A 68636-nucleotide genomic window follows, 5' to 3' on the forward strand; every position below is an offset into this window, starting at 1 on the left:
CGTGCATAAGAACACAAATGTTCCTATCCTATTGTTTCCTTTCATTATATCCAATCAATATAGTTATTGCATACTTAAGCGTATATATATATGCTTACATATTGTACAGTTATTTCATGCTTATGCTTATATATACTGTTGTGACAAAAAAAATAAAATTAAAAAAAATAAAAAATTCTGACAGATGACAATCCCCCCCCCAAAAAAAATCTCGAAGGTGGCAGTGGCACCTTTACAAAGCCACCAGCGGTGTTGAATTACTCCGGGTCGTGAATGGCTTCTGCTCGACCGCCTGGCAGGCGGAAATTCAACAGGGATCCTTTTGTCCCCCCGAGGCTTTGCAAAGCCTCCCACGGTGAATTGTCAAGCGCTGAATCATACCACGTTCCTCGTGGGTTTTTTTGTTTTGTTTTGCCCTCTCCTGAACCCGAATGCCTGCTTGCGCCTCCCCCCCCCCCCCCCCTCGCTCTCTTTCCATCGGACACACACTCCACCCCACGCCCATCCCCTGTTTGCTAACGCGCGGGGAAGTCCCGCTTGCCTTCCAGGAGGTGCCCGGTTCCTGAGAAGCCTGACTCTAGTAGTCTAACCCAACTCCTTACTACCCAGAAGATTAGTTCTGAGTGAGCAGACAGCTGCTGCACGAAGGCAGGAAGGGCAGCGTGGGTACCTGGCGATAGGCAATGAAGCACAAATGGAGGAAAACCCCTTACCCTTCAATTTATCTAACCAGGCAAGCCTCCGAGCCCCGCCCCCTGCTTGTCTAGCCCCTCCCTAAGACTGCCAAGGGACCCGCGGCTCCTGAATCCCTTGCAAGCGGGCGAATCCATCGACTCTGGCGCTGTCCGTCCCGGAGGAAAATCAGATATCAGGGCGTCCCGAGCCGCCAAAGGAGCCCCAGGCAGGCAAGTACGGTGACCTTCCCCGAAGAACCGGGGCGTAGCAACCTGTTTGCCCCCTTTGGAGATTTTCCCTTCCTTTCAAAAGACCACCCGCCACCCCCATCACTTGCAGTCTAGAAAGGTAAGCGCGCCCCGCTGGAGGATGCTTTGTCGACACGTGTTGGAAGGCTCAGACATACCGGGCTGGGGAGGAAGGAAGGAAGGAAGGTTGGGAACCAAAGACTATCTACTATTGACCTCACCCCATTCCTAAGAGGTCTGTAAGGGGCGTGCATAAGAGCACCAGCGTGCCTACCGTTCCTGCCCTAATGTTCCCTTTGATCGTATCCAACTCGTATGGTTATTTCATGCTTATGCTTATATATATGCTTATATATCGTAGAGTTATTTCATGGTTATGCTTTTATATACTGTTGTGACAAATAAATAAATAAAAATAAAAACCTAGGACCCAGCTCTCGAAGTGGGGAAATAATAAGAAAAAAAAGACTGAGATTGAGATTCACAGATTGGGCTGAATTGTTGATGGATTCATTGATTCGGTGGCTGTCTTGATTGGGAGGCTTTTAAATCGATGTACCAACCAGAGACCCTGGATTTGTTGATGTGTGTATCCATTCCTTCAGGGGCGAAATCCAATAGGTTCTGACAGGTTCCGGAGAACCGGTAGCGGAAAGTTTGAGTAGTTGGGAGATTTTGCAATATCCTTTCCCCAGGAGTGGGGAGGGAATGGGGATTTTGCAGTATCCTTCCCCTGCCCACCAAGCCATTCCCACCATGCCCACCAAGCCATGCCCACAGAACCGGTAGTAAAAAATTTTGGATTTCACCACTGCATTCACTGCTTATAAATAATCTCCCGAGAATTTCTGAAATGGTTTACAAGGCAAAGAAATCATCCTCACAACAGCCTTGCCAGGTAGGATGAGTCTGAGGTAAAGAGAAGGAAAGGGAGGGAGGGAGGGAGAAGTTAAAGAGAGAAGGATACCAAGCATTGGAGATTTAGAGGAGAAGATTTGAAATGACAATTCCCAGTTGTGCAAAATGGATCGCTAATGAAGGGATACCTTGGGATTCACAATGCATTTTCTGCATTTTGCAGAAAATATGACTTCAGTAACAGAGTTGTTAATGCTTGGAATACACTACCTGACTCTGTGGTCTCTTCCCAAAATCCCCAAAGTTTCAACCAAAAGCTGTCTACTATTGACCTCACTCCATTCCTAAGAAGTCTGTAAGGGGTGTGCATAAGAGCACAAAAGTGCCTACCGTTCCTGTCCTATTGTTTCCTTTCGTTATATCCAATTAATGTAGTTATTACATACTCATACTTATATATATGCTTATATATTGTATAGTTATTACATGCTTATGCTTATATATACTGTGTGACAAATAAATAAATAAATAAAAATAAAGATGTTTGAGTCTGGGCCAGATAACCCTAAGATTACTGTCAACATTTTGTATTGAAAATGTTCCTCCTTATTAAGGAGTGTCATCAAACCAGAATATCACTGATCTGGGATAGTTCTGAAACCATCTTCCCATTGTGGCTTTCCATTTTTGTCAGACTCTCCCTTCCCCCCCCCCTCCACAAACCGCCGCTCTTTTTTGCAAATAGTGTTGGAAAAAATATGTAAAAGCAATTGCAGGCAGGTGCTAACCAGGTATCTTTGCTGCCGGTATGGATTCACACATGCATCCATTCTGATGTGTATCAGCTGTGAGAGTCTCTGCTCCCCCATGTGACTGCAACTCGCACTAACGCCCCATATTTTTCAACCTGGAGGGCAGGAAATATCTTCTGGCTGCACATAATGGACATGCCCTGAAGAAGGAACTCATAGGTAAATATTAAACAGTGAAGTTTGTTTTCATAATTCTTGGGTGGAGCTATCTTACTGTAGGAAGCAACTGCCTTTCTTTGGAATTTATTTCTTTTCTTTTCTTTTTTCTTTTTGCTGTTGACCTTGTCAAATGCCAATGAAATAGTTCAGACTCATATGAATCATATCTTGGATTCATTTGTTTTGTTCCTGCCTAATACTAAGACCTAGAGGAGTCAGTCCTAGAGGAGATCAACCCTGACTGCTCTTTAGAAGGCCAGATCCTGAAGATGAAACTCAAATACTTTGGCCACCTAATGAGAAGGAAGGACTCACTGGAGAAGAGCCTAATGCTGGGAAAGATTGAGGGCAAAAGAAGAAGGAGATGGCAGAGAACAAGATGGCTGGATGGAGTCACTGAAGCAGTCGGCGTGAGCTTAGATGGACTCCAGAGGATGGTAGAGGAGAGGAAGACCTGGAGGAATGTTGTCCATGGGGCTGCGATGGGTCGGACACAACTTTGCAACTAACAACAACAATACTAAGACACAACAATGGCTGTTTAGCATTTATCCCATTCTATATCCAGGAATCATAGAATAAGTAAGTGAGCATTCCCAGTCTGATAGACTGAGAATACAGTTCCCAGAATTTCAAGCCAGAAATTAGCCAAGTTGGCAGGGGATTCTGGAAACATCACTCCCAACACCTCAGCAAGAATGGGGTTGAGGAAAATCAGTGTGGGCTTTGGAAGGCAGAAGAGCTGGGGAAGATTGTCTTCCTGGGGTAATATATTTCTTCTTCTTCTTCTTCATGTGCCATATCTGTCATCAGACATTGGCGATCTTGTTGGCGATCCTATTTTTATCGACAGCCGCACAAAAAAGTGCTGTTGAGTTTTGTCCAAACCGATCCCTTAGATTTTTGAAGCCGTGATGTTCTTCTTCTGCCTGGACCTCGTTTGCCTTCAATCTTTCCTTCGAGGATTAAGTGAAATAAAAAAAAGTGTAATGTCCTTCCTGTTAAAAACTACTTCAGCTTTAATTGCAATAATACAAGAGCAACCAATAGATTTAAACTTAATGTCAACCGCTTTAATCTAGATTGCAGAAAATATGACTTCTGTAACAGAATCATCAGTGCTTGGAACACTTTACCTGACTCTGTGGTCTCTTCTCATAATCCTAAAAACTTTATCCTAAAACTTTCTACTATTGACCTCACCCCATTCCTAAGAGGACCATAAGGGGCATGCATAAGAGCACAAACGTGCCTACTGTTCCTGTCCTATTGTTTTTCTTTTCTTCTTCCTATATATATATATATATATATGCTTATACCTCCTAATATTTACTCATATATATGTTTATATACTATATAACCTTTCTGTATGATACTTACATATATTGTTGTGACAAAATAAATAAATAAAATAAATAAATAAGATGCCGTATTTTTCTGGGTGTCACATCACACGTCCAAATTATTGTAACTTTCCCTTTTTTTATGGTTTGGATGATTTCTCTGGGCTTTCCCAGGCAGCTTATCACCTCCTCATTAATATATTATTTGATCTTTGCAACATGACACTTGTGGAAATGGATGTGAGTTGGATGCTTTTAATTCCTATCGGCTCACAGATGGCTCCCAATTTGAAGAGTCCCTTGCAAGAATGTTTTGGGGATGTTGGGCATCTGGACTTTACCTGGCCCTGGTCATGTGAAGAAAGAGTGAGGGAGGTAACCATAGATTGCAAGCTATTTTTCCATGATGTCCTGAACAAAATGCTATCTATTTTTATTTATTTATTTGTCAAACACAACAGTATATATAAGTATAAGCATGAAATAACCATAGGAATTGGATACAACCAAAGGGAACATTAGAACAGGCACGCTGGTGCTCTTATGCACGCCCCTTACAGACCTCTTAGGAATGAGGTGAGGTCAACAGTAGACAGTCTTAGGTTAAAGATTTGTGGGTTTTGGGAAGAGACCACAGAGTCAGGTAATGCATTCCAGGCATTAACAACTCTGTTACTGAAGTCATATTTTCTACAATCAAGACTGGAGTGGTTCACTTTAAGTTTAAATCTACTGTGTGCTCGTGTATTGTCTATTATCTATTCATGGGGTAGTTGCAAGATAGTCAGTGGCTTAACATCCAGAGTTGGCAGAGGATTATGGGCAAGAATCAGTGTAGAACCCTATTTGGCTGATATGGTCCAAGCACATAACTCCCCTCCCCACAAAATGATGCAGACCTCCTCCAGGCTTGCTCCAAAAAATGGATGACATCTTTTTCCTCCAATACAGGATGGGTTGCTCACAATCCTGGAACATATGAAAGTTTAAATTAGAATTAGAGTCACTTTATGGTCACTTTATGGTCACTTTGAATGTATACTAATTGGCATACATTAAAATGAAATTTCATTGCATAAAAGCTCCCAAAGGGTCTCCACCTCCAATATACACTACATGAACATGACAAAATACATATATACATACATACCAGAGGTGGGTTTCAGCAGGTTCTGACCAGTTGTGGAGAACCGGTAGTGGAAATTTTGAATAGTTCAGAGAACTGATAAATACCAGCTCTGCCTGGCTCCGCCCCCATCTATTCTCTGCCTCCCGAGTCCCAGTTGAGAGGAAATGGGGATTTTGCAGTATCCTTCCCCTGGAGTAGGGAGGGAATGGAGATTTTACAGTATCTTTCCCTGCTAGGCCCACCAAGCCATGCCACGCCCACAGAGCCACTCCCACAGAACTGGTAGTAAAAAACTTTGAAACCCACCATTGATACATACATATATACATACACACATACATACATACATACATACATACAAAATTATGCATATACCCATATATATTATATGAGATGGAGAAACAACCATCTAGTTCAGATGTATACATGTACATGACGAGAAAAAACAAATCCTGCAAGTTTACCAGACGGATGGCATAGGGAACAAAGCTGTTACAGATTCAATTAATGGACCACTCCAGAGAATTCTCACACAAAAGGATTAATTGGGAAAGGAAGCTTAGAAAACATAACTAAGCACCTTTTGGCATCTTTAACAGAATTTTTTAAAAAACAGATTAACAGAGCCAGAAGGGACCTTGTAGGTCATCTAGTCCACCCCCCCCCCCCCCGCCCAAGCAGGAGACTCTACACCATTTCTGACAGAGGGCAGTCCAGTCTCTTTTTGAGAGATCACCTCCAGTGATGAAGCTCCCACAACTTCTGAAGGCAACTTCTGTTCCGTGGGTTGATTGTTCTCACTGTCGGGAAATTTCTCCTTCTTTCCAGGTTGAATCTGTCCTTGTTCAGGTTCCATCCATTATTCCTTGTCTGGCCTTCAGGTGCTTTGAAAAGACTAACAGTCTTACTGCTGCATAAATGTCAGGCATTGCAGGGCACTTTATTTGATGCATGGGGTACAACCCTAAAAGAGCAACTTCATATATAAACAGTGGTTGGGGAAAAAAAGTGGGGGGGGGGGGAGAAAGGAGAAAGAATTTCCAAATGGCCATTAGGAACTAAGTAATCTTACACAGGCATTTATAAACTGAGGAGCTGGGGATGTTATATCAAATGCAAATGTAAACAAATGAATGCACTTGCACGATACATTTAACCTGGTGCTTTATTAACCCATAGTCTTGTTTTGCCCGATGAAGACCATAGCCTGCTTCTAGTTTCGTTCATTTCCTACTGGCTACACCCATGTTGTTTTCTTGGCACTATATAATGAACTATAAACAAACCAAAGAGGGCAAAATATGCTAAGCCACAAAGGTTTATATGAACTAACTTGCATCGTCTGCTTGTGCAAACACAGTCACTGGAAATTGAACAGGCCTGATTTATTTAGCCATGAAGTTAAATCGCTTAATGAATTTTGTCTTCACTAATGTCCTGGAATCCTGTTTTTGGAATGCTTTCATTGAAGGCCATCTTGAGGATGGTGATGGGCAGGGGCGAAATCCAGCAGGTTCTGACAGGTTCTGGAGAACCAGTAGCGGAAATTTTGAGCAGTTTGGAGAACCAGTAGCGGAAATTTTAGGTAGTTCAGACAACTGGCAAATGCCACCTCTGGCTGGCTCCAGGAGTGGGGTGGGAATGGGGATTTTGCAGTATCCTTCCCCTGGAGTGGGGTGGGAATGGAGATTTTGCAGTATCTTTCCCCTGGAGTGGGGTGGGAATGGAGATTTTGCAGTATCCTTCCCCTGGAATGGGGTGGGAATGGAGATTTTGCAGTATCCTTCCCCAGGAGTGGGGTGGGAATGGGGATTTTGCAGTATCCTTCCCCAGGAGTGGAGTGGGAATGGAGATTTTGCAGTATCCTTCCCCAGGAGTGGGGTGGGAATGGGGATTTTGCAGTATCCTTCCCCAGGAGTGGAGTGGGAATGGGGATTTTGCAGTATCCTTCTCCTGCCACACCCACCAAGCTATGCTCACAGAACCAGTAGTTTTAAAAAAATTGATTTAACCACTGGTGATGGGGCTAGCGGAATCTTCCCACCAGTTTTTGGATACCGCTAGGTCTGCTCACTCTTTGCCATAGCTTTGTCCAATCTGAGCACTTTTCAAAGGGATGATTTCAGCACCCAGAATTCCCCAGCCAGCAAGGATCACTGCCGAGAATCCTGGGAGCTGAATTCCATACACTGGAATAAAATTACTCAAGCATCTTAAAGTGCTCCAGGTTGAGAAACACAGCGGTAGATGTCCAGTTCATAAATTCATTAATCCACTGTAAAGTGTAGGAAACCTTAAGTCTGTAGAGATTCTCAGTCATCCAGGTCATGGTTGTCCCATAGGTACTTTTTCAGGAGGCAACTGGACTTTCTTGTTTTTCTTTTGAAGACATTTCGCTTCTCATCCAAGAAGCTTCTTCAGTTCTTTCTTTCTTTTGCTCAACAGAAAAACCACGAAAGTTCAGTTGCCTCCTAAAAAAGCACCTTTGGGACAAACCATGACCTGGATGATTGAGAATCTCTACAGACCTTTAGCTATACAAATTGGGATGAACACCCTTTGAATGGTGTGTGAGTAGGAATGGATTTCCAGAGGAAAAAAATGGCAGGCTACAGGAACCAGGAGCACTACCGTATTTTTCAGAGTATAAGACGCACTGGAGTATAAGACGCAGCTTAGTTTTTTGGGAGGAAAATAGGGGGGGGGAAAATCTGCCTACCAGGTATTCATCCGGCTAGCATCCTTAGTCTTCTCAGCTTCAGCACATCAGTTTGCTGGTTTTTATCCGCTGCTTGGGGATAAAAAAACAGCTTCTAAAGCACAGCTGATCTTTGGAGAGAGACGCAATGAGAAAAGCAGGCAAAGCACGGAGATCACTTCACTCGCTAGCGCATTAGGGCTGAAAAAAAACTTCAAAGCTGAGAGTCGGTGGGAGCAGGCAAAGCAGGGAAGCAGAGATCGGTTCACTCGCTAGCGCCTTGTTAGGGCTGAAAAAAAGCTTCGAAAAAGCTGCATTCGGAATATAAGACGCACCCAAATTTTCAGCCTCTTTTAGGAGGGAAAAAAGTGTGTCTTATACTCTGAAAAATACGGTACTCAGCTGACCCTGAGGACACAGATAAACCTCCAAGTGCTTCAAGGACCCTTCCATTCCCCACCATCCAGTCAGAGCTGAAGAAGCTTCTTGGATGGAAAGTGAAACGTCTTCAAAAGAAAAAAAAAACAAGAAAGTCCAGTTGCCTCATGAAAAAGCACCTTTGGGATGTGGCAAACCTTTTGTTAGAGAAATCTTTACGTAGGCTTCTCTAATACAAAGTTTTTGTGTTGCTTTTTGAAGTAACACAATAAACCTTGTACTAAGTAATACAAGTCTTCCACTTTCGTAAGACTCTTTTAAGAGTCTTAAAAGCAGTTCTTGGCACTCTTCTAATTTCTCACTCCAAGCCCAATGATGAGATTAAAAAGGATAAAAGGGAACATCAATCTTCCAAGCTGACCTCCCCCACCAGCAACTAACACTTGATTTGAAAACTGTGCAGGCATCAGGGTTTCTTCATTGATTCTTCTCCATTATGGAGTGATGTATTGCGTTTCTGTTCAAATCAGAGTAATGGGTAGATACGCACATGTATTTGTTTAATACAGATTAGTGTCTTTCGATTGTTTGGATTAGTCTATTGTTTGCTTTTGAGAGTGCTATGAAGTAGGCTACCTTCATGAATGCAGGTAGCCCTCGACTGGCGACCATCAATGAGCCCTGAATTTCTATTGTTAAATGAAACATTTGTTAAGTGAGTTTTGCCCCATGTTACGTCCTTCCTGGTCACAGTTGTTAAGTGAATCATTGCAGTTGTGAAGTTGGTGACATGGTTGTTAACTGAATTCCCCACGGACTTTGCTTGTCAGAAGCTCACAAAAGGTGAGCACATGATTTTGGACCCTGCAAATAAATATGAGCCAGTTGCCAAGTGTCTGAATTTTGGTCATGTGACCATGGGGATACTGCAACGGTTGTAACTGTGCAAAATGTCACTGTTGGAGTATGTAGTGATCCATCCAACACACATGCAAGTAATTGATCAGTATTCATGATGTAGAGAAAACTTACTTATATATATATATATATATATATATATATATATATATATATATATATATATATATATATATATATATATATATATATATATATATATATATAAACATGATGCATGTATACAATACCCATGCAGTTCTCGCAGCGTGGTAGGGAGAAGAAAAAGTAGCAAGTACTCTCAAGCAAAGACCAGCAAACTCTCACAGCACAGAACAGTTAAGCTAAGCCACGCCCAGGCTTCAAGCCAGCTCATATGGCTCATCCTGAGTCTCAGTCACCAAACAGTTCCCATTGGCTGACTTGTTGTTATGGCTGTTCCAGCTGATAAATTCTTATACACTGACAGCCACTTTTTTCAATGCCGTTGTAACTTTTGAACAGTCACTAAATGAACTGTTGTAAGTTGTGGACGACCTATATATGAAGATTGTATGATCTGATGGACTGGTGATGCTAAGTCACAAACATGGTATTTCCTTGTTTCTGGGTTTTAACAGTATTGTGAGCTTGTTCTACACGTTGGGCAGTCCCATAACTCCTTTAAACCAAACCACTTTTTAGGATTCTATTGTGTTTATTTTTTGCTGATTCAGTCACTTTAAATCCTGAAATATACTTGATAAGAAACTCACCCAATTCCATGGATGCAGTTTGGGACAATTGTCTCCAGTGCCATTGTCTTAAACAAACAAACACTCCTGAGCATATTGCTAATTGTTAGCTTAGTCCGGTAACCTCAGTGGGGATTCAGCCGGTTTGCACTGGTTCGGGCGAACTGGATGTTAATTTTAATCCGGTTCAGCGAACCGGTTGTTCCAAGGACTGGCTGACCCCGCCCTCCCCTCCCCTCCCCGGAGTCTCCACATGGCATGTTTTGGATGCCAGGTAAGTGCAGGATGCGTGTGGAGGCTGTGAGAGGGCGAAAAACGGGCCTACCAAAAGTTCAGAAATGGGCCTGTTTCTGGCCTCTAGAGGTCCTCTGGTGCCTGGGGAAGGCCATTTTTGCCCTCCTGGAAGCTCCAGAAAAGCCTCTGGAGCATGGGGAGGGTGAAAAATGGACCTACTGGAAATGGGCCCATTTCCAGTCTCCAGAGGGCGTGCAAAGCAAATCGGTCGTTACATCCAGTGAATCCCACCACTGGATAAATTCCCCCTGATATCTTTCCAAGAAAATCTTTTGAGTGAATTGAGACCTTCTTTTTAATGAATGTTCTGGGATGGGGAAGGAACTCCTTTGGATTTTCCCACCAGTCAACCAAAATAGGAAAGAATTCATTAAAGCTTCTCCTCCTTCTACCTTGCTTTCATCAAATGCATCATCATGGTCCTTTTCTCTAATTGAATCACAGCCATTGTCTTTGCGTAATTTTGAAAAGAAATTATAAGTGAAGAAATGACCTGTTCCAAAGTCATTAGCTCTAATGATTTCCAGTATAATGTAGGGACTGGGATGGGGTGGGGGGTGGGGGGTGGGGGAAGCAGGCAATTAAAAAATTATGTGGCTTGGTGATCATCCAACAATATGAATTAGTTCTGGGAAATAGTACTATTGAGAGTGAAATGCCATGGGAAGTAGGATAGAATTGCTTTCATTTGGACCGTCCTTTTTCTAGGAAAAAGTCTTCCCTGTGCTTTCTCGGGATGATGGGTCTTGTAGTCCAATGCAGTTGGAAGACACCAGGTTGAGGAGAAATGTGAGGAAAAGAGGCAGGTTTTGGCTTGCTCCTCAATCTATGTCAGGGGTGTCAAATTCGATTTCATTGAGGGCCGCATCAGGGTTGTATTTGACTTCGGAGGACCGGGTGGGTATGGCCAGCTCAGTGTTGCTCGTATCGGGGGTGCCTGTGGTAGCCTGAGTGCTCTGCCAGCGAAAACAGGTTCCTGAGCTCCGTTTTTGCCTGGACGGCCTCCTGCAACCAGCGAAAATGGAGCTCAGGAGGACCTAACGCAGCATTTGCAAGCTCTGTTTTTGCTGACAGAGGCACTGCGGGCCAGATCTAAACACCAATTGTGGCCCTTGAGTTTGACACCACTGAGCTATGTAGAGAAACTTGATGAATTGGCAAGTAAATACTACGGATGTTTTGAAGACAACCTGAACCACAAGCCACAAAGACACACTTTAACCCAGTGGTAGTCAACCCGGTCCCTACCGCCCACTAGTGGGCGTTCCAGCTTTCATGGTGGGCGGTAGGGGTTTTGTCTGATACTGAAGCACTTTCCTTTTTAAAAAAAATTTAATTGACTTTAAAAAAAAAATTCATAGCATTATTTAAAAACATTTTCATTAGGTTTTCATAAAATTCCCCGTGACAATTTAAATTTCTGAAAATATACCTTTTGTATCGCCCGCGCATAAGTTTAGTTCACGTTACATAGGGGAAACTAAATGGTGCTATAGTGCGACCGTAAACAAAAGTGCCTCATGCTCGCGCATCTCCCCCCACACCACCCAGCTGTAACAGACAAGCAGAGCTGGTAGCTGGTGCCATCCCCCCCAAAACCCAATCCACGATGCGCGAGAGGCATGCGCAGCCGACGATACATTTTATAAATCACCATTACTGTGGAACTGGTGGGCGGTTAGAAAATTTTACTACTAACAGAGATACAAAAGTGGGCGGTAGGTATAAAAAGGTTGACTACCTCCTGCTTTAACCTACTGCAATATACAAACCCAGTTAGCGTAGTTAGTTTACAGTTCAGCATATTATGCGGAACCAGAAAAGAGGCTCATTTGGTAATCAAATGAAGAAGGTTATTAAATACAATAAAGAAGACAGAAATGTTTCTTTCTTTCATTCCTTCTCCCTTTAATCAAGTGGAAACCAAAGAACCTCAGAATCTCCAGAAGATCTAAAGAAAAGGGGGAGCAGAGCTGGTTGTAGATTACAGGAGATCCTATAGGTGAGTTGATCTTAGCAGGTCCCCCCCCCCACTTTTGCCACTTCCATTATTTATGTACCCTCCTTTTTTGTCCCCAGTCTGCACAAAGCCCACTTAATGGGAGCCTCCATCCCGAGATGGAGAGATGCTCCATCCTTCTCACTGTTGCAGGCTGAGAGGAAGATGATGCCCAAAGGGTGACTATAAAGAGGACCCGCCAAATTCTTGTAGCTGACTTGAGGAAGGAAACTATAGGAAAACATTGGAAACATTGGAAAACTGGACCAAAAGCCATGCAAAAAAACGAAGTTTGTGAAACAGGCTTCACCTTGTAGCTTGTTGCACTGTCAACTCTGCTTGGTTAAAGAGGAATAGGTCTGCAGAGTTTACCGGTCAGTCCCACCCAGACCATTGGTTAGGTCAGGGGTCTGCAAACTTGGTTCTTTTAAGACTTGTGGACTTTAACTCCCAGAGTTCCTCAGCCAGCAAAGCTGGCTGAGGAACTCTGGGAGTTGAAGTCCACAAGTCTTAAAAGAACCAAGTTTGCAGACCCCTGGGTTAGGTTGTGGTTCTACATGCTGGTTTAAGACCATAATCAAACTCAATATCTCATGCAAACTCAGGCACTTGGCATTTGGTTCAGTGACTTGTGTGAACTCAGAAAATGGATGTCCTTGGCATCCAGGTTACAACCATTTGTCTTGTCTTGCCCCCGGTGATAACATTCAGAGCCCTGGCTGGTTGATTTCTCAGCATGCAACCAGAACGCAATTAGCTTCAAAGAGCCTCTAAATAGGCCATTAATTTTTCTCTCACACAGTTAGCATATCATTCCAGTCATTTTCCAAGAATTAGAAAATAACCAGTGAAGGAAGAGGAAGTTTCTATGTCAAGGCATGCACATTCTTTCCTTTATAAAGGCTCCGTCCTCTGAAATTGCAACTAAATGTCGTGTTATTATTTTTAATACATCTGTAAAAATTGTTTCTTCTCCTTCTCCCTCCTCCTCCATATTGTTGTGACCCAGGCCCAAGTAGGTAGTAGTAAACTCAGTCAGTTCAAAAACAAACAAACTTTATTAGAACAGCTGAGAATTAACTCATTCTCAGCGTAGTCCAAACTAAATCAAAGCAAATTCTTCATAACACAATTTTTCAGTCTTATCACCAACCTTGGTCTAATCAGGCAAACTGCCAAAGGCTTTTCTTGGCAAAAGTTTAAAAGCAGAAGACGCTGACAAGAAATAAATGCAGCAGGACAAGGCTATCAACCTTGTTTTCCGGCAAAGAGCCCAAACACTGTTGCTGGTTTTTTAAGCCTTATGGGAGGGGCCAATCATCTCTTGGCCCTACTCCCGAGTCATCCTCTTTGCTTTAGCTGCTCTTGCCTTCTGGCAGCTCTTCTCATGCGTGCATTAGGAACAGGCTCCTCCTGTTCCTCTGCCTCACTACTGTCAGCCTCCAGAGGGTCCAGAGTCCGCACATCACTCCCAGATAGTCCTGGCCCCACCTCTGCCTCTGAAGCAGAGCCCTCATCTGGGCCTTCCCCAGCCTCCAAGACTGGCCCATGTTCTTCCTCAGCCTCATCGCCGTCTGACTCTGTTGCCAGTTCTGCAGGCTGCTGGCGAACCACAACACATATAAAGCATACGTGGATGTTGCGTTAATGGTGCTCTGCTATATTATGAGGGGAATACTTTCATCCCCTGAGTAACCCTGTGTCAAAATTCAAAGTCTCAATTTATTCTATGAAAGGTTTGTTTATTTCTTGGAATAAAATACACTTATTTCCAAATTGGGACGTTTAGTCACATACAACTTACCTTTTACGAAACCTTAGTTGGTACAATCCAGGCCAGACCATTTTACCGTAGGTGAGATGTTTAGCTGGGAGCTCTCACCACAGTAAGGAGGAATATGCTGTACTTATTACTGAAAGAGAATTTTTAAAAAAATAACATAACCACTCCCTAGCATCTTAATGAGATACAGTTTTGATAAAATTCTGATATTTAAGGCTGTTCCAACCTAGGTTTCCCCATCAGCACGAAGCTGAGTCCTCATCCTGATAAACCCCTTTTATTTAATTTACAGTGAATTCCTCTCCAGCAAAGTCTTTCCTCTCCCACAGTCTTTCAAGATAGTTCACAATTACCGACCTTTATCAGGCTTGGAGAGTGGCCAGGTCGATATCTTTCAGATGCCACAATACTTGGCAAGAATGCAGTAATGAACTAATTGTCTCAATTCCCCTTTCGCTCCTCTTTTATTCCCTCTGGGGGGGGGGCATTCATTGTCCACTTGTAGCCTTACTCCCAAGTCGACCCTTCTTCTTTAGCTGTTCCCTCCGTCTGGCAAGCTCCGCATGCGTACACTGGGAACAGGCTCCAGCTGTTTGTCTGCCTCATTGATGTCTGACTCCAAAGGCAGCTGATACCTGTCATATGGCCCTGGCCCCACTCTGCCTCCGATGCAGAGCACTCATCAGAGCCTTCCTCAGTCTCCAGGACTGGCCCATGTTCCTCCCCAACCTCCTCACTATCCAAATCTGTGCCAATTCCTCTGGTCACTGGTGGGCCACAAAGGCTGCCAAGCCAGGAAATCCCATCTAGGTACTAATCATTTCCCACTCTAGATCTTTGCTTCAGAAAGTTCAGACAGTATTCAGTTGTACATCTGGAACCAAATGTCCTTATCCTGCTTGCAGATGATGGAGATGTTGTCCAATATGCCTTGAGAGCATCAGGCTGAATTACTGCATCCATCCCAGGATATGCTGTGCCATTTCTGAAGTGAATCAGTTCCACCACGCACCAGCACCCTCCAGAAATACATTATTCACTTTATCAGAGACCAAAGCAATAGAATTAGATCCAAAGCAATTTCCTCTCCTGAGCTATTGAGAACAGAGGTCAACTGCCCTTGCTAGCAGCCGTTTGCCATTTGATTAGTCTAATAACATCATTGACATCAGTGGGATGCGTGGCCTTCTGTAATCCATCTCGGAAGGATCATAATAAGCTCTGTCCAAGGAAATGATGTGTCCAGATAGCAAATATTATTGTATAGCCAGACACCTCTATGACGGTCACCAGGTTTTTCTGATCTCAGACATCAGGAATAGAATAGAATAGAATTTTTATTGGCCAAGTGTGATTGGGCACACAAGGAATTTGTCTTGGTGCATATGCTCTCAGTGTACATAAAAGAAACGGTACGTTCATCAAGGCTCCAGATAGCTACAATATCATGTGCAAACGAAGGAAAGGTAGGAAACAGTTTACCGTTTTATAACAAGGATAGTACAGGATGCTCTCACATCTGTGCTCCGATGCCTAATTTTCGCTTCCTGCCTCTGATAACTAGGAGCTTGAGCTGTTGAAGCTTCTTTTCTGGAGCTGATGGTAATTTCATGGAGTAGAAGTGTAGTGTGTTAATTAATTGCTACCTTTCTGTTCAGTCCCAAGTATTCTGTCTTCATTCGTCATTACAGTTGTTTAATCAACTAAAATATTATGCAAATGGAGAATGCCGCTTTCAAGGTTCCAAGGAATACATCCGTAGCAAGCAGGTTCCTCAAAGAACAGGTTTATTGGACATATCATATTGGCATCGATTGATGAAAACCGACGCTAAAGGTTCCCGCAGTTCTCACCTAATTAAAAGTAAAAGTTTTCCCCTCTTTCCCAAACAATCAGTCACATGGACCAATGAAGCTGCTGTCTGGTTGTTCGGAAACTTCACTCCTTCTCTTTTCATCCACCTGTGGGAATGCCCTTGGTTCTCAGGGAAAACTGTTTTGTTTTGGCTACAAAATCCCAACTATCTCTATTCCCCCCTCCCTATCCTTCAGCACCATTGTGGCAACAATGAAGCCTCCAAGGTGGCCTCAGTCAGGCTAGCTTCAGAGCTAATAGCCCTTCTCTGCTTGATATTATGGTGGGGTTCCTCTGCAAAGTTACAGTAGTGGCCAAAATTGTGGAATCCTTTTGGGGAAAGTGTATTTTTTGAGGTTTGATGGCTAATAACACCACTTTTTTTTTTTTTTTTTGGAGTTTCAAGATAATCATATTCCACTGCTGGAATGGACTGGGAATAGCCCAGACCTTAACCCAATTGAAAATCTATGGAGCCGACTAAGGAAACTTGTAAGTCAGAAGCGACCCAACAATAAAACCCAGTTAATAGAAGCCATCCTTCAATCTTGGTTTCACATTATAACAGCTGCAGAACTCAAAGACTTGGTTCACTCCATGGGAAGACATTATAAGGCCGTAATTCATGCTAAAGGTTACCCAACTAAGTATTAACTGACATGGTGATAATTTTTGTATATCTCGTTTTTTCTATGGTGATCATTTTTGTATATCTCATTTTTTTTCTCTGGTGATCATTTTTGTATAGCTCGTTTTTTCTAGGTGTTTCACTTTTCCTCTTTGTACTGTAATTACTATTCTAATAGCAAATACTTCATAAAAGTTATTGCATTACATTCTTGATTAAATTATCTTTCCATTGATATATAATTTTATGGTACTACTAAAAAAAAAGTGGTGTTATTAGCTAATTTTAAAAAATACACTTTTCCCAAAAGGTTTCCACAATTTTGGTCACTACTGTATAGGAGGAAATCAATTACCTTCCTTACTGGTTCGGAAGTGCATGTAACATGCATGCGCCATGCGCGCACAGACCCTCTGCGCATGCATAAAACTTTTTGCGCATGTACAGAGGGTAAAAAACACATTAAAGTTAAAACCAGGAAGTAACGATGACTGGGCGGGCGGGCGGAGCCTCACGCCACTACTGGTTTTCCAAACCAGTGGTCACCAATTGGTGGTCCGTGGACCACTGGTGGTCCGCGAAAAATTTTTGGTGGTCCCCAGAAAAATTATTTGCATTTTTTATATTGCACTAAATCAGGGGTCCTCAAACTATGCCCCCTAGACCGGATACGTGCAATGAATGTTTGTGTTGCTGCAGAGAGTCTCCCCCTTTGGGGTCTTTTTGTGTAGGTTGGAGGGGAGCAGAAATTCTGGCTTGGGGTCTGCTTCAGCCTCCTGGTGTGGGGCTTTGGGAGAAGGCTGGAGGGAAGTGCTGGTGGTAGTGAAGAGCCAGAGGACCTTATTCCAGTGGGACTGCATCATGGCCTGGAACTGGCTTACCATCTCAGCCCGCTGAGCCTCCAGGCGCCGGTACCTGGCCTTGTACTCCTGCTGGTCTTCCCTCTGACTGGAAAGCCTATGTTCCTAGTCCTCAGTGAGGTGCTTCTGCTGAGCCTCCTTCTCGGTCGGATCCAATTTGAACTGAGCCAGCTGTTTTGCCAACTCTTTCTCATGGTGGCTGCTTAGCTCCGACAACTGCTTCCTGTTGGGGCCCTAAGGAGCCCGGGCAGGGAGGGGAGGAGTGAGTAGGAGGGGAGGGGCAAGTAGAGCCTCGACGTGAGTGACATCAAGTTAGTCATGCTTACCAGTCACATGATCACCTAGCCATACCCACCCAGCCGGTCATTAAGCAAATCATATTAGTGGTCCACGAGATTTAAAATTATGAATTTAGTGGTCCCTGAGGTCAAAAAGTTGGGGGCTCCTGCTCCAAACCACCTGCCATGATTACTACTACTGGATTGGCCGAACCGGTCTGAACCGGGAGCATTTCACCCCTGGAGGAAATGTGACATTTTAGCTTAGTGCCTAATTTAGAAATCTGGTAGACTCGTTCTCCTGGATGGCTTGGCTGTTCCATTAACGGACACTCATGAGATGTTTAGTGAACTATGGCAATGATTTTCATTAATCCATCTGGTGATTTGAACAAAGACAGATGTTGATTCAGAGTAAGAATAATAGAGAAACAGCAGAGGGAATAACTGGTTATGCCAGGCACAAAACATTCCCTTAACATTCTTTAAATAGATTCCATGCAGCAAGTCTCAAAGCAAGTTTTGTGTTCTTTCTAAACTTTAGGAATGGACATCAGAACACTTCTGAAATTGTACAGGTCATCCCTGACTTACAACAGTTCATTTAATGACTGATGGACAGCGACCCTAAAAAAAGTGACTTATGGCTGTTTTTCACATTTAAGACCTTTGCAGCATCCCCAAAGACTAAAGTGACCAGATTTCAGCGATGGCAAAGCGGGACACCTTTGATGGGGGGGGGGAGGGGCGGCTGCGCATGCACGCTGAGTCTCGCCACCTGGCTGAAGGAGGAGGAGCGGCTGCTGCTTCTCGGCTCTTCCAGGCAGGCTCGGCTCTCCTCTCGGCTCTTCCAGGCAGGCTCGGCTCTCCTCGGCTCTCCTCTCGGCTCTTCCAGGCAGCGGGCGATCTCGCGCCCCCTTCTCCGCCACTCCCCCTTCTCCACTTCCTCCTCCTCCTCTTGCATTGCCGCCTCCCATTTTCAGAATGGGAGTGAAAAAAAAATCGGGACTTTTTTGAAATGCCGCGGGATGTGAGACAAATTATTAAAAAGCGGGACTGTCCCGCCAAAAGCAGGACGTCTGGCCACTATACCAAAGACACGTGATCAAAATTTGGATGCTTGGCAAGTGGTTCATATTTATGACAGTTGCAGTGTCCCAGGGTCATGGGATCCAACCTTTGGTCAATCTTCTGACAAACAAAGTCAATGGGGAAGCCAGAGTCACAACTTAACAACTGTGGCAAGAAAGATTGTTAAATGGGATAAAATTCACTGAAACGAATGCTTCACGTAGCAACCAAAAATGCTGGGCTGAAGTGTGGTCGTAAGTCGAGGACTACCTATATTGTTTAGTTGGAAATTAATGTGTAATAGTTTGTACTAACTGTGGGTGATGAGTTCAGTTTAATTTCAATAGCATCCAAATTTCTTCTGTCCTGACCTTATCTATGTGGATGATCCATTATTATTATTATTTTTTGAGAAGAGCACAAAGTGTGCTATTCAAATGCCAAATGCCAATACCGGTAATCAAACATTTGGCAAACATTTGCATTTTGGTAATTTGTTTCCTTGCCACTGCCCCGTTCTGGAAGAAAAAGAACATGTTATGCAGAAACGCATGATATAAAAGCATAAAATGGTAATTGGGCTAGCAACTATATGACAATTCTAAATAGGCTCCCTTAAATATTCTATTCTATTCTATTCTATTCTATTCTATTCTATTCTATTCTATTCTATTCTATTCTATTCTATTCTATTCTATTCTATTCTATTCTATTCTATTCTATTCTACAAATGTACTTATTAAATTTGGTACATATACTTGCCTTCATGGTTGCAATGCACGTTTAACAACTTTATTTATGAAGGAAGAGAATAGATTAACTTCTGACATGACAAATATGAATTTATTCCAGATCAAAAGGCAATACCTCTAAAAAAAAATCGACTTCTCAGAGAAAAAATTCCATGAATTTTTGAATTCCCAGATATGGGCCAAAACCCTTATTGCAAATTGCAATTTCCCCCTTCTGTCTGCTCCCATATATTGTGGCTGGGAGAAAATTGAGCAGCTGTTTGCAAAGCTAAGCATTAGGCATTAGTGACAGGTATTGTGACCCAGGCCCAAGTAAGGTAGTAGAAAACTCAATCAGTGTAAAAAAACCAAACTTTATTAGAACAGCTGAGAATTACTTCATTCTCAGCATAGTCCAACTAAATAAAAGCAAATTCCTCCCAACACAATTCCTCAGTCCTATCACCAACCTTGGTCCAATTAGGCAAACTGCCAAAGGCCTTTCTTGGCAAAAGTTCAGAAGATACAGATATGAAACAAATGCAACAAGACAAAGCTATCAATGTTGTTTTCTGGCAAAGAGCCCAAATGCCGTTGCTGGTCTTTTAAGCCTTATGGGAGGAGCCAATCATCTCTTGGCCCTACTCCCGAGTCGTCCTCTTTGCTTTAGCTGCTCTTTCCTTCTGGCAGCTCTTCTCATGCGTGCATTAGGAACAGGCTCCTCCTGTTTCTCTGCCTCACTACTGTCAGCCTCTGGAGGCTCTGGAATCCGTACATCATTCCCCGATGGCCCTGGCCCCCATCTCTGCCTCCGATGCAGAGCCCTCATCCGGGCCTTCCCCAGCCTCCAGGACTGCCCATGCTCTTCCTCAGCCTCATCGCTGTCTGACTCCATTGCCAGCTCCACAGGCTGCAGGCGAACCACAACAACAGGTCTCAAAACAACACACATCCAGTCATTTCATTAGCTGCATTTGATAACATGTGATAATCCCTATGAGGTTATACTGCTCTTTGCTAGGCAATTATTAAGAGAGTTTGCCCGATAACCTGTATCAAGAGATAAGTCATTCCTTTCTTGGACTAGTAACCTAGGTGCAACTCTTCTGGCCCTGATCCAAGCCCCAGAGGTGACATTTGAGGGAATTTTACATGGCAGTAGCAAAGAGGCATAGGATTTTAATAAACTCCTGATATTTAAAGGAGATAATTTTTTTAAAAAAAGCAAAGATTAACAGAAGCAAGGGTGGTGGGTGCTGGAAAATAAAGAAGAAGAAGAAAATCAGTGGCTTGCATTTTCAGTACAATCTGTAATCAAAATACCCTGTCACTTATGACTGAATTTGGACATAAAAACATGAGCCATGGTGGTGCAGTGGTTAGAATGCAGTATTGCAGACTAACTCTGCTCACTGCCTTGAGTTCGATCCTGACCAGTTCAAGGTAGACTCAGCCTTCCATGCTTTTGAGGTTGATAAAATGACGACTCAGATTGTTGAGGGCAATATGCTGACTCTATCAACTGTTTAGAGAGTGCTGTAAAGTACTGCAAAGCAGTATATAAGTTTAAGTGCTGTTGCTATAAAAATGGTTTATGTCATTCACTGTACTTATTAAATTTATATGCTGCCCATCTCACTATCCAAAGTGAACGTGGGCAGCTTTTTACTCTCCTAAAAGCTATGTGAACATAGCATTCTAACCACTGCGTGGTGGCACAGTGGTTAGAAAGAAATATTGCAGGTTACTTCTGCTGACTGCCAGCTGCCTGCAATTTGGCAGTTCGAATCTCACCAGGCTCAAGGTTGAGTCAGCCTTCCATCCTTCCAAGGTAGGTAAAATGAGGACCCAGATTGTTGGGGGCAATAGGCTTCACTCTGTAAACCACTTAGAGAGGGTTATAAAAGCACTGTGAAGCGGTACATAAGTCTAAGCGCAATTGCTATTAGATGAAAATGTAAATTCTACGCCCATTCATCTGGGAATCAGTCTTACTACGACTTACGCTTGAGTCGTTATGGAGAGTTGTTGTACGAACGTGTGGCCTGCTCATAAAAAGAAGAGCCGGTCACACATTCTCTAGTCTAGGCTTTGTATGGGGTTGTGTGTCTGGTGCCAAAGTACACACCTGGCTTATTGTTATCACAAGCAAAGCTATAATTCTGGAATCCTTGGGAGGCGGCTTGTTTTAAGTTGTCTCTAAAACGGGGGAGTCGGGGTCAAACTCGATTTCATTGAGGGTTGTGTTTGACCTCAGGGGGCCAGGGGGCCGTGGCCAGGATGGGCGTGGCCAGCTCAACATCACTCCTGTTGAGGGTGCCTGGGGTGGCCCGAGCGCTCTGCCAGTGAAAACAGGATCCTGAGCTCTTTTTCGGCTGCAACGGCCTCATGCAACCCTCTGCTACAGAAAAGGGAGCTCGGGAGGGCCGCCTTCAGCCCTCCTGAGCTCCGTTTTCATTGGCAGAGCCCCATGGGCCAGTCCTTTGCTGGCAGAGGCCCTGAGGGTCAGATCCAGTTGTGGGATTCACATAGTTTAACAACCGGTTCTCTGCCCTAATGATTTCTTCCAACAACCAGTTTGCCAAACTGCTCAGAAAGTTAACAACCGGTTCTCCCGAAGTGGTGCGAACTGGCTGAATCCCACCACTGGCTAGATCTAAGAACTCTGTGGGCCGGATCCAGCCCCTGGGCCTTGAGTTTGATACCCCTGCTCTAAAATGATCTACAGAGGAGAACACCTATTATAGAAATGAGATGTCTAATTTAGGAGAGGCGGATTCGTAGATGTAGTTCTTTTCCACTCATTTAGAAGCAGCAATTGCAAACTTCCTCCCTGTTATCACAATGCAAATAGATAAAGACAAGGAGAAATAACACAAGCAAATCAGCAGGATACTGGGCTTCTATTCCCAAAGCAAACAATTGTGTGATGAACAGTTTTTCTATGCTCTGAAAGACTTCTTGCCAAGTGATATTCTGTTATGGCAAATCGTTCTTTGTTCCCTTGGCTTGGTCTCAGATTCCCCTCCTTTTGCTTAAGGAATATAAGATCAGGCAGAAATGTTGGAGAATGAGCAGCTTCCCTGCCCATTTTCCCCACCCTCTTGACTGGTATATTTTCTCTCCAGTGTCATCAAATACTTGACTAGAACTGCAGGCATAGATTGGTAGTATGAGTCACTCTGATTCAGCAGTTCTACTACAATAGCGGCCAAAATTGTGGAAAACATTTTGGGAGAAGTGTATTTTCTAAAACTAGCTAATAGCCCCACCTTTTTTGGAATAGTACCATAAAATTCTATATCAAAGGAAAGATAATTTAATCAAGAATGTAACGCAATAACTTTTATGAAGGATTTGCTATTAGAGTAGTAGCAAATAGTAGTCGCCTGGACTACTGCAATGCTCACTACATGGGGCTTCCCTTGAGGAGCACCCGGAGGATCCAGTTGGTCCAGAATGCAGCTGCGCAGGTGATAGAGGGAGCCACGAGTGGCTCTCATATAACACCTCTCCTGCGCAGGCTGCACTGGCTGCCTGTGGTCTTCCGGGTGCACCTCAAGGTGCTGGTTATCACCTTTAAAGCGCTCCATGGCATAGGATCCGGATATCTTCGGGACCGCCTTCTGTTACCATATGCCTCCCACCGACCGGTGCGCTCCCATAGAGAGGGTCTCCTCAGGGTGCCGTCAGCCAAACAATGTCGGCTGGCAACCCCCAGGGGGAGGGCCTTCTCTGTGGGGGCACCTACTCTCTGGAACGAGCTTCCCCCTGGACTCCGTCAACTTCCTGACCTCCGCACCTTTCGCCGCAAGCTGAAGACCTATTTATTCTTCCGAGCAGGACTGGCATAAAATGGGTTTTTAAATTGGATTTTAAATGGGGTTTTATATTATGTGTTTTATAATTTTAAATTATTAGCCACATAGAATAAGTTTTTTAATTGGGTTTTATTGTATTGTACTGTATTGTATTTTATCTGGCTGTTAACCGCCCTGAGTCCTTCGGGAGAAGGGCGGTATAAAAATTAAAATATTATTATTATCATTATCATTATCATCATTATTATTATTATTATTATTATTATTATTATTATTATTATTATTATTATTATTATTATTATTATTATTATAGCAGTTACAGTATAAAGGAGAAAAATGAAACACATAGAAAAAACGAGATATACAAAAATTATCACCATGTCAGTTAATCCTTAGTTGGATAACCTTTAGCATGAATTACAGCCTTACAAGATCTTCCCATGGAGTGAACCAAGTCTTTGAGTTCTGCAGCTGTTCTAATGTGAAACCAAGATTGCACAATTGCTTCTATTAACTGGGTTTTATTGCTAGGTCGCTTCTGTCTTACAAATTTCTTTAGTCGGCTCCATAGCTTTTCAATTGGGTTAAAGTCTGAGCTATTCCCAGGCCATTCCAGCAGTGGAATAGAAATATCTTGAAACTCCCCCCCCCCCCAAAAAAAGTGGTGTTATTAGCCATCAAACCACAAAAATACACTTTTCCTAAAAGGTTTCCACAATTTTGGCCACTACTGTAGGTGACCAGGTATGACCTTAGTCCTCTGTAGAAGGTGGTCCTATGTTTACATCTGAGCATCACATTTTAGCTGAAAAGCCAAGCTGCTGCCAATGTGATGGGCTCAAATTCCTGCTGTGTGGGAAGACCTAGACTTATATACCATTTCACCGTGCTTTACAGCCCTCTCTAAGCAGTTTACAGAGTCAGCCTATTGCCCCCAACAATCTGGGTCCTCATTTTACCCACCTCAGAAGGATGGAAGGGCGAGTCAACCTGGTGTGATTTGAACTGCCAAGTTGCAGGCAGTCGGCAGCCAGCAGCCAGCAGAAGTAGCCTGCACTACTGCATTTTAACCACTGCACCACTGTGGAATATAATTTCCAGTCAGGGTGCAAGGTGAAATGAGCTGGGTGGGTTTATGCCGACTTGGTGATGAGAGAATCAGCAGCTAAATTGCTTTGTCCAAACACATGGTTCTTTTACCTCATGCTTTGTAAACAATAATCATCTTGTCAAACTTTTCTGGAGGCTTTGCCAAAGTTGAAAAGACGGATGAAGATAATAAAACCTCTAAATGGAGCTTATTACCATGCCTGTGGGCAAAGGAAGAACAAACGGTGAAGAACAGGGTGCAATATTATAAATTCTCACCATCCCTTTGCAGACATCCTTTCTATTTTTTAGCAAGTCTGAGACACTCTATTTCTCCCTTTTAAATCTGGGTGACCTCGGGCCGTTCATTCTCTCTCTCTACCTTTGTGAAAATAGGGAAAGGGATTAATTTATCCTATGGCAGATTCCCATCCCATTTTGATAAAAAACACAAGAGGTAAAAATACAAACTATGAAATACAAAACCTAACATATTATAAACATACATTCTAGATTACAGATACACACACACACACACACACACACACACACACACACACACACACACATGTTTTCTGAAGTTTTCGCGGGTGTTTGTATGTAGGTCTTTGGTTATTCGGGTTTTCTCCCGTGTAGAAACACGAAGCTGAAGCCTGAAGATGACGAATGAGACTTTGTCGAAACGTCGCCAAGACACTTCCAATTTTACGCAGGAGAAAACCCGAATAACCAATATATATACACACACACACACACACACACACACACACACACACACACACACACACACACATATATATATATATATATATATATATATATATATATATATATATATATATGTGTGTGTGTGTGTGTGTGTGTTTTCTGACTACTCAGACTAATCTGAGCACAACCAAGCCCTCACCCAAACAGGACACACCCCCATCCAATCAGAGCACAAAAAAAACCCCATCCAATCAGAGCACAGCCAAGCTCCCACCCAATGAGTTCAAACCCCCACTAGCAGTTAAAAAGGAAGAAACAGCTGCAATCACACATTGCTCCCAGAAGCACAAAGCTGAAGCCTGAAGATGACGAATGAGACTTCGTCGAAATTTCGCCAAGACACTTCCAATTTTACGCGGGAGAAAACCGGAATAACCAAAGACCTACATATATATATATATATGTGTGTGTGTGTGTGTGTGTTTTCGTAGATTTTCATAGGTATAGGTATGTAGATCTTGGCATATTCGGGTCTTTTCCCGTGTAAGGTTGACAGTATCTTGGCGACGTTTCGACGAGGTCTCACTAATCATCTTCAGGCTGGTGCTTTTGGCTTCGTGCTTCTGTGAGCAAAGTGCAGTCGGAGCTGCTGTCTCTCTGGTGGGGAGGTGGGGAGTAAAAAACATACAGAATAATAACTACAGATTGTATACATAATAGCACATATAAGGTGAATGTACATTGGTACAGGAGTGTTGCAAAGATGGCAATTTGCGATGTAAAATGAAGAAAATGGTTTAATAAAAACAATATTAAAAATACAAAGAACTGGAGGGGAATTTGAAGCAGCTCTCTATGTCCAGCTGTTATTTGGAGGAAGTAATCTATAACGTGAAAAAAAAAAGAGGTGGGGAGAGGGGAAATAATGGATAAATGCCTCCACCTTTTATCATTTAATTTTTTCTCCCTTCACTTGAAAGCTTCCCCATTTTTTCCCCCAAAATTACAGAGGAAATTCTGCTTGTTACGACTTATGAATATTGAGGTAGAGGCATATTTGTCACCCATTATAGGCTACAAACTGGACAATGGTGAGGTACATTAAATATAAAAACCAGCTGTATAAATAATATTTTAACCTCCCTGCTCCCACTCCAAAAAAAGCAGAAAGAGAAAGGTGGAAGTACCATATAAAGAAAAAGCAATTCAAGGGAGCCAAAACGCTACACAAGGTATAGAAAGGATGTATTTGGAAAGGCCAGAGAGGAGAGAAAACAGACTGAGTTTTGCAATTTTCCACGAGTCCACAATAGACCCTGGGAATTGAACAAACTGGTGTGGATATTTGTTCAAGGAATAAACATCGCCTTGTTTGCTCAGGCCAAAAACATCTCTGTAGAATTTGTGTGTTCTGCTATAATAGTACTGTAATGGAGATGATAATACAGTGGTGAAGATGATGATATAATCAGAGCACTCTCCAAGTTCCAGCCAATGTTCAAAGCTCTGTCAATCTTGCCTGTTTACCAAGAATCATTCAGAAAAGGTAGGTGGAAGGAGAGTAGCAGATTTGATGGATGAAAGGAGGAAGCAATGCTTCAGTTCATTCCCTGATCGGCTACAGTCTTCGGTTTAACCGGTGCTGTTGCACCCCCATGAGGATAAAGACATCCATGCAGTGCATTTAATTCAAACGTTTGCTAGAGTTGACAAATAACAAGAGCAGGTCTAAAAAGGAGAGGTCCCAGGTTAACCCATGCTCAAAGCGAATAGAAATAGAATAGAATAGAATAGAATAGAATAGAATAGAATAGAATAGAATAGAATAGAATAGAATAGAATAGAATACTTTTTATTGGCCGAGTGTGATTGGCCACACAAGGAATTTGTCTTTGGTGCATATGCACTCAGTGTACATAAAAAGACAAGATACATTCATAAAGAATCATAAGGTACAACACTTAATGACTGTCATAGGGTACAAATAAGCCATCAAATCATACTAGGAAACAATCAATATATATCATAAGGATACAAGCAACAAAGTTACAGTCATACAGTCATAAGTGGGAGGAGATGGGTGATAGGAACGATCAGAAGATTAATAGTAATAGTAATGCAGACTTAGTGAATAGTTTGACAGTGTTGAGGGAATTATTTATTTAGCAGAGTGATGGCATTCGGGGGAAAACTGTCCTTGTGTCTAGTTGTTCTGGTGTGCCCTTGGAGGCAGTAAACAAAGCAACATGAGGAAGAGGAGAGAAATACAGGGCTGAGAGCTGAACAGTATAGTCAGATGGTTCAAGATTGTGAACTAGTACAATCTGATAGGAATTAAACAGATAATAACAGAATAGTAGAGCTGGAGGTCTTCTACTCCAACCCCCTGCTCAAGTAGGAAATCCTACACCATTATAGACAAGTGGCTGTCCAGTCTCTTCCTAAAAGTACCATCCTCTTCAGGTAGAAGGCTTCTAGATCTTTATTTCCAAAGCTCCTTCTTGGAATCGGTGGTTGATCAACAACCATTGACTGGCCAGGAGAACTACCTGGGAGAAAGTATTTGCTCCAGATTGATTATTTCTAAGCCCATGATGGCGAACCTATGGCACGGGTGCCCAAAGTGGCACGTGAAACCATGTCACCCAGCATGCCTGACTTTGCCTGTTTGTCTTCTGGATTTCTGCACGCATGCGCGTGAGATGAACAGCTGTCCTCATGTGCGTGGCAGTGCCGAAAACCAGTGTGCACATGCATGCCAGCTAGCTGATTGTCGGGGACCGCATGCGCACCAGAACCCGGATGTTCGGCTTTTCCGGTGCCCTATCCCTTCACGTGTAGGGCAGTGCTGAAAACCAGCCTGCGCATGTGTACCAGCCAGCTGATCGTCGGGTGTGCATGCACATTAGAACCCAGAAGTTCGGCTTTTCCGGGGCACGGCCCTGACGAATGTGCACGCGATGTTTCCACCTCATCTTTTCGGCACTCAGTGCCAAAATGTTTCACCATTACTGTTCCTTTTTTTAAATTTAATTTTTTTTTATTTTTTACAACAAACAAACATTAAAACATCTTCAATCCAAATACAGTATTTTGGTGGGCAGATTATACATCTTTTGTGCAATTTCATCATATACATGTCATAAATTTATCTAATCTTATATTATGCCAATCTTATCTTGTTACATCATTCGTCCCATCAACTTAAATCAATTTGATTCAAAATTTTCCCTTATAATAACCTTTCTCAAATCTTTTTCACTGTATCTTCCCTTCTAACCATTGGTAAAATAGATCCCATATCTTATAATATTGTTTATCTTCCTGTTCTCTAATTTCAAATGTCAATTTACTCATTTCTGCACATTCCATTATTTTTTGAATGATTTCATCTTGCATAGGTTTCTCATTTTTCCAATTTTTAGCAAACACAATCCTAGCTGCTGTTACAACATTCACAATCAAATATCTCAATTCTCTGCTATATGTTTCAGGTATAATCCCCAGTAAAAAAAAAAAATTCTGGTTTTAAGTCTATATGTTTTTTAATCATTTTTTCCCTACCATGTGTGTATTTTAGTCCAATATCTTTTAGCTTCTACGCATGTCCACCACATATGGTAATATGAACCAGGTATCTGATGACACTTCCAGCATTTTTCGGATTTGTCTTAAACATTTTAGCAATTCTTGGCGGGCCACCACTACTGTTCTAAGCTTTTCCCTGTAGCAAAATATTTTACCTTTTTTTGTTGTTGTTGTTGTTTTTATTTTTTGGGGGGGCGGGGCAAAATTTTTATTTTCCATAATAATTCCCACAATTTGACCAGTGTACAATACAATCACTTATCCAACAATCAATCCTATACTCAAATTATACTCAATCAGGGCTGCTCGACCGCCACTCCCTCGATCAATCCTTTCTTCCCTTCTCATTCTTCTTCAACTTTCCCCACCATCCTTCTCCTCGCTTTCCTACTTCCCCACCTCTTTCCCACTTTCCACTACCATCCTTTCTAACCCTCTATCTTCTCCTTCTTCTCCTCCTCCTATCCTTTCTTCTCCCTCCCTTCTTTCCTACCTACCCACCTGCCTACCTACTTTCTTCCTTCTTTACTCCTCTTTCCTTACCCTTTCCCTTCGGGAGTGGTTACCGAGCGGTCCCGACTTTACACCATTCCAACTTGTTTAATTCTACCATTATTCCTGTACAATGGTATATTTTACCTTTTTGACAATGTCACGTCTTTCCATGTTTTCAAAAGAAAAGGTCTGCGAGGAATATATATACGGGAGCAAGGTTTCCCCCTCCCCTTTCTTCCTCTCTTGCTGGATCGATAGGATGCTCTGACGTCTTTCTTCTTCCCAACAGGTGGAAATCTTCCTAGCATGGCTTCCAGCACTGAAACCCGGAACACCTACATTACAGTTTACATGCTCACTGTTCTAATTGGTTTTCCCACCAACCTGTTGGCCCTGCACGCTTTCATCCAGAAGATTAGACTCAAGGCCACGCCCAACTGCATCCTTCTCCTCAACCTGACCATTTCTGATCTCTGCTTCCTGGTTTTCCTCCTCTTCAAGATGGCGGAGCAGATCGCCGGCCGTTGGGCTTTACCCACTTTTCTGTGCCCGCTCAGTGGCCTCGTCTACTTCAGCACCATTTATACTAGCACACTCTTCCTTACCGCGGTAAGCGTGGAGCGTTACCTGGGCGTAGCTTATCCCATCCATTACAAGCTGAAGCGTCATGCAGTCTACGCCCTAGTCGCCAGCCTCAGCATTTGGATCTGCTCTTTTGCCCACTGCAGCATTGTGTACATCACCGAGTTCAACCGGGACAACTATTCCCTTCCAAGTGGGCCCTCCAGTAATGTCTGCTATGACAATTTCACAGAGAAGCAACTCCAGGTCCTGCTCCCTGTTCGCCTGGAGCTCAGCATTGTGCTTTTTCTGGTACCGTTCCTGATCACCTGCTTCTGCTATTTTGGCTTTATAAGGATAGTGATCTCTTCACCACACATCTGCAGGAGCAAAAAGCAACGAGCGGTCGGGTTGGTGGCAGCCACTTTAGCTGTCTTCATCATCTGTTTTACGCCCTACAACGTCTCCCATGTGGTGGGTTACATTCAGTGGGAAAGTCCCGACTGGCGGATCAAAGTCTTGCTTCTCAGCACCTTCAATGCCTGCTTGGACCCCATCATCTTTTATTTTTCTTCTTCCGCCGTGAAGCGTTCATGCTGTAGCTTCTGGACCAGAATAAAACACCTTTGCATGTGGCCTCCTTTGCTCCATAAGCTCTTCAGCAGAGGGACTGAGAGAACAGGTTCTCAGGATCAGGTGTGTTCTTCCCGGCTATGACCTCCGGTTTCTTAGAAAATACTTAAATCTTTCTTTGTAGGTCAAGTGGACTGGCCAAAAATTGTTCTGGGAATTACTGACTTTTCCAGCCGGGCCTCCAGACTTGAAGCTTTTCACATTGTGAATGTTGGTTATCTGTAATTTCGGCAGCTTTGAGTTGAAGAATCTTAGCCAGACTTCTCATCTTTTCGTCCTTGAAACTTAGAAATAGTATTGCACAACCGCTGCCCCCATCCCCTAGACGGAATGAGAATGGATTTCATGAAAGCTGAAAAAGAAAACGGGGGAAAATACGTTGAGGACTTCAAATGTACATACTCAGGTACTCCAAGACTGATTGTGAAATGTGTTTTGGAGTTGTTCCATTTGAGTCTTCACGGCATACAAGACATTTTCCTTGCTTTCTTTCCATCTTCATCTAACTGGAGATACACATAATTTGCAAAAGATAATTTGCAATTTCAGCTATTGTTGTGATTCTCACAGCAATAGCCAGTGAATTGGGAATCCTGGGAAATGTAGAACCTGACGCCTGGATGTCAATACACCAGACAATACCATCATCTAGGAACTAGGGCTGGTCCTTATATGAGATGTCCTAAGTTGTTATATCTGGTAGATAATTTTTTTAAAAAACAAGAATGTAGTAGGAAGAATGTGAGGAAAAAACCATTTTTGAAATAAGCAGTATCTCATGAGGCTGTCATGTATGAATAAGATGTTGAATTATTTGCATTTATATTAACAGAGTTGCTTTTTTTTGTAAAAAAATCTGGATCAGAATAAGTAATATATTTTTGTGATTATTTAAGAAACTCTCTGAAGCAGGGGTCACCAACCTTTCAGACCTCAGGGACCACTAAATTCATAATTTTAAATCCCGCGGACCACTAATACGAATTTTAAAAAAAGATAAATAGCATTTAGTGCAATATAAAAAATGCAGATAATTTTTCTGCGGACCACCAAAATTTTCTCGTGGACCACCAGTGGTCCATGGACCACCAGTTGGTGACCACTGCTCTGAAGGGTTGTTGTTGTTTTGCACTTTGAAGGATCTCTCCTGGTTTTTCATTGGAAAAAAAAACACAAGGAAGAGCATATATTTAATAATGTAAGGGTTACTGGAAATAAATGGGAAATATTCTGTGAAACCCCCAAAATAGAGGCTGCCACTCAGTAAGAGCAGGATTCGTGCCATCGAAGCTTTGACCCAAATCCAGATTTGAATCCATAACCACATAGCACATTTTGTATCAGAAGGAGTGAAAGTTTTTCTTGGTGAAAATTCCCAAGGATATGGAATGCAGCTTTAACCCACAATGGGGTTGGGGGAAGATACTTCCCCAGGGGTGGGCTGCTGGGGGTTCGCAGGGATTCGAGAGAACCTCTAGCTAAGATTCTGTGCAGTTTGGAGAACCCCCAAATCTCACTCCTGACTTGCCCTGCCCACCCAGCCCCACCTCTCCCAGGAGTCTCCACGTGGCCTGTTTTGGATGCAGGTAAGTGCAGGGCACACAGGGAGGCTCAGGGAGGGCAAAAAACAGGCCTACCAGAGGTTCGGGCTTCCAGAGCGTGGGGAAGCCGTTTTCACCCTCCCAGAGGCTCGAGGAAAGCCTCCGGAGCCCAAAGAGGGCAAAAATGCCTCCCCACCATGGTGCAGGAGGCTGACTAGTGTTTCTCAACCTTGGCAATTTTAAGATGTTTAGATTTCAACTCCTACAATCCCTTGGGATTTCACCCTAGGGAATTCTGGTACAATACGGGTATAAAAAAGGAGGGTGTATCTTGCCTTGAGTTCTTTTCCCAATAAAGGCACACGTTTAGCCATATCCGCACCGAAACATTGTACAATGTGGTTTGAAGCACAGCTAATAAACGGGAGAATGTTTCCCCCACAAACCGACTTGGAGAACTATGACTTGTTTGGTTTTTCAAACTTTGTAAGGTGTAGGCCGTGCTGAGCACACACAAAAAAACACAAAAAGCAAAGAACCCCTGTGGAATACTGGAGGAAGATGGAAGTAGGAAACCTGAGGCCTGGAAATGCTTTTCACCCATGTCTCCAAGGCTTTTCCTATCTGCAGAAAGTGCAAAACATCTAAAGCCGTGATGGCGAACCAATGGCGCACCTGCCACAGGTGGTACGCAGAGCCCTCTCTGTGGGCACACGAGCCGTCGCCCATCTCAGCTCCACCCTGCATATGTTCATGCCTCCAGCTGGCTAGCTGATTTTCGGGTCTCTCTTGCACATGCCCAGGGGTCATGTGCACAGGCACGAGGGGTGCATGTGCAGGGGAGCGTGGGGGGGGGCGTGCTCCCCCATGGCCCATTTTTGGTTCTGGGAGGCTGCAGGGAGGCCTGCTAGAGCCAAAACGGGGTGAGAAGATCAAGGGCCGGTTTAGCTCTGCCTGGTAAGGCCTGTTATTAAGAACACAAAGCCTGCAATTACTGCAGGTTCGAGCCCGGCCCAAGGTTGACTCAGCCTTCCATCCTTTATAAGGTAGGTAAAATGAGGACCCAGATTGTTGGGGGGGCAATAAGTTGACTTTGTAAATATATACAAATAGAATGAGACTATTGCCCTATACATTGTAAGCCGCCCTGAGTCTTCGGAGAAGGGCGGGGTATAAATGTAAACAAAAAAAAATAAAAAAAATAAAAATGCACGCATGCACAGGGGGGCGGGGAAAGCGCAGGGGGTCATGCACACATGGGGGGTGCATGGGGGGGTCGTGCACACATTACATTATGGCTGCAGGCATACACGCACATTGTCGCACACGCGCAGGCGCACTTTCAACACACGATGACAAAAAGGTTAGCCATCACTGATCTAAGGGGTCAGGTAGACTTTACATTAATTTCCCTGCAGAAAGCAGGTGGGAGCTTTGGAGATAAATGGGAGTGAGCTAATTGTTGCAATTGGAATAAAAGCTTCCTTTTTATTGTATTCCAACTGGACTTTTTGCTTTTCTTTTAAACCCTCTCTGGGCACACCAACAATCCTAAGGCAAAACGGAACAGGGAAAAAAAAGATGGACGCCCCTGAAGCAAACTTTTCTTCGCCGGCCTTGATCACCACATATTTCGGAGAGCAATGGGCGATGCTTTTCCTTGCTAGAAGATGATGCTGGGAGGGAGGAGAATCGGGGTCCTGAACCTGCCTTGCAGGACATCTGTAAGGATTTCTGCAAGAGGCAGTGCTAAAGTTCAATAAAAGTCTTTCTGTCAATCCTTTCCGTGTCCAGGGATAAAAATGCAATTTGATTAAGTGCCTCGGATCTGACCCTCCCTAGTTTTCATGATGTCAGCCCTTCAAGATAAACCAAACTAAGAGGCCAGAATTGTGAATGCAAATACTATTTTATTATAAAGTTACCATAACAATAATCTTGCCAATCAAAATGTGCTTCCTCCTGCCCTCTCTTTATCTTTATGAGAGCTAGGGAGGGTCATATTAGTGTTCTGATATCTCAGGGGCTGCCACAGAGAAGAGGGAGTCAACCTATTCTCCAAAGCACATGAAGGCAGGACAAGAAGCAATGGGTGGAAACTAATCAAGGACAGAAGCAACCTAGAACTAAGGAGAAATTTCCTGACAGTCAGAACAATTAATCAGTGGAACAACAAGTTGTGAATGCTCCAACATTGAAAGCTTTTAAGAAGAGATTGGATAACCGTTTGTCTGAAGTGGTGTAGGGTTTCCTGCCTAGGCAGGGGGTTGGACTAGAAGACCTCCAAGGTCCCTTCCAACTGTCTTTTCTATTCTGTTCTGTTCTGTTCTGTTCTGTTCTATGAATTTATATTGCAATGGGAATAACAACCTTTCTTCCTTTCAAAAAAAGAACACATTTTCTGCAGAACAACCTATTTTGATGAGCTGAAGCAAAATCATGAAAAATGCTGAACACCTGAATCCCCTCTTTCTCTTCCCTTTGTCTTGAAACAGGTAGATGTCATTAAACAGGGAGAGCAAAATGGGGCCTAATGTAGATTTTCAGAACTTTTACTTTATCTTTGTGCCTTGCTTAAAAAAAAAAAGCAATTTGCTGATTGGGAGCTCCAGGGGAGATTAAGAAAATATAATTATCTTATGTTTGTGAAGCCCTTGTTGCTGTAAAATGAGATTGCAATGCAATCAAAACTATACCATTAAAAAAAGACACCATTAGCACCCCAGGGGGGAAACTAACCTTGTAAAGAACATCTACACCAAGGTTGAACTGAAAAAGGTACCCATAAGAATCAGATTAAGTCAAAGTGTTTAACCTGAAACCTAAATCAAGGTTTAAGCTTACCTTCAGCCACGAAAACTTACTGGATTAGTTTGGAACGGTGGTACTCAACATTGTTGTTAGTTGCGAAATCATGTCCAACCCATCGCGACCCAATGGACAATGTTCCTCCAGGCCTTCCTGTCCTCTACCATCCCCCAGAGACTATTTAAGCTCATGACGACTGCTTCAGGGACTCCATCCAGCCACCTCGTTCTCTGCCGCCCCCTTCTTCTTTTGCCCTCAATCGTTCCCAGCATTTGGCTCTTCTCCAGGGAGTCCTTCCTTCTCATTAGGTGGCCAAAGTATTTGAGTTTCATCTTGAGGATCTGGCCTTCTAAAACAGGGGTCTCCAACCTTGGCAACTTTAAGACTTGTGGACTTCAACTCCCTTCAACTTCAGCTTATAGAATAGAATAGAATAGAATAGAATAGAATAGAATAGAATAGAATAGAATAGAATAGAATAGAATGACAGAGTTAGAAGGGTCCTTGGAGGTCTTCTAGTCCAACCCCCTGCTTAGGCAGGAAACCCTGCACCACTTCAGACAAATGGTTATCCAATTTCTTCTTTAAAATCTGCCTGTAAATCGGTCAATTAATTAAATAAAAGCATCTTTTTATCACCAACTTATTATTGTAAATAATTGTAATAAACTTACAACCACTCCTTTAGTGATGGTTCAAAGGCACCAAAAAAAAGGGACTTATGACTGGTCCCTCACACCCTACAGCCTCTCTATGGTCACAGGATCAAAATTCGAATGCTTGGAAGCTGACGTGCATTTACAATGGTTGCAGGGTCATGTGATCGCCATTTGCAGCCTTCTCATCCGCCAAGTCAATGGGGGAAACCACAGATTGACTTCCTGACTGAATGATTCACTTAACAACTACAATGGTTTGCTTAACAGCCATGGCCAAAAAAGGTCATCAGACGGGGTGGGGGTGGGGTGAGGTGCATGATTTACTTATCAACTGCCTTGCTTACTAAATGGAAACGCTGGTGCCAGTTTTGGTTGTAAGTTGAGAACTACCTGCAATAGCTAGTTGTCATCTAACATGACAAAATCGACTTCTTACTTCCTGTTTATTTGTTTAATTAATGTGCAATTTTGTTTAAACATGTATTTATTTTATTTTATTTTATTTATTTATTTATTTATTTGATTTTTATACCGCCCTTCTCCCGAAGGACTCAGGGCGGTGTACAGGCAAGATAAAACCAGCAATACAATATACAGGTTAAAATACAATTTAAAAAACTTATTTAAATTAGCCTGAAAATTAAAATTTACCATAAACTAAAAACCCCGTTTAAAAATTAATAAAATTTAACATTAAAATTCCAATTTAAGCCAGCCCCGCGCGGATAAAGAGATGTGTCTTCAGTTCGCGACAGAATGTCCGAAGGTCAGGTATTTGGCGTAAACCCGAGGGAAGCTCGTTCCAGAGTGTGGGAGCCCCCACAGAGAAGGCCCTTCCCCTGGGGGCCGCCAGCCGGCATTGTTTGGCGGACGGCACCCTGAGAAGTCCCTCTCTATGGGAGCGTACGGGTCGGTGGGAGGCGTGTGGTAACAGCAGGCGGTCCCGTAAGTACCCAGGCCCTAAGCCATGGAGCGCTTTAAAGGTCGTAACCAGCCCCTTAAAGTGCACTCGGAAGGCCACAGGCAGCCAGTGCAGTCTGCGCAGGAGCGGTGTTACATGGGAGCTACGCGTAGCTCCCTCTATCACCCGCGCAGCTGCATTCTGGACTAACTGAAGCCTCCGAGTGCACTTCAAGGGGAGCCCCATGTAAGCCATCATTGGGACTATTTTATTGCAAGCCATGATAAAACACTCTTTTTAAAATTTTAAGTCTGTATTCAATTCATTTTAAATAAAAAAATCAGCTTGGACAAGACCAAGGCAAAAACGACAGGTCGTCCTTGACTTCCGACCACAACTGAGAATCAAAATTTCTGTTGTGGATTTCAATTTTTTTCCCTCCTGCACTTTGCAGATTTTTTTATTCTTTTTCAGGTTCACTTGTCCTTTATACTTAGTTCTGCCTACGTCGATATCGCCTGATAATTCTTCGGTCATGCGCTCCAAAATCTATTAGTTCAGACCTCTTATTTTAGGTGTTGCTAGAGCTCAAACAGGCCATATCCTCTTATCGCCTTTAACCTCCTCCCTTGTTAAAGTCAAAAAGGGTGGGCTAATCATTTGGTATTTCACATTTGCTAGGATTACAAAGCCGTGATACACCCAGTATGGTTCCTTAAGGGACTAGTAACAGAGGACATATATCGCTGGTTATTTTTTTTAAATAGTTTTTATTAAACATTTTTCACCCTTAAAAACAAAAAAACAACAGAAACAGAAAAAAACAGAAAAAACAAGACAAACATAATAATGTGGCATAGTTTTATAACCTTCTGTATCAGCATATATGTTCTGCTTTTATAATTCATTCTTCTACATTGCCTTCCTATCGGTTATAACAGCTATAATGACATAATAACAATACTAGTTACTCATACTTACATTATACTTACATTATAATCAGTAATTCAAATTTAATAATAGTTGGTAACTTTGGTTAACGTTTGATCAATACTAATTTAAAACTCTATTTCTTGCTTTGGCTTCTGTTTTCTAGCCACTTACACATTCTATTCCAAACTTTATAATAAATCCGATTCTTCCCTTTCTTTTAACTCCATGGTCATTTTGTCTATTTCTGCACATTCAAGTATCTTTTTAATTACTATTTCATCTGAGGGTGTATCAGTCTGTTTCCAGTTTTACGCGAAGGCGATCCTAGCAGCAGTTAGGATGCGTAGTGTTATATATTGAAAACTTATATCCATTTTTGGATCTAATATTCCTAGTAAAAACAATTCCGGTTTCAGTTCTATCTTTTGTTCCGCAATTTCTTCCCAGCCATTTCTTGATTTTGCACCAATATTTCCTTATATTGGGGTATGTCCACACATATGGTAATATTGCTGGTTAATTAAGCAAACTGAATGGCAATTGGTATAGAAAAATGCAGTTTCCTTTCCTCAAGGTTTAAATGATCTCAAAAAACTAATGTGAGATTAAAAAGTAGAACCCCAGGAAATCCCAGGAATATATTTGTGAAGGAGGAGAGGAAGGATAGAAACATTTTGGGGAAAAATTGTCTTTTCGTTCCCTTGCTCCTATTATTTTGCCCCCGTCGAGTTAAAATCAGAAATTCTCAGAATAAGCCTATTCTTTTAACTTATAACAAGAAGTTGGTTATGTGGACGGCATCCCTAGAAAAAGTATCTGGAGTCACACTGTTTGATGAATTAGCCCAGGTGTAGTCAACCTTTTTATACCTACCACCCACTTTTGTATCTCTGTTAGTATAAAATTTTCTAACTGCCCACCGGTTCCACAGTAATGTGCTGTGTATCATCGTCTGCACATGCCTCTCGCACATCGTGGATTGGGTTTTGGGGGGGGGGCGGCTACCATCTCTGCTTGTCTGTTACAGCTGGGTGGTGGTGGAGGAGATGCGTGAACTATTCTGGGACGAGGCTCTTTTGTTTGCAGTCATACTATAGCACCATTTGGTTTCACTTACGTAACATGAACTAAACTTATGCACGGGTGATACAAATAGTATATTTTCAGAAGTTTAAATTGTCACGGGGAATTTTATGAAAACCTAATGAAAATGTTTTTAAATAATGCTATGATTTTTTTTAAAAAAGTCAATTAAATTTTAAAAAAGGGAAGTGCTTCAGTATCGGACAAAACCCCTACCGCCCACCATGAAAACTGGAATACCCACTAGTGGGCGGTAGGGACCAGGTTGACTACCACTAAAATAGCCAAATGAAACAGATCACAATTTTGTATCAGCCTGACACATTTTGTACCAGCTTGGTAGGCTTCTGGCCTTCAACATATAACGTACTTCCTTCTAAACAATTTAAAAACAGTTGTTAAGGAAAATTTAAGGCAGGAAAAAAGAAGAAACAGAATGAAACCGAAGTCAACTGATGCAGCCTTAATGTTGTTAAACAGGGGTGTCAAACTCAAGGCTCGGAGGCTGGATCTGGCCCATGGGGTGCTTAGAGCTGGACCATGGGGCCACCCTGGAAACAGCAAAGGACCGGGCCACAGTGCTTCTGCCAGCGAAAACGGAGCTTGCAACAGCCACAGGCAGCCCCTCTTAAGCTCCGTTTTCGCTGGTAGAGGGTTGCAGGAGGCCATGGCAGCCAAAATCAGAGCTCGGGAGCCCATTTTCGCTGGCAGAGTGCTCGGGGCACCACAGGCACCCTGACACGAGTGACATCAAGCTGGCCATGTCCACCCTGGTCATGCCCTCACTGGCCGCCCGACGTCAAACATAACCCTGATGCGGCCCTCAATGAAATCGAGTTTGATACCCTCATTGTAAAACATTACAAAATATGATTTCACTCCTTTAGGCAAAAACCTCAGCGCATGATAACTTGAGGTTAAACACAGGAGTAGAGAAGAAATACAGGGTCAAGAAGGAAGAGGAGATGGATGCGTAGCCAGGTCTAAGGAGCAACGTATGTGTGGATCTTGGCCTTGTGGTTGGAAAAGGTAGGAAGAAAGGGCTTGGTCATTCTGTGGATGTATCAGGTTGGGCTCACAGAAGCAAATTTGCTCATGATAACAGGAACTGATAGTTTAACGTATCAGTGGCCACCGCCCATGATAACTTCCAATATAAGTAGAGGCCTCATGTGGCCTTATCCCTATTCCTATTTCAGAAGGAAAGGGAGACAGAAGCAACACCAAGATGCAAGTCAAAGTTGTGGCCCTTTTCCTGGCTATCTGCCTGCTCAGTTTCGAAGGCACCACAGCTAGACCTGGGGTAAGGAGATGTTTGGGTAAAAGAGGGTTCCTATGGGATCTGTATGTTATCTGTATTGACACCCGTTTAAGTGAATCCAGTTTTTGGAGCACTACATAGCTTCATTGATTGAGCATGGAATATTCCAGGGTTCCTGCATTTGTAACCGACTCCACCGACTGTTACTGTTTTTAAAGAGTTTGTAGATCATAAGAATGATCAGTCAGTCGCTTCTTTCCTGGGAATTTGCGACAGCTAATGGATGGTCGTAGAAGGACCACTCATACCTGATGAGGCTGAAGCCTACTTCAAGTATTTCAATAGCCAGAGACGGCAAGCCACAAGATGGCATTCCCATTGAGCCTTCTAGGTTTGTTGATGTGTTTGGGAAAGATAGAGAAATAATCAACTGCTCTAAGAAGAAGCAGGAGAAGGATCAATGTCCTGGAGGGATTTAAATAGCACATCTGTCATGCATTGGTCCTTTCCTTTCCTTTCCTTTCCTTTCCTTTCCTTTCCTTTCCTTTCCTTTCCTTTCCTTTCCTTTCCCCTCCCTCATCTCCTTTTGTTTCCTTTCCTTTCCCCTCCCCTCCCTTCTCCTCCCCTCTCCTTCCTCTTCCTCTTCCCCTTCCCCTTCCCCTTCCCCTTCCTTTCCTTTCCTTTCCTTTCCTTTCCTTTCCTTTCCTTTCCTTTCCTTTCCTTTCCTTTCCTTTCCTTTCCTTTCCTTTCCTTTCCCCTTTCCCCTTTCCCCTTTCCCCTTTCCCCTTTCTTTCTTTTATATTATGGTTATGAGGTGCCCAGAGCTGTGATTTTAAGATAGATCATCATAGAAGCAGTTTAAATGAATAAATAAAGGTATAGGTTCCCCTCGCACATATGTGCTAGTCATTCCCGACTCTAGGGGGGGGGGTGCTCAAAGCTGAAGAGCCAACGCTGTCTAAAGACGTCTTCGTGGTCATGTGGCTGGCATGACTCAACGCCAAAGGCACATAGAACGCTGTTCCCTTCCCACCAAAGGTGGTCCCTATTTTTCTACTTGCATTTTTTTCACATGCTTTCGAACTGCTAGGTTGGCAGAAGCTGGGACAAGTCACAGGAGCTCACCCCGTTATGTGACGCTAGGGATTTGAATTGCTGAACTGCCAACCTTTCGATCGACAAGCTCAGCGCCTTAGCCACTGAGCCACCGCGTCCCTCTGATAAATAAATAGCACTCAGGAAAATTTCTATGTGTGATGCAAATCACCGTTGTGATGGCTGAGATGTTTGTTTACTTAGTTTGTGCAGCCTTTTTCCTGATGAGCTCATTCTCCTTTCTTTAATATTTAAACCCTTTTCATTGGAAACGTCAAGAAATAAGGAGTTTCTCTCTTTGTGCAAATCAAATACTTAACTTATGGGTGATGTCCTAAAATCAATCAGACTCTTATTGAACATTAACCTAAGTCACCATTTTTGAACATATGCCTGTAGTCTACCTCCTTTCTATTCTCCTTTTCCCCAACTTTGCCATTGTAACTTTCCATTGAAATATATGAAAAGGAGTACCTGAATCGCACACATGCATTTGGGGAATTGATGGTGAAAAAGGTAGATTGATCAGAAGTACTACATTCAGATACAATTAGGAGAAATATATAAAGTATATATGCTGCAAAAATGATCCACCAGGCCTTCTTCTGGGATTCGTTTTAGTTTTCCAGTCTGGCTGTAAACTCAGATTTAATAGATTAACAGAGTTGGAAGGGACCTTGTACTGTTGGTCATCTAATCCAACCTCCCACCCAAGCAGGAAACCCTACACCATCTCTGACAAATGGTAGTCCAATCTCTTCTTAAAAGCCTCCAGTGATGAAGCTCCCACAACTTCTGAAGGCAACTTCTGTTCCATTCGTTGATTGTCCTCACTGTCAGAAAATTTCTCCTTATTTCTAGGTTGAATCTCTCCTTGGTCAGTTTCCATTTATTGTTCCTTGTCTGGCCTTCGGGTACCTTGGAAAATAGTTTGACTCCCTCCTCTCTTGAGGCAGCCCCTCAAAAATTGGAACAGTGCTATCATGTCTCCCTTGATCCTTCTCTTCTGACCAACTCTGCTGGTCTCCCCTCTAGTCTTCTATCCTTTCTTCCTTTCCTGGAGTTTGTTAAATTCTCTGATATTCACCAAATGCCAGGATCTTTCTAGTGCTTTTCCTAATCCTTTAGCAAAAAGAAAATAACTGGCTCTGTTTATTTTCCTTTGCAGAGTGTAGACAGTTTTGACAACAACATTGCAGGATCTAACAGTTTCAATGACAATGGAGTAAGTATACGATTTAATAATTAAAATTTAATAAATAAGTACCCAGAATAACTGTATGCTAGGAGCTAATCTGTCTTCATTCCTCAGTAGTAGATTAAAAACTACTTTAAAAAGCTGCATGGAATCTCTTAAACATACTTCTTTCCTTTTGAGTCATCCAAAAAACTAAACATATTCCTTTTTCCTCAAAGATACCAAATAAAAAGTCATTTGTCAATGACTGAAGAAATGTATTTGCACCACATGCTTAACAGAGTCATGAGGGGGATGAAATATATGTCATGTAAATAATAAAATGGCATTAATCAGCTGGATCAAATACAAAAGGTCTAGATTTTGTCCCAAATAGCCAATTGTTTAAGTTTTATTTTTAAAATTACAATGTGCCTTTTCCCATTCTCTTGTGTTTCTGTAACTTTATTCAAGGAACAAAGCAAAAGTTATCTTTGTAAGATTATGGAGATGGGGGGGACAACTGCTAATTGTCATAAGATTGAACCTTTAGGTTGCTCTTAATTTAAAATTGTGTTTTTTTCATTTTATGTTTCAGAACAGCGTTAATTCTGGAGGTTCTGGAGGGGTATGTATTAACAAATGTATAGACGCCAGTTCTGAGCAGGATTCAAAATTCAATCCTAAAATTCCAAAACGAGTCAACATTTGGAGGGGATGAAATTTTCTTAGGAGAGAAGTCCGCAAGAGGACAGTAGGGAGTTCAAAGTTGCAAGATGCTCACTCTAGTCCACATACGGCAGGTAGTCCTCAACTTACGACCCCAATTGAGCTCATAATTTCTGTTGTTAAGTGAGACATCTGTGGGACGTCACCTTGTCCCATTTTACAACCTATCTTGCCCCATTTTATGACCTTTTTTTGCCCCAGTTGTTAATTGAATCACTGCAGTTGTTAAGTTAGCCACGCTGCTGTTTAGTGAATCTGGCTCCCCCATTGGCTTTGCTCATCGGAAGGTCTCAAAAGGGGATCACGTGACCCCGGGACACTGCAACCGTCATGAAGATGAGTCAGTTGCCAAGCATCTGAATTTTGATCATGTGGCTACGGGGATGCAGCAATGGTTGTAAGTGTGAAAAACGGTCATAAGTCACTTCTTTCAGGTTTTTTTTTTATTTGCATTTATATCCCACCCTTCTCCGAAGACTCAGGGCGGCTTACACTATGTTAAGCAATAGTCTTCATCCATTTGTGTATTATATACAAAGTCAACTTAATTGCCCCCAACAATCTGGGTCCTCATTTTACCTACCTTATAAAAGATGGAAGGCTGAGTCAACCTTGGGCCTGGTGGGACTTGAACCTGCAGTAATTGCAAGCAGCTGCTGTTAATAACAGACTGTCTTACCAGTCTGAGCCACAGAGGCCCTTGTCACAGTGCCATTGTCACTTTGAACGGCCATTAAAGGAACTGTTGTAAGTTGCGGACTACCTCTACATAGCATCTCAACTGCCTACTCTTTAGAGGGAAGCATCAACATTTAAAATCAGCATTAGAGTTCTTCTGGCTGCCTATATTTTGGCAGGTCTCAAAGGTATTACATGATTGTCCTATTCCTGCCTTCTTGTAGGATTTCCTGCCTAAGCAGGGGGTTGGACTAGAGGACCTCCAAGGTCCCTTCCAACTCTGTTATTCTATTCTATTCTATTCTATTCTGTTCTATTCTATTCTATTCTATTCTATCCTCTTTGTTCCTCTCTGTTGAAATGTACAGGTAAATAAATGGATATTCCTCAAAGTCAACCTACACTGGACGATGAGACACTAACATATGCTCTTGTGCTCTATTTTTAGAATAGCAGAAGCTTTGATAACAATAAGGTTGGCGACAACAGCTTCAATGACAATGGAGTAAGTGTTGGAGAATGCATTTTGTCTTCTTAGAGAGAGAGAGAGGGGATAATCCTACCTGTCAAAGACCACCAAAGCAGGTCTTGTTATTTTAATGGAAAGATGGTTTATCTATAGGAAGGAGAAAAAATGTCTTAGTATCTGGAGCTACATCCTAGCAAGAAGATTCAAGAATGCATACCTATCTGTGTTTGCTTAAGAGACAAAGGCAGGAAGGGAGAGACTTAGTGGTGAAATCTGAACCAGTTTGCTACCGGTTTGCTGGCCGCGCATGTGCCGTGCGCGCCAAATGCACACTGCACACCAAATGCACGCTGCATGCGCACGCACACTGCGCACCAAAAGGAGGCTTGGGAAGGTAAGTAGAACGGCGAGGGGGGATCAGCTGTGCCGCATGATTTAGCTTCGCTAGAAAGCAGGAAAGCAAAGCTAAACCTTGCGACACAGCTGATCATCGGAAATACCGGTTGGTAGGAACCAGTAGCTTTTTTTAACTACCGGTTCGACTGAACCAGTAGTTTTTATCACTACCAGTTCACCTGAACTGGAGCGAACCTGTAGCATTTCACCCCTGGAGAGACAAGCTTAGAGATAAACCGGGAACTTAGATTGGATCTAAGCCTCTATCTCAGTCTTTCTCAATCTTGGTAATTTTAAGATGGATAGCTTTTAATTCCCCAAATTCTCCAGTCAGCATGGCTTGCTGAAGAATTCTGTAAGTACACACTTCTTAAAGTTGCTGAGGTTGAGAAACATTGCTCTCTGTATATCTTGCTCCTCCTAATGGTCAGTACTATAAATGGTTAAGAGGCAGCGTTGCAAAATCCCACTTTCATCAGTAGATGTCAGAGATCTGCAAACTATGCAATTTTGTGTAGTCCTAGAAGAGATTCAAGGGATGTGGTGGCTCAGGAGCTAGGATGTTGAGCTTGTTGATCGAAAGGTCAGCAGCTCAGCGGTTCGAATCCCTAGTGCTGCCGTGTAATGGGGTGAGCTCCCGTTACTTGTCCCAGCTTCTGCCAACCTAACAGTTTCGAAAGCATGTAAAAATGCAAGTAGAAAAAATAGGGACCACCTTTGGTGGGAAGGTAACAGCATTCCTTGCGCCTTTGGCGTTGAGTCATGCCAACCACATGACCACGGGGACGTCTTTGGACAGCCCTGGTTCTTCGGCTTTGAAACGGAGATGAGCACCGCCCCCTAGAGTCAGGAACGACTAGCATATATGTGCGAGGGGAACCTTTACCTTTACCTTAGAAGAGATTCACACAGTCCAGGAGCAGATTCACCACAATTCAAAGGCATCCTAGAACTGGACTCCTTTGAACTGCGGTGCTGGTGGGCAACTATTATGCATCGCACGGACTGCAAAAATAATGAAGAAGTCCTAGACCAAACCTCACCAAAAATATCACTTGAAGCCAAGATCGCCAAACAGAGGCTGTCATACTTTGGTCATGTCATGAGAACTGGCTTATTTGAAAAGTCAATCATGCTGGGAGTGATCAGTGGGGAAAAAATGAGACGGGGCCACCCTAATACACATTGGCTGGACGCTATAAAAGATGATACTGGGATGACCATGGCGGATCTGGGGGGGGCTACAAGTCAGAGGGGCATGGAGAGTACTGATCCATAGAGTGGCCAAGGTCAGACACAACTGAATGGCTGACAACAATGATAAGAACAGATTGTGCACCACGTTCTTGGACTCTTACTTTCAGAAGTCCAGTCTAAATATTTAGAACCCCTTCCCAAATTTATTATTTATTTATTTATTTAATCATATTTATATACCGCCCTATCTCCCAAGGGACTCAGGGCGGTTTACAGGCACTAAAAACAGATAAATAGAATATAAATACAATATAAAACATTTAAAAAACTTATTCTAAAGCCCGTCCAATTAAAAATAGAAATAAAACCCAATTTAAAACCCAAAATTTAAAATCTAGCTCAGTCCTGCACAATTAAATAAGTATGTTTTAAGCCAGCGGAAGGTCCAAGGTCCAGCTGACGAAGTCCGGGGGTAGATCGTTCCAGAGGGTGGGAGCCCCCACAGAGAAGGCCCTTCCCCTGGGCGTCGCCAGACGACATTGCCTCGCTGACGGCACCCTGAGGAGACCCTCTCTGTGAGAGCGCACGGGACGGTGGGAGGTATTCGGTCGCAGTAGGCGGTCCCGTAAATAACCCGGCCCAATGCGGGTTATTTACGGGACCGCCTACTGGGTATATGTGGGTTTCTTTCCACATATACTGCATGCTGTTACTATAATGTCCAGTTATCATGTTGATTAGCTATCTGTTTTCAGTCCAGCCCCTCCTGGTGATGTCACTTGGCCACTTTCACACCACAGCCAGTCTTTGGATAACTAATATTTTAAAGAAAAGCTTGCTACTGTCACAAACTCATCCCCTCCATATTAACATCATCATAATTGTTTGGAATTTTATTTTACTATGTCCAAAACATTTTTTTTCATTCTCCAAATAGTCACTGACCGCTGTTTCCCTCTCTTTCCCACACCAGACTGGTCTCAGACAGAAAACTATGGCTTGGTTTACAGAGCACCTTAAAATCTGAATTAAGAAAAAACCCCACTAATAACTATGTTCTCAGATCAAACTCTTCCCAAAGAATCACATTGCAGATTTTATGGTCATCCAAGTCATGGTTGTCTCAAAGGTGCTTTTTTCACGAGGCAATTTGGACTTTCTGGTTTTTCTTTGAAGACATTTCGTTTCTCATCCGAGAAGCTTCTTCAGCTCTGATTGGATGGTGGGGAATAGAAAACTTAGCAGACAGCTGGTCATTTAGTGGGTCATTAAGGTCACCTGGAGGTTTATCTGTGTCCTCAGGGTCACCTCAGAGTCACCTGAGTGGTGCAAATGGGTGTGGAGCCTTCTTGGAACTGTTGAAGGGACTAGGGACTATGTTGTAGACAGGAGACAGATGATGTCATATCGCTTCTATTTCTGAACAGAGAGGGCTGTTCAAATTGGACAAAGATGGCCTCTTTGACCCCTTTTTCAAACCAGCCATCCTCTCTGTCTAAATTGTGGACTTTGCTGTCTTCAAAAGCGTGGCCTTTGTCTTTTAAATGCAGGTGGACTGCTGACTCTTGTCCTGTTGCTTCTTGGATGAGAAACAAAACGTCTTCAAAGAAAAACCAGGAAGTCCCGTTGCCTCTTAAAAAAGCACCTTTGGGACATTACAGGCAGTCCTTCCCAGTTGGTAATTGGGATGGCAACTCCATTGTTAAATGACACAGTCATAAATGCAATTTCATGTGATCATGTCAAATTATTCATGTGATCATGTCAATTTATTTCCGCAGTTCTGGTTGCCATCATTCAATGAACCCTACACGGTCATTAGGCACAATGTCAGGTGGTCACCATCTGGGACCGCTTGCTGGCTTCCCCATTGACTTTTCTTTCTCAGAAGCCAGCTGTGAAGATCCCAAATGGTGACCAATGACCATGGGATGTTGTGATGGCATTATTATGAACTGGTTGCCAAATTGTGACCATGTGACTATGGAGGGATGCTGCAACAGCCAAATAGAGGAACAATTGTAAATTCCCCTTTGTTCAGTGGCTTTCTAACTTTGGCTGGTCGCTCATGATCAAGTTGTTCATTGACTTGCATGATAAACTTATTTAAGATTTATAATAAGACAATGGATGCCTTTCTCTTAGCATACTAAATCATGATTCATTTCATTTTGGCCTGGTCTAGCATGTTGTATAAATTCAGAATGAGTTATCTTTTATCCCTCTTGTGATACTCTATAATTCAACATTCTCAAGGGGGTCTGTACTGCAGTTTGGATAAAACAGGATTTTTAAAAATCAACAAATTAGTGTAGAAACAATGTCCTGATTCCCAATTTTCTGTATTTGTTTTTGTATTGTAGAATTCCTATAATGGACCCGAAATCATGGTAAGTTTGTATAATTTTGAACTTCTCTGCTAAAGGCTTAATTCTATTATGTAGCTTCCTACTGGTAAGATCCGGTTCTCCAGTTCTGGCCAAAGTCCCTTTCTGCTGTGGGATCAATCATGAATTAGGCAGCTGATTTTGCATAAAAGAAAATTCATTTTGTTATGAAACCAGGGCTGGGGAGCAGGGACCAGCATAGACAAATATAACAACTTCCTTGTTGAAAGCGATCAGGTTATCTATCAAGTTTAGAATTCTGCTTCTAGTGGGAAGTTCCCAGTCAGATATGGAGCTATTTATCTCCAGCATCAACAACTTCAAGCTATATACTCTACACATTTGTTATCTATAGGAAACTCCAGATGTTACCCAAATGCTTCCTTTTCTATAAATGAGAAATTAATCACTGTGTGTAGATCTTATTGATAATGATGATGAGTGCTTATTGAGAGTCTCATGATATTCAAACTCCTAAGGATGTTTTCATTTTCTTCTTTATAGTACTAAAAGCCTACCACCACCGGTCCAGATGGTCTCTGCCCAAACATTTCATCAAGGATATCATTGCTGACTCAAATGATTCTTTTTACTTGGCATTGAGCCTTTCTCTGGTACCAACTGTACAAAAGCCGCTTCTTGCAAATAAAGTAACATGGCTTAATCAACGTACCCTGCAGAACAACAGTTGTGCCTCAGTGTGAATTTATTACCTACTTAATCTATCTACAATCCAATGGATTAAAATGGTTTTATGGATTAATTTGAAAAGAGCGGAGTGGGGAGCCTAGAGGTGGAGGTCTCACCTCACGATCAGGAGACTGAGAGTTTGATCTTAGATAGTGGCAGATATTGCTCTCTCTCTGAGCACAAAAGGAAAATATCTGCTGTGAACTCCGTGTAGGTGTCAGGAAGGGCATCCAGCCAACAAATGCTCAGCTCCATTTAGTCTCCCTGACTCCAGCCTGATGCAAGGGATTGGTCAAAAATCCATCCATCAGTGATTCCCCAATCAGAATTTGGGGAATTCACTGGCCTTAATTGGATTAGAGGGAGAAGAAAATTGTGTCAATTGACTCAATCAATTAACCCCAAAGGATTAAGTTTAGTTTGTTTACACTCTTTTTAGTTTGGGATTAAACGAACACCTCCCAATCTGGTATATCATTCAAACGGTTTCCCAGAGTTTTGATTATCTGTTCTGACACCTGAGAGCAGGTCCAAATCCGAAAATACTTTTGTGGAACCGGAAGTCTCTGGAGATAATTTGTCTCTCTGGTTATTTTGCTTCTCAATGTTCCCAGTTATTCTTTGGATAGGGATTTTAAAAAGAATATGGGTGAAACAAGAGCAACAGGATTCAAATGTTTAAAGGACATTTAAACACAGGTAGTTCCCGGTTAATAGCCCTAACTTGGACTAGGAACTCTGTTGCTAGTGTGATTTTTCCAAAGCTAGAAGTCTTCCTTCTAAACAACTCTATCATTTTCTGAACCAAATGCTTAGAAGAAAAATGCTTAGAAGAAAAGCTTTTCAAAGCCAAAATGTAGAGCAGATATTTGACACAAGTTCGTGTAGCTCCCTTTTAAACTTTTTATAACGTTGTAGAAGTAGTCCTCGACTTACGACTACAATTGAGCCCAAAATGTCTGTTGCCAGGCGAGACAGTTATTAAGGGAGCTTTCCCCCATTTAACAACCTTTCTTGCCACACTGGTTAAGTGAATCACAGCAGTTATAATGTTCGTAACATGGCTGTTAAAGGAATACGGCTTCCCCGATGACTTTGCTGGTCAGAAGGTGGCAAAAGGAGGTCACGTGACTTCGGAGACACTTATGCCATCATCATAAGTATGAAACAGTTGCCAAGTGCTCAGATTTCGAACACTGGCTACGGGGATGCTGCAGTGGTCCTAAGTGCAAAAATACGGTCGTAAGTCACTTTTTTCAATGCCGTCGTAACTTCGCTACACAAATGGTTGTAAATACCTGTGTCCTGCTGGAAATGGCAGTAGCGTGGCTGTTGCACTCCAGTGAGAAACAGCGAGAGTTTAATCTCACTGCCAGGGAAGGTGGCACTGCAGTCTTCCTATGGCCCAAGGCTGATGCTAGGCTTACAAGACATGTAGGTATTTGTTGCGATTGAGACTCAATCATTTTTAGGCCTTGAAATCATAAAAGGACAAGAACGGATGATACTCTTACTTTATTGTCATTGAAAGTTCCCCACAACCAGCAGACAGAAGTAAACAGTCACTATTCCCACCACCAGCCCTGCTTCTTGGTACATTTCATCAGGTGAGTGATCGCTTCTAATTAGGAGGAAAGGAGCAGCTTGCCTAACAGCTTGGTCTTCCTTCTGACATTGGCAGCACCTGGAAGAACAGAAGGATGAGATGACCGAGAGCACAACCAACACAGTGGAAACAAATTGGGTCCATGCAGTGGTGAAATCCTCCATGGTTTGCCACCGGTTCGCTGCCCGCGTATGCACAGTGCACACCAAACCCATGCTGGGTGTGTGCAAATGCACAGTGCGCACCAAACGTACACTGCATGCACATACATGTACGGTGCACACCAAAAGGTGCGCACAGAAACAGGAGGCTTAAGAAAGTAAGTAGAACAGCAAAGGTGGGGAACAGCTGTGCCGCGCGATTTAGATTTGCTAGAAAGCAGGATTTCCTGCTTTCTAGCGAATCTAAATCACACGGCACAGCTGATCGTCGGAAATACAGGTTCGAATGAATCGGTAGCATTTTTTTTTTACTACCGTTTCTCCTGAACCAGTAGCTTTTATTACTACCGGTTAGCCTGAACCGTTGAGAACCGGTAGCATTTCACCCCTGGGTCCATGTCTGTCTCGCGATTCCCAAGAGCTGACGGTCCTTTTCCATGAGCTCACAATTCCCCAGCTAAAAAAATCTTCCTTGCATTTTGAAACGTTTTGGTGGCAAGAAGGTGTGGGCAACTCAGTCCGTGCTTCTGCAAAGCCCCAGAATAACCACCCTGGACATCAAAGAAATTCAGTGGCAGGGCTTGCCATTAAAATGTGAATTTAATGTTCTTCTCCATTCATAAAGTTTCAGTGCTATGTGAGTGTTAAGGTACAGTGGGACTTTGGCAGGAGGGAACAACGGAGAAGGGTGGCTTCTAGGTTTCTTCTCATTTCTATCTAATTTTTGCTTGGTTTGGGGTGCATGAGGTGTATCTTAACCAAGATGGCTCATGCTTTGAAAATGGTTAGTACTCTGGAAATGGTAGATTGCAATTCGAATTTAACCTTCAGTAAGAAAAGATAGTTCCTTGGACATGAATATTTGGGAACTGATATTGTATTAGAATAAGGGAGACAGTGGCTCAGTGGCTAAGATGCCAAGCTTGTCAATTGAAAGGTCAGCAGTTCAGCATCCGAATCCCTAGTGCCGCATAACGGGGGAGCTCCTGTTACTTGTCCCAGCTTCTGCCAACCTAGCAGTTCGAAAGCACATAAAAAATGCAAGTAGAAAAATAGGTACCAGCTTTGGTGGGAAGGTAACAGTGTTCTGTGTGCCTTTGGCATTTAATCATGCCAGCCACATGACCACAGAGATGTCTTTGGACAGCGCTAGCTCTTCGGCTTTGAAACAGAGATGAGCACCACCCCCTAGAGTCAGGAATGACTTTACCTTTACCTTTATTGTATTAGAAAACTTACCAGTAGTGCTTACTCTTGGCCAACCCATTGCATTTGATCATCCTAGAAAAATACAGACGTTAGTCCATCCTGAAATTTATCTATGATCAGTCAAAGCTGACTTTCAATAACTGCATAATAGCGGTTCAGTCATCCTTACTAGACAAGCTGAGAATTGTAAGGCCCGCAAACCAGCATAACGTCAAACTGGGGGAAGGGAATGCAATGAACTGCATCTGCAGCTTGCTGTCCAACTGGGTTTGCTCAACATATTTAACCGGGTCAGTTAAAGACTTAGTGGATGCATTTACAGCATAAGCTACATTTGGGTGTTTGTTTTAAACACTGTTTCTGGGTTGTTTGTGGCATAGCAGAGGATCAAAGTTAAAAGATACGGGAATGATAGATAAATGGGTCATTTTCTTACCTGATTGTCTCTTTCTTTCTCTTTTCTTCCTTTTCCTTTTCCTCCCCTTTTTCCTTTCCCCCTTCTTTTTCCTTTTTCTTTCCCCTTTCCTCTTTTTCTTCCTTCTTCCGGATTATTTGGAACGTCTTCTTGTTTCTCTTGATCAGGCTAAAAAATAAACAGGCATGAGGATCCATTTGCAATGAGATTTGGACTTGTCTGAAATGAAAAGGTAATAATCTTTTTTCCCCCCGGGCAAAAAGCCACACCTGGCCTTTCAAGCACACACCAAGAATTGCATTTGAAAGAGAAATGGGTAGTTGGGTCAAGGCAACGAAGCAGAACCATTTAATTTACATTTCTAAGTGATTCAAAATAAATAGAATCAATAACATTGCTCTCTGATTAGGGAATTGGACCACTTTCCCCTCTATAGTAAAAATGTCCAAAGAAGGCAAGTCAATTTGGAGACCTCTGGGAACCATCTCCAAGATTCTTCAGGGGTGGCATTGGGATCCAATTATGCACTTCTGTTTTAAAGAACCTTCTCCAATTTCAGGTCTATGGATATTCATCAAGGTCATGGTTGTGCCTGGGGTGAACTTCAGATCCTTTAGCAATAGGTTCACTGCCCTACTGCTGGGTGGGCGTAGCCATGGTGCATGTGGCCTAGTTGGATGTGGTCTAGACTTTCCTTGAACATCCAGGAGGGCAAAAATGGCCTTCCCAGTCTCCTGAGGCCAGAAACAGGCCCATTTCCGGACTTCCGGAACCTCCGGTAAGCCCATTTTTTGCCCTCCCAGACCCTCCATGTGGCCCCTGCACTTACCTGGAATAATGAACAGTCCACATGGAGACTCCTGGGAAGGGCGGGGTGGGGTGGGAGGGGCTAGCCAGGGGTGGCATTTGGGAGTTTGCTGAACCCCTACAATCCTCGGCTAGAGCAGAGGTCCCCAACCTTTTGGACCTCAGGGACCACCAAGTTCATAATTTTAAATCCTGTGGACCACTAATACGAATCCAGCGTGCCGCTTCCTGAAGTGCCTGGACTCCCAGTGATGGGATGGGGTCTTTCAGGCACTCTCCCTCCTCTCTCTCTCTCTCTCTCCCTCATTCTCTCTCTCATTCTCTCTGATTCTCTCTCTGATTCTTTCATTCTCTCTTCATTCTGTCTCTTTCTCTTTCATTCTCTGTCTCTTTCTCATTCTGTGTCTCATGTTTCCAATGTCTTTCTCCTCGCTTGGAACTGAACCTAGATGGACATTTCTTCCAACACCTGTTTATAATTTGCCAATGTAACATCCTCCAGCATACTTACAGCAGCTCTTTTCACCAAACGTGCATTATTCTGAATAAAAAATAATAAAAGAACAGTTAATAAATTCCGGCTTTTCCCTACTAAAGCAGAGAAGAATTTTGCTGCTGGTTGCTGGGAGCTCATCAGTTTTTTTTAAAGGCCTTGCGGGAAAATTGTCCTTCGTTTCCCCTACTGTTTCGGTACAAAGGAAGTTTGTTCCTTTCTCCAAGTTCCTTTTATTTTTATTTACTTATTAATTTAATTTATATACCGCCCTTCTCCCGAAGGACTCAGGGCGGTTTACAGCCAAATAAAAACAGATCACACAAAAATTAAAAACATTTTAAAAATCTAATTCAATTAAGCTGAAACAAAAATTTAAAACTATAATAAAACCATAATAAAACCCATGTTAAAATTACATTAAGCGAGCCCTGCGCGATAAAACAAAAGGGTCTTTAGTTCGCGTCGGAAGGTCCGGCGGTCAGGGAGTTGACGTATCCCCCGAGGCAGCTCATTCCAGAGGGCAGGCGCCCCCACAGAGAAGGCCCTCCCCATAGGGGTCGCCAGTCGACATTGTTTGACTGACGGCACCCCGAGGAGACCCTCCCTATGGGAGCACACAGGTCGATGGGAGGCAATTGGTGGCAGCAGGTGGTCCCGTAAATAACCTGGTCCTATGCCATGGAGCGCTTTAAAGGAAAAGAGATTTCTGGAGAAATTCTCACGGATTGAGTGAGGTCTTGAATTTCCTGTAGGTCAAAGCTCTCCAAACTTGACAACTTTAAGATCTGTGGATTTCAGCTCACAGAATTCCTCAGCCAGCTGTGCTGAGGAATTCTGGAAGTTGAAGTCCACAAGTCCTAAAGTTGCCAGGTTTGGAGAGTCCTGTTTTAGATGAACCGTGATGAAGTGGTGGTTGTTAACCTTCTGCCTTTTATTATATAACCATCCTTATGGGGGCTTCCCTGACTTCTCATTATATTCCAGACTTTTTCAGTTGTTTTTCTAGACTAGGAAGGAAAGAGTAGCAGGAAGGCATTGATAAAGTATTGCAGAAGGCAATAAATACTTTGACCAATCATCCTGAGGTTCCCACCAGTGGTGGGTTTCAAAATTTTTACTACCAGTTCTCTGGGTGTGGCTTGGTGGGCGTGGCATGGCTTGGTGGGCGTGGCTTGGTGGGTGTGGCAGGGGAAGGATACTGCAAAATCCCCATTTCCTCCCAATCAGCTGAGACTTGGGAGGCAGAAAATAGATGGGGGGCGGGGCCAGTCAGAATTTTTACTACCGGTTCTCCGAACTACTAAAAATTTCCACTACCGGTTCTCTAGAACTGGTCAGAACCTGCAGAAATCCACCTCTGTTTCACACCGTGCTTTGTTCCATCCTAGGCATTGAGGGATGTGGATGGGTTGCCTTGCAGAACGGACCAAAAGGTAAATACTAGTCTTCTAGCATCCGTCTGCAAGTTGCAAACCAAGAAACCACCTTAGAGTAAAACTCCTTGGTTTGTACGCAATTGTAGAACTTAAAGAGATATTAGCAAAACATTTTTGACTCCTACCAGAAGGTTATTTGGTGCTGGAACTTGCAAGAGGTTTACATCAGCGTCAGCAACCCCCTGGAGTTCCTGTAGAAAAAGGGAGGGAGGAATCAACTACAAGTGAGAAACTACAAGTCCCATCGGCCCTCCACAGTGAACTCAGCCCATCCAACATATTTGGAGGATAATGACTTATCTTATTGGTATAATTATTATGATTTTTATTACTCTGTTGCTTTGCATTACATAGAGAGCTTCTGGACTGGAGACAAGTTCCATGTGTGTCTAATCACACTTGGCCAAATAAAGTATTATTCTATTCTATTCTATTCTATTCTATTCTATTCTATTCTATTCTATTCTATTCTATTCTATTCTATTCTATTCTATTCTATTCTGTTCCATCCTTTTTTCTCTTCTCTTCTCTTCTCTTCTCTTCTCTTCTCTTCTCTTCTCTTCTCTTCTCTTCTCTTCTCTTCTCTTCTCTTCTCTTCTCTTCTCTTCACTTCTCTTCTCCTCTCCCCTCCCCTCCCCTCCCCTCTCCTCTCCTCTCCTCTCCTCTCCTCTCCTCTCCTCTCCTCTCCTCTATTCTCTGTTCTGTTCTGTTCTGTTCTGTTCTGTTCTGTTCTGTACTACTCTACTCTACTCTACTCTACTCTACTTACTCTCCTCTCCTCTCCTCTCCTCTCCTCTCCTCTCCTCTCCTCTCCTCTCCTCTCCTCTCCTCTCCTCTCCTCTCCTCTATTCTCTGTTCTATTCTGTTCTGTTCTGTTCTACTCTACTCTACTCTACTCTACTCCACTTACTCTCCTCTCCTCTCCTCTCCTCTCCCCCCCTCTCCTCTCCTCTCCTCTCCTCTCCTCTCCTCTCCTCTCCTCTCCTCTCCTCTCCTCTCCTCTCCTCTCCTCTCCTCTCCTCTCCTCTCCTCTCATGACTTCAAATCATCCATGCCAGGTTGAATTTTGAAGACTTGTATTCCCAACAGAGAATGAAGTAGGAAAAGGATGGCATAGTGGATAAGAACCTCAAAAGGCCTGCCATCATTCTCCTCCCTCCTGGCTGAGACTCCCTTTACCTAATGATAGAGCTACCCTTGTATGTCATTTGCCAATGGACCATCCTTCCAACATACTCACAGCTACTTTTTTCCCCACATGTTCCCGTTTTTCCTGAAGAATGAATAAAAAAAAAGAAAACAAGGGTTATTGCATTCTGCTTTCCCCTACTAATCATGGATAAACACAGAACAGTTTTGCTCTTGGTTGCTGGGAGTCAAATAGGTTTTGTAAATGCCCTGCAGAATGTCCTAGTCTTTCCTCTATCACTTTAAAAGAAAGATTGTTTTTTTTTTCCTAAATCCTTTCAAAGGAAAAGGGATTACTGGAGAAATTCTCCTGAGCTGAGCGAAGTCTTTACTTTACTTTAGAGTAAATGGTGATGAAAAAGCAGATGTTAATTTTCTGGCTTTCATTATCTTACTATCTTTTGGAGGGTTTCCCTAACTTTGCATTATAGTTTAGACTGGTGATTCTCAACCTTTTCTTCAGCCCGGAGCCTCTTTATATACATTTTGTGACCATGGACCCATGGCCATGGACCACCAAGACTTAAATCATAACATTTCTTTTTCTTTTTTACTATCTATCTATCTATCTATCTATCTATCTATTTATCTATCTATCTATCTAGACTCAGTAGCTCAGTGGTTAAGATGGCGAGCTTGTTGATTGAAAGGTCGGCTGTTCAGTGGTTCGAATCCCTAGTGCCGCGTAACCGGGTGAGCTCCCATTACTTGTCCCAGCTTCTGCCAACCTAGAAGTTCGAAAACACATAAAAAATGCAAGTAGAAAAATAGAATTTCCGACTCTACGGGGTGGTGCTCATCTCTGTTTCAAAGCTGAAGAGCCAGCACTGTCCGAAGATGTCTCCATGGTCATGTGGCTGGCATGACTCAATGCCAAAGGCGCACGGAACGCTGTTCCCTTCCCACCAAAGGTGGTCCCTATTTTTTTCTACTTGCATTTTTTATGTGCTTTCAAACTGCTAGGTTGGCAGAAGCTGGGACAAGTAACGGGAGCTCAGCCTGTTACGCAGCACTAAGGATTTGAACTGCCGAACTGCCGACCTTTCGATCGACAAGCTCAGCGTCTTAGCCACCATACCACCACATCCAATTATAGAACTTCCATTAAAGGGATGTTAGTATAATATTTTCTGACACCCACCTGAAGGTCCTTTCGTGCTAGAACGTGACTCTTAGCCTCCTCAACAGCAGCCTGTGAAAATGGGCAAGAGTGAAAACCAAAATTGTGATGATGAAGTGAAGAGCAATCTATCTCATTTGGCCAAAGATGAAGCCCAGAAACACCATTGAAAGGAGGGAATCCACAGTGAATACGGGCAAGAGACAACCCTTTCTAACATTTAGCAAGTTCCTAGGAGAGCTCATTGAAGGAAGTGAAGTAACAGTGATGATGAGGATGACATCTAAATTAAAGGAAATAAAATCAACGAAACATTATATTTTTAAGTTCCACCTCATGGTCTGGATTTTCCTGTGTGTCCTGTGTGCGAAAAGCAAGAATTTCTCTGGGTGAGTTTGACTGGAACATTCACATACTGCAATATTGGGCCACATTTGGAGGATCTGGGTTAGAATTAAAATGTGCTTTGAGAGAATAAAAGGCAAATACCTGAATTTTGTTTGATGTTTAGAAAAAGGAACCTCGGAACCACGTTCCTTGACTCTGAGGCGTAACAAGTATTGAGAACTTTATTTTTATTTATCTACCACATTTCTGCATTGCCCATCTCACCTCTGGGTGGTTTACAATAAAAATACAATGGAGCTAGAAATGGGGCAGGTGTTTGCCATTTCTCAATGAAACAGAACTGGATATCACAAGTGACGTAATAAATTTCTTGAGGAAAAAAGTTGCAAATAGGCCAAATTCTGCAGATCTTTTCTCTCTGAAGAAAAAATGCACTTAGTTGGAACTCCTAGGGTGACTTCTTTCTCCTGGGCATGAATAGGAACACAGGAGATATCTCTACCATGGTGCCTTCAATGAAACCTGCCCCCTCTCCCTCTCTCCCTCCCTCCCTCCCTCCCTCTACCTCTATCTCTACCTTTACCTCTCTACATCTAAAGTAAATCCAAGATCATATAACAGTTTGTAATATATCCATAATGGCAAACCTATGGCACGCGTGCCACAGGTGGCACGGGTAGCCATATCAGTGGGCATGTAATGGGCCTTTTGGGTCCACCAGAAGTAGGGAAACACGCTATTTCCTGCTTCTGGAGGGCCTGGGTGGTGGTTGGGAAGGCCCGTTTTTCTCTCTCATCTGGCTCCAGAGCCTCTCTATGAGTCTGGGGAGGGTGAAAATGGCCTTTCCCACACCTCTGGAGGCTAGAAATGGCCCATTTCCCAACTTCCTGTTCGACAGGAAGTAACGTTTTTTGCTGTCCCCAGCATTCCATATGATAATGCATGATAACTATTCAGCCGATATATATGTAAATATAGAAAGAATAGAGAGGGAGGGAGGGAGGGAGGAAGGAAGGAAGGAAGTGTTGTGACTCCAGCCACCGAACTTGGCCCCATGCCCGGAAGTGACTTGGAGCCGGGCCTGTTGCCAGAAAGTGACTTGGACAGTGAGGGGGAAGGGCCATCAGGACTTACCTCGGGAGCACTGGCTTCCCTGGCTCAGCTCCAGGAGCCAGAAGCAGACCAGGTGGAAGAAATAATGCCTAGGAAGCCCTGAGTCATGGAGCCACACCCCACAGGATATAAAAGGCAGCAAGAGCTGGTGTGTCTCTGTAACAGGCAAATCCACTGATTGACTAGAGCTGAAGTTTGTGACTGACCAGCGTCGTGGAAGATAACGAGGGCTCTTGGCAGACGCTGGCTTTTTTGCCGCCAGAGCTGATAGTGCCGGCTAATTAAGCCATCATTCGGACGGAGGCGGAGGAGGACAGAACAGGAAGGAAGGAAGGAAGGAAGGAAGGAAGGAAGGAAGGAAGGAAGGAAGGAAGGAAGGAAGGAAGGAAGGAAGGAAGACCTAACCATGATTTGGGGTCCTTATGAACAAATTTTATTTTGTTATCTGTGTATTAATTTACCACCAGGCATACTGGTGGATATTGCTGCTTCTGGTTTTTGGTTTTTTTTTAATTATTAGATTAGAATTGGGGACTTGGTTCTGCTATTATATGAATAATCATCATCCTTATGTTTCAAACCTTGTCATAATTAATTAAAAAAGGGACGCTAGCAAAATCATGGTTCTGCAGATACAAATCTTAGTCTTGCGGATGGCAGATATGACATGTCAAAGTTGCAAATGTGGAGTGCTTACCGACAGTCTGGCCCGGACCTCCTGAAAGAAAAAAGTTCATGATTATTAACAAAAGAACGAAGAGGAGAAAGAGAAATAGAAAGGGAAGGAGAAATGTAATAAATAAACAAATAATAAATGGTATTCATTTTCATGTTTAAGCATACACATTTATTTTCAGTGCTGAAAACAGACCTTAATCAACTAATTGTTGATTCATTACATAAAAATTCAAAACGATTGTAACAAAAACCAAAAAAAAGTGTATCCTGAACAACTGCGTGTGGGCATTTTTGAAATTCAAATGTGAGCCCTTTTGTATTCTAAGAGATGCATGAAGAGCTTTCCAAAACACCTGACGAATAAACAAAATTGTATTTCTGAAGAATGTAAAATGTGAAATTGGGGTTTGCTACCTGCTCCAGTTTGTATAAAATTAATATTGTACTTTGAAATTTCTGCAAGGAATTAGAAATTTTTTTTTTAACGGAAGGCAATATTAGTTAGCTTCTCCTGGAAAGACTATCCTGGGGTGTTTGGACACAAATCTGACATTCCTCCACCTCTACCTGCTCCACTCTTGCAGATAATTGCAGATATAAGGTAAAGGTAAAGATTCCCCTCACACTTATGTGCTAGTCATTCCTGACTTTAGGGGATGGTGCTCATCTCCATTTCAAAGCCGAAGAGCCAGCACTGTCTGAACATGTCTCTGTGGTCATGTGGCTGGCATGACTCAACACCAAAGGTGCACGGAACGCTGTTACCTTCCCACCAAAGGTGGTCCCTATTTTTCTCCTTGCATTTTTTACTTACTTTTGAACTGCTAAATTGGCAGAAGATGGGACAAGTCACGGGAGCTCACCCCGTTATGCGGCACTAGGGATTCGAACCGGTGACCTGCCGACTTTTCGATCGAAAAGCTAAGCATCTTAGCCACTGAGCCATCACGTCCCTTAATTGCAGATATAAGCAGTGTGCAAATATAGTGGGAAAACATGGCAATTACGGTACATTGGTACTGAAATGTTGGCAAGATCTCATCCAAAGGACGAGAGACAGAAAGCAGGGTGAGAAAATAAGGAGAGATGATTTCAAGGTTACTTGTGTAATTAACTAAGCCCAACACCCTAAAACTGATCCCCTCTTACCAGAAGTTGTCCAAAGGCCACCACAAAAAAACAAGCAAGCAATGGACGGAACATCTTGCCTCTCTTCTACTCTTCGCTCTTCCGAATAGTGAAGTTCTCTTCATGGCACTGGTTTTATTTATACTTCACCTGGTATGCTTCAGTGAGTCTAAACCAATGGCCCTATTGTCAAAAGGAGGAAGTGGTTGAATAAAAGACGTTTTGATAAGGAAAGGCCATCAGATATGGTCAACCTCACCATCTTGCCAGTTTAGGTCACCACCTCTAGATAAGGGACCCTATGAACAATCCAGAAAATTTCTAGACTTCCAAAATTTATATGTTTAATAAATTACATCGTAACATGGAATCTGGAAGGTGAGAGAACCGTTAATAATAATGAGGTGGGTGCTTTGGGCCTTGATGAGTTTGGATCTGCTAATGTCAGAAAGACATGGTAAAGCAAGTTGAATACTATAACTACACCTTGTCAGTTCCAAGTTAATTTGAAAGAGGTGCCACAAGACCTGAAATCTGCTCTTTTTCTTCCACTTAATTCAGAGTTTATGGGTTTTTTTGCTACATCTATGTGCAAGTTTTGCTATTCTTTTCATATTCTGGTTTGGTGTCCATTTGCTCTGCTGGCAAAAATTATAGCAGCTATAAACACTTCGTGGGACTCTCATCCTACTCTTAAGGCCTCTCATCCTAAGGCCACTCAACTTTATCTTGATGATGTTGTCATCCTTATCTTGATGATATTTGTCAGTATTAGACACTCTTTTGTGTTGCCTCTTAACATTTTATCAACCCAATTAAAGCTGCCACACTGATTTCCATCAAAAGGACTTTTGCTACGGGATTATCCTCTTGTTTGCAAAAGTGACCTAACCCTCTGATAAAGAACGATAAAAAAAGGGCATCTGATGGAAAGAGCAACACCTTACATAAAGCTATTGGGAAAAGATCAATGAATCGAAACAATGAGGGTTTTGACACGAGAAACAAAGCACAAATAGGGAGCTGTGAAAGTTTTCACCTTTTGGAAGAAATATTCCTCAAAGCAGTGGTGAAATCCAAATTTTTTTACTACTGGTTCTGTCGGCGTGGCTTGGTGGGCGTGGTGTAGCTTAGTGGGCGTGGCTTGGTGGGCGTGGCAGGGGAAGGATACTGCAAAATCTCCATTCCCACCCTACTCCAGGGGAAGGATACTGCAAAATCTCCTTTTCCAACCCACTCTGGGGCCAGCCAGAGGTAGTATTTGCTGGTTCTCTAAACTACTCAAAATTTCTGCTACCGGTTCTCCAAACTGCTCAAAATTTCTGCTACCGGTTCTCCAGAACCTGCTGGATTTCACCCCTGCCTCAAAGGGAACCTATGTTAGATTAGACCTTGTCCCCATAGGCAACAGCATGAGGCACAATTAAGAAAATAGGGGTGAAATGATCCAGGCACCTGTCCATATTAGCAAATCAATAATCTGAGGATTAATATTGTCTTTCATGTTTTAATCCTTTCCCTCCAATCTAGCCATAAAAAAATGCGCACACAAAACTTTCTAGCAAACTGGGCTTTGCTGATGGTAACAGATACGTGAAGCTCGAAGTGCAGGTTGCATTGTTGGGAGTTTTCCTAACTAGGTTTTCGGATTGCAGAGATGTCATGATCATACTAAGTGTCAGACATTCCAAGATTCTGGAGAAGTAGCTCATCAATTGGCGTAGGATGCATGTCCTTCTAGCTTGCCCATTTCCTACATTCTGAGCCTTTTCTTCTCACCTTTTCTCATTTATATCAGCTTCTCTGAGAAAGTCCTCTCCCCTTTATTGTTAAGGATCCTGACTACCATTCCATAACGAATGACGTATCTTGAGCAAGATCTTCAAGTGGCAAGGAAGCAGCTGAGCGTCAGCATCCAGAATTTATACTTTTGTGTGTCAATGTTCTACAGAAGGACGTTGATTTCTTTTATTGCTGCTATTTATTTCCCTGGTTTATAAGATGCAAAACTGTGAGGTCCCTTTCAAGCAACTGAACAGGATAGGTAGCGGTTTAAGTTGCTGGATGCTATCATACGATAAAGTAGCATTTGGAAGTCCCGGAAAATACTTAAAACAGACCAAGATGAAGCAGAATGAATAAGATCACTCCCTCTAATAAAGTCTGTATTAAAATAATGGTACTCATCAGAGGTGGGTTTCCAGCAGGTTCTAACCAGTTCTGGAGAACTGGTAGCAGAAATTTTGAGTAGTTCGGAGAACCAGTAGTAAAAATTCTGAGTGGCCCCACCTCCATCTATTCTCTGCCTCCCGAGTCCCAGATGATCGGGAGGAAATGGGGATTTTGCAGTAACCTTCCCCTGGAGGTTTTTTTTTTTTTTTGCATTTATATCCCACCCTTCTCCGAAGACTCAGGGCGGCTTACACTGTGTTAAGCAATCATCTTCATCCATTTGTATATTATATACAAAGTCAACTTAATTGCCCCCAACAATCTGGGTCCTCATTTTACCTACCTTATAAAGAAGGCTGAGTGGGGAGGGAATGGAGATTTGACAGTATTCTTTCCCTGGAGTGGGGTGGGAATGGAGATTTGACAGTATCTTTCCCCTGCCATGCCCACCAAGCCATGCCATGCCCACCAAACCACACCGACAGAACCGGTAGTAAAATTTTTTGAAACCCACCACTGGTACTCATAAACACGATAGATATGCTTATTAATAATTCCTTAATGACCTAATGGTCAAGATCTGGGTTTGTCGACAGAAAGGTTGGCAGTGTGAGACCCAAGTATTTTTTTCTTGCCCCAACTCCTGCCAACCTAGCAGCTTGAAAACTGGTGAAATCGCAGGGGTGAAATCCATTTAACCTTTGCTACTGGTTCGCAAATGGGAGCGCGTGTGCGCTTGCTTCGCCCACATGTGCCACTTCTGTGCATGCACAGGACCTTCTGTACATGCGTGGAGTGTCAAAAATGGGACGTGATGACATCTGGGTGGGTGGGCGGAGTTTCCTGCTGCCGGCACTACTGGTTCACCCGAGCCGGATAGAACTGGCTTCATTTCACCACTGCTTGAAAGCATGCAAATGCAAGTAGATCAATAGGTACCCTTTTGGTGGGGAAGTAGCAGCGTTCTGTGCACTTTGGCATACAGTCAGGCTGGTAACATGGCCACGGAAGCATCTTAAGACAACACTGGCTCTGCCAACTAGGAAACAGAGATGAGCACCGTGCCCTAGAGTAGGAGAAACTGGACAGGGGAAACCTTTACCTTTTGCTAGATATTTCCTATATTTTTTAAAAAAACAAAACAAATGTTTTCTTTAATTCCAAGTAGATCTTTTGCATCCACCTCCTTTCTTACTTCCCAATTTGAAAACGGACAATTCATTTTATAGTAATAGTTTGTCAAAAGGTCCTTGAGAGAGCTGCAGACTGAATAACTAAACAGAAGGAAAGCAGGGGTGAGCTTCAAAAATTTTAGCAAGGGGCTCTCTGCCTGGTTGCTGGGTGGGCATGGCCATGGTCGACATGGCCTAGTTGGCCGCCTGCACCACAGTGGGGGGCAGGGGTGTCTGGAGGTTTTCCTCAAGCCTCCAGGAGGGTAAAAAAAGCCAGGCTCCGGAGGCACACTGAAGGCTGGAAATGGGCCCGTTTCCAGCCTTTCTGATCTTCTAGTAGGCCCGTTTTTCACCTGCCCTGAGCCTCTGCATACACCCTGCACTTACCTGCATCCAAAACGGGCCACGTGGGGACTCCTGGGAGGGGAGGGGCAGGGTGGGTGGGGCCAGCCAAGAGTGGGATTTGGGGAGTTCTCTGAACTGCACAGAATCTTAGCTAGAGATTCTCCCGAACCCCTGCGAACCCACAACAGCCCCACCCCTGAAGGAAAGGTGCTGGAAAGATTTTGGAAGGGACTCTCCCTTTTTTCCCCAAAGGTGAAAAGAAAGAGGGGAGCACAAAATAATCTCACCCTTGCCGGATTCTGTTAATGCAATTTGAGAATAAGATGGAAGTAGCACTTCTGGTTGTGTAATTTGTCTGGAATTACCTTGCAAGGGCTAACAATAATACGTGTGCACATTTTGGAGAAAGGCAACGACAAACCACTTTAATGTCCTTGCTGAGCAAACTTTACTTTGGGATCTTAGTGAACGATCTTGGTAATGAAACATCTGCAGGAAGGAAAGTAGACTCAAAGGAAGTCAAGGACCTAACAAATCAACACCTGGAACTACACATGTACTCTCCACCATGGAAAACCCTAAGTCCCTGAAGGCACCAGGTGTTTAAGTGAAGCAGTTGAAACACTTCTTACTCTTTATCAGAATCCTACTGTTGGAAGAAATATCCATCTGGGTTCAGTTCCAAGTGGAGACAAAGACTCTGGAAACATGGAGGCTGCTTGGAAAGATGGTTTAATGGTGGTCAGGATCACATGGCTTGAGATCCTGAACAGAAAAGGGCTGAGATCCTGTGTGCTCCCTGGTTTTATGCTTTTTCTGAGCTTTGAACTTTCTGGGGCACAGGAAGAGTATCCTGATTGGTTGTCAGACTCCCAGGGGGTGGGGGTCTTAGCTAGCCTTGCTGTCTGATGTAATCTTCCCAGGTGCCATGTGGTGAGTTTCAGTTGCTAGATGGGTTCTATTATGATGCAGATGATGGCCCATTGACAAAGGTGGGGGGTGGCAGGAAGTTGCAGGGAGCTGCTTTGTCTTTAAAACAAATGTTTTAAAACAATGTTTCTCCATTTCTCATCCAGGGAAATATATTCTGCCTTTTTAAATATTTCATTCTTCTAGGAGGGGGGTGGGTGCTAAATTCCTACACTACAAAACATCCATCTTCTCTCTCAGAGCAGAAAAAATATAAATATTGCTTTAAGTAATGTCCTCCGTGTATGTGTTTTATATGACTCCCATCCTCACTCTTATGGGGAGAAGGATTTCTCTAGTTTTTAGACACTGCATATCCTGTATAGCAGGGGTCTCCAACCTTGGCAACTTTAAGACTTGTGGACTACAACTCCCAGCAAAGCTGGCTGAGGAATTCTGGGAGCTGAAGTCCACAAGTCTTAAAGTTGCCAAGGTTGGAGACCCCTGCTGTAAAGTATTTTCAGTTATCTTAACTATTAGGAAGTTTATGTGACTGGCTTCATCCTATTTGGGACTCAGATATAAGGAACCTGATAGTATTCAAAAAAGATTCATACCTTCTATTTACAATATTAAGCTTCAGAACTTGGCTAGCTCCTAAAATGGACTATACGGGTAGTTCTCGACTTACGACCACAATAGAGCCCCAGATTTCTGTTGTTAAGTGAGAGGTGTGTTAAGCGAGCTTTGCCCCGTTTTTATGACTTTTCTTGCCACGGTTGTGACGTGACTGCACTGCAGTTGTGAAGTTGGTATCATGGTTGTTAAGTGAATATGGCTTCCCCACTGACTTTGCTTGTCAAAAAAGCTAAAGGGGATCACAGGACACGGCAACCGTCATAAATATGAGTCAGTTGCCAAGCATCTAAATTTTGCTCATGTGACCATGGAGATACTGCAACAGTCATAGGTGTGCAAAATGGTCGCAGCTGTTGTAACTTCAGATGGTCACTAAATGAACTGTGGTAAGTTGAAGACTATCTGTATAGGTAAAGATTCCTCTCGCACATAAATGCTAGTCATTTCTGACTCTAGGGGGCGGCGCTCATCTCTGTTTCAAAGCCGAAGAGCCAGCGCTGTCCAAAGACGTCTCTCTAGTCATGTGGCTGGCATGACTAAATGCCAAAGGCACATGGAACACCGTTCCCTTCCCACCAAAGGTGGTCCCTATTTTCCTACTTGCATTTTTTACGGGCTTTCGAACTGCTAGGTTGGCAGAAGCTGGGACAAGTAATGGGAGCTCACTCCGTCACGCGGCACTAGGGATTCAAACCGCTGAACTGGCGACCTTTCGATCGACAAGCTCAGCGTCTTTAGCCACTAAGCTATCTGTATATAGTTGTCTAAAATCCAATTGTGCATGGGCTCAATTCTTAGTAAAGGTTTATATCCAAGTAGTAAATGTTTACATCCAATGGAATAATATCTGGCCATCATATGTCTGAAGAATCCGAAACAGGATGAATCTGGTCATAAAATCCCTGCTGGTGGTCAGTGTAACTATTCTTATCATCTTCTGTAGAGAACTTCGAGGAAACATTTTCCATTGATTCCTAGCCAGAAGATACAGATGGAGAGATTAAGATATGCTTGGCATGTTTATTTATTTTTTGCACTGAATTTACCGCTTGAATAAGTTGCTTCTCCTCCCTTTTATATCGTTCTGCTCAGAACCAGAACTACACTCAAGGCCCAATAACAAATAGTCTTATAAAAACAATAGAGTGAGGTGTTCAATGTTGGACTAGGATCAGACAGATACAGGTTATGGGGCACTTTTAACCATGAGGTTTCCACCTGTGACTTTGGCTCTGTCCCACTCTCAGCCCAAGTTTGTATGGAAAAATCATAGGAAGATCTGCTCCATACCTCATTTTGAACTCCTGGAGGGGAAAAAAAAGGACCTAAATCAGTGGTGGGATTCAAATAATTTAACAACCGGTTCTCTGCCCTAATGACCAGCTGGGTAGGTGTGGCTCGGTGGTCATGTGACCATGTGGGCATGGCCAACTCAACGTCATTCACGTCGAAGGGTGCTTCGTCTTAGCTACAATGTAACAAGGGTTAACCAGAGAGGCAGTTTCTGTAAGCAGGCAATAAAAATTAGGCTAGAAATACCACCAGAATGTTTCCTTCCTGCCTTCTTTATAGGATTAGCCCTGTAAAGTGGACAAAAACAAAATAAGATTTCTTCCAACAACCGGTTCTCTGAACTTCTCAGAAAGTTAACAAACGGTTCTCCAGAAAATAGGTGCGAACTGGCTGGATCCCACCACTGACCTAAATCTAACAGATAAGATAATTAGGAAAGGAACCAATCAACGAGTAGACTACCAATCCAAACAAACTGACAAATAGTATCATTGCAAAAATTAAGAGGAAGTTTTTTTTAAAAAAAAGAAGTATGGAAGGAGAATCTCTGTTGGAGCAAATATTACCCTGCAAATGGACAAGGAAAAAGGTATGTTTTTTCCAGGTGTCAGCTGAAAAAAACCAGGAGAAAATTCCCTGTTTATGTTGCCACCAGTAAGAAAATCCCAAAGAAATGCCTACATAAATTGTAGAATACAAGATCTGATTTTAAGATTGGACAATTCCAGTTCTGAAATGGTATAGGGTCTCCTGCTTGAGCAAGGGGTTGGACTAGAACAAAAATTCTAGCTTTGCTGGCTGAGGAATTCTGGGAGTTTAAGTCCACAAGTCTTAAAGTTGGCAAGGTTGGAGACCCCTGGACTAGAAGTCCACCAAAGTCAACTCTTGTTATTCTGTTGTTAATTCTGACCTGCCATTTAAATGGTCATCTGGATTGATGAGGCTCAACTCTGGTAGGCCTTAGAGAAAGAGGCCCATTCTTCCATGATAGTTCTTCCATGATGTTAAAACCTCTTTACATGGGGTTCCCCTTGAAGAGCACCCGAAGGCTCCAACTGGTTCAGAATGCGGCCGCGCGGGTAATAGTGGGAACAACCAGAGCCTCCCATGTAACACCTGTCCTGCGCGAGCTGCACTGGCTTCCGGTAGTCTTCCGGGTGCAATTCAAGGTGTTGGTTATCACCTTTAAAGCACTCCATGGCATAGGACCGGGTTATTTATGAGACTGCCTGCTGCTACCAATAGCCTCCCATCGACCTGTGCGCTCCCATAGAGAGGGTCTCTCAGGGTGCCGTTGGTCAAACAATGTAGACTGGCGACCCCCACGGGGAGAGCCTTCTCTGTGGGGGCTCCTGCCCTCTGGAATGAGCTGCCTCTGAAGATACTTCAACTTCCTGACCTCCGGACCTTCCGCCGCGAGCTAAAGACTTTTCTATTTCATCGTGCAGAGCTGGCTTAATGAAGTTTTTATTGGGGTTTTATTATAGTCTTATATTCCTTCAGCCTTTAATTTAAGTAGTTTTTAAAAGTTTTTTAACTTTTCTGAGTTGTGCTTTTACCCTGGCTGTAAACCGCCCTGAGTTCTTCGGGAGAAGGGTGGTATATAAATTAAATTAAATAAATAAATAAAATTAAATAAAATCTCACACGATCTCTGCCTTTTAGCTTCAATTTGAGCATGGATGACGGAATAATTGCGCATGATGCAATGGAAGCCTAACATTTCCTTGTAAATCAAGAAACAATAGAGGCATTGTATTTGGGAAATGAAGCCTGCAGATTGAGGTGTTAAAACGTGATGGTGAAGCTGAGTAAGGTCACTTAGAAGAACATCAAGAACCAGAAGAAGTGAAGAGCAACAAGAAAATGTATCTCCTTTTAGTCTTTGCTTTGACTTTGACGCGTTCGTCACAATGGGTAAGGCTAAATTTTGTGAGTTGTCATAGCCTTTCAGTTGGGGTGCAGGTGAAATGAATAAGCATTTTGTTGAGCATGCCCTCAGGCTTTAATTGGCACATTTCTTCATAAAGGATTTCAAAAATCAGGCAGAGGGCTTAGAGAAAATCATTTAAT

The 68636-nt window shown here is 42.9% G+C and overlaps 2 protein-coding genes across 2 annotated transcripts; both read left to right on the forward strand.

Annotated features, from left to right (window-relative positions):
- The first annotated feature begins 560 nt into the window (after nucleotides 1-560).
- LOC131204467 (free fatty acid receptor 3-like) lies at nucleotides 561-32285 on the forward strand. The gene is made up of 2 exons (XM_058195808.1): nucleotides 561-1023; nucleotides 29420-32285. Exon 2 carries the CDS (start codon nucleotides 29437-29439, stop codon nucleotides 30406-30408), a length of 972 nt encoding a protein of 323 aa, XP_058051791.1. The 5' UTR covers nucleotides 561-1023; nucleotides 29420-29436; the 3' UTR covers nucleotides 30409-32285.
- Nucleotides 32286-39452: 7167 nt separating this feature from the next.
- On the forward strand, nucleotides 39453-48298 carry LOC131204858 (insoluble matrix shell protein 4-like). The gene is made up of 6 exons (XM_058196481.1): nucleotides 39453-39552; nucleotides 41774-41830; nucleotides 42381-42410; nucleotides 43638-43694; nucleotides 47615-47641; nucleotides 48143-48298. The coding sequence occupies exons 1-6, from the start codon at nucleotides 39478-39480 to the stop codon at nucleotides 48146-48148; spliced, it is 252 nt and encodes an 83-aa protein (XP_058052464.1). The 5' UTR covers nucleotides 39453-39477; the 3' UTR covers nucleotides 48149-48298.
- Nucleotides 48299-68636: the final 20338 nt, after the last annotated feature.

The sequence above is a fragment of the Ahaetulla prasina genome, chromosome 10, assembly GCF_028640845.1.
Source record: "Ahaetulla prasina isolate Xishuangbanna chromosome 10, ASM2864084v1, whole genome shotgun sequence".
In the NCBI taxonomy this organism is placed as follows: domain Eukaryota; kingdom Metazoa; phylum Chordata; class Lepidosauria; order Squamata; family Colubridae; genus Ahaetulla; species Ahaetulla prasina.

Bases quoted from the DNA above. Each gene is read 5' to 3' on its own strand.
- LOC131204467 (XM_058195808.1), top strand. From the start codon at position 29,437: ATGGCTTCCAGCACTGAAACCCGGAACACCTACATTACAGTTTACATG.
- LOC131204858 (XM_058196481.1), top strand. From the start codon at position 39,478: ATGCAAGTCAAAGTTGTGGCCCTTTTCCTGGCTATCTGCCTGCTCAGT. The intron at 39,553-41,773 runs GTAAGGAGATGT...TTTCCTTTGCAG, and splicing joins GCACCACAGCTAGACCTGGG to AGTGTAGACAGTTTTGACAA. The intron at 43,695-47,614 runs GTAAGTGTTGGA...TTTGTATTGTAG, and splicing joins ACAGCTTCAATGACAATGGA to AATTCCTATAATGGACCCGA.